We start from the raw sequence: 62,374 nt of genomic DNA on the forward strand, positions 1-62,374 counted from the left end.
GCACTGCGCGCGTGAGTGATGGGCGTGCACGTGCCACATTTCCCGCGAAACTGCAGGGCGACGCATTCTGGACTGTTCCATTCAGAGCACAGAGTGGGGGTGCGGTGAAACCAACTTTCAAATTCACGTCAAGATTGTTTTTTTTCTTATATTGTCCATTACTTGAATACTTGTATTACTAGTTTATCTAAGGTGCAAGTCCTCAATAAAAAGCAATCCAATCCGAACTCGTGAAATCTTCATTGTTGGACTCAACACCCAGTCACCCCTACGTACTGTCACATGATTCGGTCCACTCGTGTTGTTTTTTTTATACCATTCATTCATTGAGGACTTTTAAACACACACACACATACACACAAACACTGAAAAATATTATTTTCTTATAAATGATCGAAACCCGCAAAACTTCCATGGAGGTAAGAGCGAGAATGAGCGTTTTTCAGTTTACAAGGATACTTAAAATCTTAATGACAAACAACAATGATAGTTTTGAACGAGAGTTGAGTAACCGCATGCAGAACGTTTTAAAACTTTGAATAAATGCATATTTAATGAGACACATAAAGCCCGATCTTCAGCAAATGCATTATAAACTGTTACATTGAAGTATTGTTTATCTATTGAGCTGCATGAAATGGTTGGCAAAATAACTCCTTAAAATGAACTTAAAGGAATATTTTGGGTTCAGTACAAGTTAAGCTCAATCGACAGCATTTGTGGCATAATGTTAATTACCAAAAAAATTAATTTTGACTCGTTCCTCCTTTTCTTAAAAAAAGCAAAAATCGAGGTTACAGTGAGACACTTACAATGGAAGTCAATGGGGCCAATTTTTGGAGGGTTTAAAGTCAGAAATTTGAAGCTTATAATTTTATAAAAACACTTGCATTAATTCTTCTGTTAAAACTTGTGTATTATTTGAGCTGTAAAGTTGTTAAAATCAGTTTTTGTGGTTGTTTTGGGATTTTAGGGTTTACAGCATTACGTCCTTATGGCAACAAAATTGTTAAATTGGATTTAACTTCACATAAAAAGGTTATTAAGTGATTTTATCACACTAAAATCTTGTTTACATGCATATTGTTTAAGTTTTGTGTCTATACTTTTGAAACTGAGTATTGTAATGTTCACTGATTGGCCCCATTGACATCCATTGTAAGTGTCTCACTGGAACACAGATTTTTGCTTTATTTATTTTTTAAAGAAAACGGGGGATGAGTCAATTTTTTATTTTTTTTTTGGTAATTAACATTATGCCACAAATGCTATCGATAGAGCTTAACTTGTATTGAACCCAGAAAATTCCTTTAAGCTACTTTCTTTTCAATTAGTCAAAGCTGTTTTGCATATTTTTGTGTTTGTACCAAGTTAATAGTATTAAAAATACTATTAGTAGTAGTAGTTAGAATTAGAGGTCGACCAATAGTGGATTTTGCCGATACAGATAACTAATGTGGTGAAAGGGCCGATAACCGATTAATCGGCCGATAGCGTTTAAAATTGATTTATAGAACGTTTTTTTTTTTTTTACATTCTCGGCTTTTCCTGGCTATGACCAAGAGTCCAAAATGAATAAAATCCCCGTTGCAGTTTACAGTGGATATAAAAAGTCTACACACCCCTGTTAAAACAGCAGGTTTTTGTGATGTAAAAAATGAAACAAAGATAAATCATATCAGACTTTTTGCACCTTTAATGTAAAAATTACAACCTATGCAATGCCACTGAAAACCAAAGTGACACATTTAAGAGAAAATAAATAAAAAACTTAGAATAACTTCACTGCATAAGTGTGCACACCCTTTTATAATTGGTGTTCAGAATCAACCAGTCATCAAGCTCATGTGAAATAGTACACACCTCTCTTCACCTGAAGTGACTCTGATTAACTCCAAATAAATCTCAGCTGTTCTTGTAGGATTTTTCTGCATGCTACTACAAGAGCCATGGGCCACAAAGAGCTTACAAAGCATCGACGGGATCTCATTGTTGAAAGGTATCGCTCAGATGAGGGCTACACATTTTATTCCAAGGCATTAGATATACCATGAAACACAGAGAAGACAGTCATCAACAAGTGGAGAAAGTATGGCACAATAGTGACATTATCAAGAACAGGACGTCCCTCCAAAATTGATGAGAAGACAAAGAGAAAACTGGTCAGGGAGGCTGTCAAGAGGCCTACAGCAACATTAAAGGAGCTGCAGCTCTTTCTGGCAAGTACTGGTTGCTCCCTACATGTGACAACTATCTCCCGTATTCTTCATCTGTCTGGGCTATGGGGCAGGGTGGCAAGACCAAGCCTTTTCTGATGATAAAAAAAACATCCAAGCCCGGCAAAAACCTACAGGTGCATCTCAATAAATTAGAATGTCGTGGAAAAGTTCATTTATTTCAGTAATTCAACTCAAATTGTGAAACTCGTGTATTAAATAAATTCAGTGCACACAGACTGAAGTAGTTTAAGTCTTTGGTTCTTTTAATTGTGATGATTTTGGCTCACATTTAACAAAAACCCACCAATTCACTATCTCAAAAAATTAGAATATGGTGACATGCCAATCAGCTAATCAACTCAAAACACCTGCAAAGGTTTCCTGAGCCTTCAGAATGGTCTCTCAGTTTGGTTCACTAGGCTACACAATCATGGGGAAGACTGCTGATCTGACAGTTGTCCAGAAGACAATCATTGACACCCTTCACAAGGAGGGTAAGCCACAAACATTCATTGCCAAAGAAGCTGGCTGTTTACAGAGTGCTGTATCCAAGCATGTAAACAGAAAGTTGAGTGGAAGGAAAAAGTGTGGAAGAAAAAGATGCACAACCAACCGAGAGAACCACAGCCTTATGATTGTCAAGCAAAATCGATTCAAGAATTTGGGTGAACTTCACAAGGAATGGACTGAGGCTGGGGCATGTCAAGGAATTTGGCTACAGTTGTCGTATTCCTCTTGTTAAGCCACTCCTGAACCACAGACAACGTCAGAGGCGTCTTATCTGGGCTAAGGAGAAGAAGAACTGGACTGTTGCCCAGTGGTCCAAAGTCCTCTTTTCAGATGAGAGCAAGTTTTGTATTTCATTTGGAAACCAAGGTCCTAGAGTCTGGAGGAAGGGTGGAGAAGCTCATAGCCCAAGTTGCTTGAAGTCCAGTGTTAAGTTTCCACAGTCTGTGATGATTTGGGGTGCAATGTCATCTGCTGGTGTTGGTCCATTGTGTTTTTTGAAAACCAAAGTCACTGCACCCTTTTACCAAGAAATTTTGGAGCACTTCATGCTTCCTTCTGCTGACCAGCTTTTTAAAGATGCTGATTTCATTTTCCAGCAGGATTTGGCACCTGCCCACACTGCCAAAAGCACCAAAAGTTGGTTAAATGACCATGGTGTTGGTGTGCTTGACTAGCCAGCAAACTCACCAGACCTGAATCCCATAGAGAATCTATGGGGTATTGTCAAGAGGAAAATGAGAAACAAGAGACCAAAAAATGCAGATGAGCTGAAGGCCACTGTCAAAGAAACCTGGGCTTCCATACCACCTCAGCAGTGCCACAAACCGATCACCTCCATGCCACGCCGAATTGAGGCAGTAATTAAAGCAAAAGGAGCCCCTACCAAGTATTGAGTACATATACAGTAAATGAACATACTTTCCAGAAGGCCAACAATTCACTAAAAATGTTTTTTTTATTGGTCTTATGATGTATTCTAATTTTTTGAGATAGTGAATTGGTGGGTTTTTGTTAAATGTGAGCCAAAATCATCACAATTAAAAGAACCAAAGACTTAAACTACTTCAGTCTGTGTGCATTGAACTTATTTAATACACGAGTTTCACAATTTGAGTTGAATTACTGAAATAAATGAACTTTTCCACGACATTCTAATTTATTGAGATGCACCTGTAGATCCAGTCTCCCAAAACCATGTGGAAAAATGTGTTATGGTCTGATGAGACCAAGATTGAACTTTTTGCCCAAAACTGTAAAAGGTATGTTTGGTGCAAAAATAACACAGCACATCAGCAAAAGAACACCATACCCACGGTGAAGCGTGGTGGTGGCAGCATCATGCTTTAGGGCTGCTTCAGCTGGAACTGGGGCTTTAGTGAAGGTGGAGGGAATCGCATATAGCTCCAAGTACCAGTCAGTTTTGGCACAGAACCTTCTGGCGTCTGCTAGAAAGCTAAAAAAGAAGAGATCTCTCACCTTTCAGCATGACAGTGATTCAAAGCACACATCCAAATCAACAAAAGAATGGCTTCAGCAAAAAAAGATGAATGTTTTGGAATGGGCCAGCCAGAGCCCAGACCTGAATCCTATAGAAAATCTGTGGGGGGACCTGAAGAGGGCCGTACACAGGAGATGCCCTCGCAATTTGACAGATCTGGAACGTTTTTGCAAAGAAGAGTGGGAAAATATTCCCAAGTCAAGATGTGCCAAGCTAATAGACTCTTATCCAAACAGACTGAGTATTAGTTCAGGGATGTGCACACTTATGCAGTTAAGTTATTCTAAGTTTATTTATTTTTTTTTCTCTGAAATGTCACTTTGCTTTTCAGTGGCATTGCAAAGGTTGTAATTTTTACATTAAAGGTGCAAAAAGTCTGAAATGATTTATCTTTGTTTAATTTTTTACATCACAAAAATCTGCTGTTTTAACAGGAGTGTGTGGACTTTTTATATCCACTGCACTGTGCAACCAAAATAATAATAATAACCAGAAAAAAAATTAGATTTGAGCATAACGCAACATTACGAACAAGCCCGAAATACACTTGAATCAGGACTCTTATTTTGAAGCGACGGAGACTTGGCTCTGTTACAATACTCTATATTTAACTATTCACCAAATTAAGCTTTTTATAGCCTATATATTCATCAGGTTAAGGACATTGTAAATATATACTGTGTTTATATTTAAACAGTTTATTCATAAGATATGAAGTTGTCGACACGCTGTATGTGCTGACAGGGCAAGTTTCCAAATAGTCAATTTTTTTCTCTTCATGCCCTCGCTTTAATTTAGAACACTGATTAACTAATCAAAATAACCAAATTTGCACTGAAGTGAGGATAAAAAAAAATATGGATAAATATTGTCAGTCAGTGATCGTTTTTATTTCTCCTCTAAAGATCGCTGTTATACTGTATAACCAAGTTGCCTGAACTGTAGACTCTGTAGAAACAAACATCGGCAACTATCGGCATTTATTTTTGCAGATAACCGATAGTCCAAAATGCAACTATCGGCACCGATATATCGGTCAACCTCTAGTTAGAATGACAATATATTAATAAGATTACAAATGATCAGTACTAATTATTTTTTAGGCAAAGCAGCTGGTCATGACAGATCTGTTTGAGGACAGCAGAGACGGTATCCAGCCCAAGGGATCCTGGAAAACAGTTAGTATCATCCACACGGTCAGAAATCAACTTGTCCTACGGTGCAAAATCACTTTGAAACTTTATTTGAAATGTTCTAATTATACTGGACTCGAAACAAAATCCTGGCAGGTCTCCTTCATGCAGTAGCAGTGAAACAGCGCTATCAATAATTTAGTTGGTTTTCGCACAATCCAGGAATAATAATGTGTTGTGTTGCGCTCTCTCTCGCAGGGTCTTTGCTTCAGGTCCGGAGACATCACAGATGAGTTGGCTCAAATCTTTAGGGACACGGACAGTGAGGGGGAATTTGAGGGTTTCTCCGAGGACGACTCTGAAAGGAGCAAATCTGTGGTAATCCATATTCTAAAAAAAAAACCAAAACAATATCATCTCTAATATAATGAAATGCAATTTAATATTCTCAACTCTTTTATTTCTCATGCTGGCAGACTTCGGGGTCTGACGAAGACCGTGACGACATCGGATTTTATTCCGACGGTGAGGAGCCAGCGTCAAAAAAGCAGCGCAGTTCTGGCCTGTGTGTCGCATTAAAGTTTCCTACCAAAACAAGCCCCGCCCCTAAATGGAAAGTGGCCAAACAAGGCATCAAAGAGACCACGCCCACAGCCCCGCCCATCAGCAGCAAGTCTGCAGGGAGAAACAGGAAGTGTGAGCCAGGACAAACAAAAGGGCTTGTTTTACGTGACAGTAAACGCACTAAGAGCCAGTCCAATGATACTAGAACCAATGTTGAGAGTCTACTGACAGATGAAGAAATGCAAATATTGAGCAAAAGAGCCAAAAACATTGAAGAAAATAAAGCAATGGTATTTTTTTTAAGACACTTTATTGTTCTGATGGAATATTCCGGGTTCAGTACAAGTTAAGCTCAATCGACAGCATTTGTGACTATGTTGGTAACCACAAAAATTAATTTCGAGCCGTCCCTCCTTTTCTTTAAAAAAGCAAAAATCTGGGTAACAGTGAGACACTAACAATGGAAGTCAATGGGGCCAATCCGTTAACATTAAAATACTCACTGTTTCAAAAGTATAGACACAAGACAAAAACAATGTGCGTGTTAACGTGATTTAAGTGATAAAATCTGTGTGAAGTTATTTATAATTTTACAACTTTGTTGCCATGGCAACATAACACCATAAACCCATAAAAATTACGATTTAAACAACTTTACGGCTCAAATGATGTATATCATATTTTTACAGAAGAATTAATGTAAGTGCTTTTATAAAATTATAAGCATCACATTTCTGCCTTTAAACTCTCCGAAAATTGGCCCCATTCACTTCCATTTTAAGTGCCTCAATGTAACACCGATTTTTGCTTTTTTAATTTTTTTTTAAGAAAAGGACGGACGAGACAGAATTCATTTTTTTTTTTTTTTTTGTGGTAATCAACGTTACGCCACAAATGCTGTTGATTGAGCTTAAGTTGTACTGAACCCGGAATATTCCTTTATAAAATAAAATTGAATTGTTTTAATTCATTCTTGGGAATATGCAAATTTAGCTTTTGATTAACTTTTATAAATCTTGTGATTTTTGCAGCTTGCAAAACTATTTGCAGATTTGAGTGCTTTACCTGAACTTCCTTCTAAAACAACACCTACAGTAAGAAGCCCCAATCACTTGCACCAAACATTTCATAGAGCTCAAATCACACACAGAATACACCAAAAACTTTAAAACTATTCCTGTAAATTCTTCCTTGTGTGTTCATTGAGCTTTTCAATATGTTTTTTGTGTGTGTGCCTTAAATAGAAGAAAAAGAAGCCGCCCGCTCCAAAACGTCGTTTATCGGATGTTCAAAATGAGAGACGGAACCCAAGCCGCAAGGCGAGACCTCCAGAACATTTCGGGTTAGAAGTGGAGGAGAAATCAGCCCCTCAAAAAAGAGAGAGCAACAAAATCGACATCCAGCGCTTGATGGAGGTGAAAAACAAACACCGCGCAATATAGCTAAAAAATATCTATAAATATTTGTTGTTTTTCATTATATTTTTGTTCTGGAATGGCTTAAAAGGGTGAGATATATATATATATATATATATATATATACACACACACACACACACACACACACACACACAGTGCATCTGGAAAGTATTCACAGCGCTTCACTTTTTCCACATTTTGTTATGTTTCAGCCTTATTCCAAAATGGATTAAATTCATTATTTTCCTCAATTCTACAAACAATACCCCATAATGACAATGTGAAAGAAGTTTGTTTGAAATCTTTGCACATTTATTAAAAAGAAAAATCACATGTACATAAGTATTCACAGCCTTTGCTCAATACTTTGTTGAAGCACCTTTGGCACAAATTACAGCCTCAAGTCTTTTTGAGTATGATGCTACAAGCTTGGCACACCTATTTTTGGGCAGTTTCTCCCATTCTTCTTTGCAGGACCTCTCAAGCTCCATTAGGTTGGATGGGGAGCATCGGTGCACAGCCATTTTCAGATCTCTCCAGAGATGTTCAATCGGGTTCAAGTCTGGGCTCTGGCTGGGCCACTCAAGGACATTCACAGAGTTGTCCCGGAGCCACTCCTTTGTTATCTTGGCTGTGTGCTTAGGGTCGTTGTCCTGTTGGAAGATGAACCTTCACCCCAGTCTGAGGTCCAGAGTGCTCTGGAGCAGGTTTTCATCAAGGATGTCTCTGTACATTGCTGCATTCATCTTTCCCTTGATCCTGACTAGTCTCCCAGTTCCTGCCGCTGAAAAACATCCCCACAGCATGATGCTGCCACCACCATGCTTCACTGTAGGGATGGTATTGGCCAGGTGATGAGCGGTGCTTGGTTTCCTCCAGACATGATGCTTGCCATTCAGGCCAAAGAGTTCAATCTTTGTTTCTCATGGTCTGAGAGTCCTTCAGGTGCCTTTTGGCAAACTCCAGGCAGGCTGTCATGTGCCTTTAACTGAGGAGTGGCTTCCGTCTGGCCACTCTACTATTCAGGCCTGATTGGTGGAGTGCTGCAGAGATGGTTGTTCTTCTGGAAGGTTCTCCTCTCTCCACAGAGAAACGCTGGAGCTCTGTCAGAGTGACCATCGGGTTCTTGGTCACCTCCCTGACTAAGGCCCTTCTCCCCCGATCGCTCAGCTTGGCCGGGCGGCCAGCTCTAAGAAGAGTCCTGGTGGTTCCAAACTTCTTCCATTAACGGATGATGGAGGCCACTGTGCTCATTGGGACCTTCAATGCTGCAGAAATTTTTCTGTACCCTCCCCCAGATCTGTGCCTCGATACAATCCTGTCTCGGAGGTCTACAGACAATTCCTTGGACTTCATGGCTTGGTTTGTGCTCTGACATGCGCTGTTAACTGTGGGACCTTATATAGACAGGTGTGTGCCTTTCCAAATCATGTCTAATCAACTGAATTTACCACAGGTGGACTCCAATCAAGTTGTAGAAACATCTCAAGGATGATCAGTGGAAACAGGATGCACCTGAGCTCAATTTTGAGTGTCATGCAAAGGCTGTGAATACTTATGTACATGTGTTTTTTTTTTTATACATTTGCAAAGATTTCAAATTTTTCACGTTATCATTATGGGGTATTGTTTGTAGAATTTTGAGGAAAATAATGAATTTAATCCATTTTGGAATAAGGCTGTAACATAACAAAATGTGGAAAAAGTGAAGCACTGTGAATACTTTCCAGATGCACTGTATATATGGCTGGATCAAAAGTAACAGTCAGTATCTGGTGTGGCCACCAGCTGCATTAAGTACTGCAGTGCATCTCCTCCTCATGGACTGCACCAGATTTGCCAGTTCTTACTGTGAGATGTTACCCCACTCTTCCACCAAGGCACTTGCAAGTTCCTGGACATTTCTGGGGGGAATGGCCCTAGCCCTCACCCTCCGATCCAACAGGTCCCAGATGTGCTCAATGGGATTGAGATCCGGGCTCTTCGCTGGCCATAGCAGAACACTGGCATTCCTGTCTTGCAGGAAATCACACACAGAGCGAGCAGTATGGTTGGTGGCATTGTCATGCTGGAGGGTCATGTAAGGATGAGCCTGCAGGAAGGGTACCACATGAGGGAGGAGGATGTCTTCCCTGTAGCACACACAGCGTTGAGCTTGTTGTCATTGCAGGCAAGCTCAGTCCGATGATGCTGTGACACACTGACCCAGACCATGATGGACCCTCCACCTCCAAATCGATCCCGCTCCAGAGTACAGACCTTGGTGTAACGCTCAGTCCTTCGATAAACGTGAGTCCGACCATCACCCCTGATGAGACAAAACCACGACTTGTCAGTGAAAAGCACTTTTTGCCAGTCCTGTCTGGTCCAGTGAAGGTGGGTTTGTCCCCGTAGGTGACGTTGTTGCCGGTGATGTCTGGTAAGGACCTGCCTTACAACAGGACTACAAGCCCTCAGTCCAGCCTCTCTCAGTCTATTGCAGACAGTCTGAGCACTGATGGAGGGATTGTGCGTTCCTAGTGTAACTTGGGCAGTTGTTGTTGCCATCCTGTACCTGTCCCGCAGGTGTGATATTCGGATGTACCGATCCTGTGCAGGTGTTGTTACACGTGGTCTGCCACTGCGAGGACGATCAGATGTCCTTCCTGTCTCCCTGTAGCGCTGTCTTAGGTGTCTCACAGTATGGACATTGCAATTTATTGCCCTGGCCACATCTGCAGTCCTCATGCCTCCATGCAGCATGCCTAAGGCACGTTCACGCAGATGAGCAGGGACCCTGGGCATCTTTCTTTTGGTGTTTTTCACAGTCAGTAGAAAGGTCTCTTTACTGTCATAAGTTTTTATAACTGTGACCTTAATTGCCTACCATCTGTAAGCTGTTAGTGTCTTAACGAACGTTCCACAGGTGCATGTTCATTAATTGTTTATGGCTCATTGAACAAGCATGGGAAACATTGTTTAAAGTTATTTGGATTTTTACAAAATGATATTTAAAATACAGTGTCCTGAAAAAGGGATGTTTCTTTTTTTGCTGAGTTTATATTTATATATGGGTCATTGACAAATAAGGTTGTACCAGGTGATAAAAATTAGAAACAAAATAATAAATAAAAAATAATATATATATATATCTAGTTTAAAACACGTCAATTCGTAGACTGTAATCGTTGAGTTTGTGTTTTTACAAATTTTTTAGAAACATTTACAGCATTTAACAAAAACCACAGTATCAAGTAAAAGGTATTAAAATAGTTTCCTTGCACACTGAATACATGAGTGTACCCAACCTAATCATACATTTCAAAAAAGTTTTCAAACACATGTTTTAAGGTGGAAAATATTTAAGTCAAGAATATCAAGAAGCTTTCTCATGGTTACACCAAATGACCTGAACATAATGTGCCATTTCATTAAAAAAAATTATTTCTTGCGTGTCTAAAAAGGTCTTCTCTGTTTTATGATTTATGTCACATGACAATATTTCTACCTACATGTTGGTTGCACCACATGACTTTGATTTAGTGGACAAAAGTTTTTCAAGTATTAATCATATTTAAAAATAAAATGGTGTCACTGCCTTCTCCCCAAATTGGCATGCCCAACTCCCAATGCGCTCTAAGTCCACATGGTGGCGTAGTGACTCGCCTCAATTCGGGTGGCGGAGGACAAATCTCAGTTGCTTCCTTGTCTGAGACCATCAATCCGCGCATCTTATCACGTGGCATGTTGAGCGTGTTACCATGGAGACGTAGTGCATGTGGAGGCTTCACGCTATTTTCCATGGCATCCATGCACAACTCACCACGCACCCCACCGAGAGCGAGAATCGCACATTATAGTGACCACGAGGAGGTTACCCCATGTGACTCTACCCTCCCTAGCAACCGGGCCAATTGGTTGCTTAGGAGACCTGGCTGGAGTCACTCAGCACGCCCTGGGATTCGAACTTGCAACTCCAGGTGTGGCAGCCAGCATATTTACTCGCTGAGCTACCCAGGCCCCCAATGACCCAGAATTTTTAAACTTTACATCTATATCAGTTGAGTGACCCATTCAAAGTCATAGTGTGAATATATAACCTAATATTTCTAAAAAGCAGGATTTTTTAAAAATACAGCCATGTCATAATTATTCAACCCCTATTGCATGTAGCTGTTTCTTAAATATGTAAGGCTACGCAAGTAATTGTTTTAAAACTAAATTAAGCCATCAGTCTACAATGGCACTTATTTAAGTTTAGTGTCGTAAGTAAAAATGTATTTCTATGCAAAAAATGCAGTTAAAACTAAGCAGTCACAAAAGCTAATAGAGGAGATTATTTCATTACACAAGAAAGGTCATGGCTAAAAGTACATTTCCAAGGCACTTCAGTTTCCAATAGACAAAGTTGGCAGCACCATTCATACATTTTTTAAATATGGTACAACAGCAACCTTCTTGGGGTATGGAAGAAAGCAAAACTTCACCAAGGGAAATGTTGACTTGAATATTCAAGAAGTAATTAGGAAAGACCTGTGGAGTCCTGGAAGAAGGTTTCATAGACGTATGACACTAAACTGAAAATGAGTTTTACACCCATGGGTCAGCAGTACATCTGGAGTAAGATGACGAGGTGATGACAAGAATGACACCATCCCCACAGTCAAGCATGGAGGTGGGTCAGTCCTGTTATGGGGGGGTGTTGCAGCTGCAGGAAATGGCTATCCTGACTGTGACTGACACCATGAATTCTTTCAGGTATCGGGCCATTTTGGCAAAAATATGATGCCTTCAGTGTGTAATTTGAAGCTCGGTGATCACTGGACTTTCTAGCAAGACAATAACACCAAGGATACATCCAAGTTGTCCAAAATCTGGTTCAGGGATGGGTCGTGGAATGTCCTTAAATGGCCCTTTCAGTCCATCATTAAAATCCCATTGCAAACCTTTGTTGGGATTTCAAGGAAGCAGTGGCAGCACAGAAACCAAAGAATGTCAATGAGCTGGAAGGTTTTGCTCATGAGAAATGTGAGGTGTCTGAAGCCTGAAAACACTTACCTGAAACATTTATTTGATGTTATTAAGGGTAAAGGATGCTCCACAAATGATTAACTTTGGGGGTTGAATATTTTTGATATGACATTTGCAGAGAGAATTAGTTATTTTTTTATTTTAAAATTTGGGTAAACAAATTTGTTCTCAATCACTCAAATGTGTATTAAAAACTTACTTTGACTGTTTACTGAGGTTTTAGTTGATGTGTTTTAATTCACATCACCAGAATGTACTGCTGGTCAGGGGGGTTGAATAATTTTGATTGCAACTGTGTTTGTGTGTGTGTGTGTGTGTGTGTGTGTGTGTGTGTGTGTATATACAGTACTGTGCAAAAGTTTTAGGCACATAAGATGCTTCACAAAAGCATTTGTTTTTAGATGGTTATTTATATTTTCAGTTTAGTGTGTCAATAGGAAATACACATTTTAGACTCCCATGCATTTCTTTTGCGAATAGAATAGAAGAACAGGGAGCCCTGCAACAGATGGCATGTTCCCCACAGAGACCCCCACTGAATATTGAGTCAGTTTGAGATTACATGAAGAGACAAAAGTAATATATATATATATATATATATATATATATATATATATATATATATATATATAATATATTGCCCAGCCCTACTAAGTACCAAAACTCCAAGAGCCGAGGCTCTTTGCGCTTAGATTTTTTTTATTCATAATTATTTATTAATTCGTTTGATTTCGATCACTCTAGGTCCAGGAGGGTCTCAGAGACGTCAGACCAATACAGAGGAAACGGCGTTCTCGTCAGTCCATTCGTATGCCCGAGGACATTACTGAAGAAGAACTGGAGAACGTGGCAGATCGTGCAAAAGATAAAATCCTTGATAAAGACCATGTAAATTGGAGAGATTCTGAATTATTTTCTTTATTTTGACGTATTGTATTTTTTCCATCGTTGCTTTGCACGCTTTTTGATGTTTTATTTTAATATCCCTCAGGGCAGCACTTGTCATCAGTGTCGTCAAAAAACCCTCGACACGAAGACTGAATGCAGGGGCCTGTACTGCCAGGGGGTCAAAGGTCAGTTCTGCGGCCCCTGTTTGCGCAACCGCTACGGAGAAGATGTCCGCACGGCACTTCTCGATCCTGTGAGTCCAAATATCTAAATTGAATCATTTAATTAGTGGCGTTTGTCATGAACTGTGCTGATAACGATGTTTGTGTTTTGCAGTCGTGGGAATGCCCCATCTGTCGAGGCGTCTGTAACTGCAGTCTGTGCAGGAAGCGTGACGGACGCTGTGCTACGGGCGCTCTCACAAGATTAGCCAAATATTACGGCCACGACAATGTAAAGGAGTATTTAGAGAGGTAATACAGCACTTCAGTTCTCCCTGTCATCATTTACTCACCTTCATGTCGTTCCAAAACCAAAAGAGAGTAAATGATGACAGAAGTTTCAATTTTGAGTGAAATATTCCATAGTGTTTCAAGTCTTTTTGTATCAGACACTCATTTTGATAATTGAGTACCTATTGAGTTTTAATGTCTCAATGTTTTTGTTTTCAGTCTACAGAAGAACGTTGAGTAAAAGTGGATCGTCTGGCCTCCTTGTGATCAGAATTGATACTGCACCACTTCTGATGTTTTACTATCGACTCTTTTAAAGTTTAGCATGACAGCACCGACAGTTTAACAGTGTTCGGCACAGATATGCAAATCAGTCGTTTTTTACACTTCTCGATTTTATACTGATTTTAACTTTTTTAAAATGATGTTTTTTACTTATTAAATGAATGATATCTTTTCAGATCATACAAATGCCATGAAAGCAGGTAAAAGATGTTTGTATTAAGATCGCATACTGTTCTCTCATTTGCACCGTTTGTGTTTTTGTCTCAGTAAACTGTTGTTTTGGAAACTAGAGTTTTAATAAAGGTCCTTTTATTTCAGATTTCTTTGTCATGGGAAATCAGATCAAATTTGATGTTTTATGTAAACTGATCTTTCTGTCAATGTTATCGTGACAACTCTCCAACTTTCCAATTACATTTCCAAAATGCTTATGGAAATAATGTAAGGGCTTCTTTTAACTGAAAGAAGTTGGAACAACAAGTATTGCACCGTTATATCAATTTACAGAGGGCAATCCAAAGCAAGACTAGATGTTAAATGATGAGTTGAAATGGCTAGTAAAGCCACGTTGATTTTACTTTAAACTTAAAGGCAGCAAGTTACCATGGAGACCCTTAGAGGACAGGGAGGCATTCCCTCGCAATAAGTTTACCACGGTTTTACTATAAGAACCATATTTTAACTGTGATATTCGTAGTACAACCATAGTGATAATACAGGGAATCTATGGGAATAAAAATCTTAATTTTGTGGTTATGGTTTTACTACAAATATCATTGTATTTACATGCCTACCACAGACAAACCATAGTAAATGGTTTCTGCCAGAAAATAAACAAAACATGGTTAGTCTACAACAGTCACAGTTACTACAAAATTACTATAGTAAAACCATGGTTTCTGCCAAAAACTATGGTTAATACCGTCTACAATATTACTATAGTAAAACATTAGGTAATTTATGGTATTTCTATAGTAAAACCATAATAACCACAAAATTATAATTTTTATTACCATAGTTTTCGTTTAGAGTGGGACACTCCAAAAGGTGGATTTTCTTTTTTTGAAGCTGTTCTGTTGTGGGTTTACTTTGATGTTTAGGGTCATTGTCCCGCTGGATCACACAACTTCTACTGAGCTTCAGCTGGTGCGCAGTCACCCTGATATTATCCTGTAGGATATCTTCATAAACTTGGGAATTAATTTTTCCCTCAGTGATGGCAAGCGGTCCAGCACCTGAAGCAGCACCAAATCATGATGCTCCCTCCACCATACTTCAACGTTGGGATGATGTTTTCATGTTGGTATGCGGCGCCCTTTTTATGCCATACATAGTACTGCATGTTCTTCCCAAACAATTCAACCTTAGTTTCATCAGTCCACAAAACATTATCCCAGTAACGTTGTTAGTGTCAAGGTGATCTTTGGCAAACTTCAGGTGCTCAGCAATGTTTTTGTAGGAAAGCAGCAGCTTCCTTCATGGTGTCCTGCCATGGACAACAAGCATGAAGATGTTAACCAGTTCCAATGATTCCTTCAAGTCTTTAGCTGTTCCTCTATGGTCCTTTTTTTTTATCTCATTGAGCATTCTGCGGTGTGCCCTTTGACTCATCTTGACTGGACGGCCACTTCTAGAGAGAGTACCCACAGTACTAAATCATCTCCATTTATAGACAATTTATCTAACTGTGGACAGATGAATATCTAAGCTCTTCGAGGTAACTTTGTAACCCTTTCCAGCTTTATGCACAGTTCTTGATAGTAGGTATTCTGAGATCTCTTTTTTGCGAGGTATTGTCCACGTCAGCAGATGCTTCTTGTGAAAAGCAAACTCAAAATGTTTGAGTGCTTTTTATAAGTCAAAGTAGCTCTAACCCACACCTACAATCTCGTCTCATTAATCGGATGACAGGTTTGCCAACACCTGACTCTACTTAGCTTTTATTGACTTCACAGGCCTAGGGGTTCACATACTTTTTCCAACCTACACTGTAAATGATTGAAAGATGTGTTCATTATTGTAACTTCGATGAAGATCAAACCAGATTGCTTAGACAAATTTATACATAAATGCAGGTAATTCCAAAGGGTTCACATACATTTTCTTGCCACTGTAGATATTAAGCCAGGTCTTTTTTGCAAACCTACCTCTGTGCTTAGAGTTATGAATTCCCTACCACAGCATATGTAAATCACCTAGTTATGCTATAATATGAAATATTGTCACAAAAAACTGGGTGAGACCTGTCAAATTAACATTGTTTGAAGAGATACAGGTGCATAGACTCAGCAGCTGCTTAGTGGGATAAAAGCTTCCCTTTTGTGGCGCACTGCAGATGCAGAGCTGTCAATCAAACTGAGAGAAAAACAAAAGAGTGCCGCCCACCTCCCCACCTGAGCTCATCACCATTTCCACCTCCACACACACACGCGCACACTTTATTTCTCACTTTTAAATGTGCACTCAGTAATTTTTTCCTCATTATAATAGTTTTTCTCCTTAAGGAATGAAGTGATTTTGCACTCACATGCGATGAAGACTCCAGTCATAACAGTAACCTTATAAAAGCTGTTTTATTCTATATGGAGAGGGTCCACACATGGGGGCTGCCATATTAGGAAAACATGACCAGACAAATACTACTCCCTTAATCTCAGTAAATGCCCTGTTATTGAACACTTTTACTCATGGATTAAATTAATCATGGCTTATTGTGAATAGTGAATTTCTACAATGGCATCTGTAACTATTGTGTGACATATTCAAAAAGTAACTTGGTGCACCTTTAATTTGGATTCTCAGATTCTATATTTTTATACTGTATTAATAAAAAAAGAATGAAATCTTAAATCTTAAATCAAAATAATATAAAGGTATAACAAACACTATCATGATGTACAAATACAGTAAAACATTCATTTGTTTTGCATCACAGCAAGTAGCATTTTTAAGCTTTCTTGGCCCAAATGAGAAATTCTGTTTACCTGGAACCCACGCTTCCAAAACTGTGCAATATGCTGTATTTGCTATATCCATTAAATTTATACGCTTTTTTATTTAATGCGTACTCGCGTTGCATTATGAATTGAGGCTGAAACATACTTAAGTACATGAACGCAGATGCTTCTAGCTACGCAAGCTTGATTTCGTGCATTGTTGTGTTCCAAAATGTTTCAGACCACAATTCACAATTTAAGTTGTAATTCTCAACATTGCCACAAGGGTTGCTATAGCGTGCATTCGTGTAAACTGTCCACTCCTATGGCGAGTTTTCTTTTTCAAGCCAACTACATACGTAGGGATGGACGATGCCACTTACTTTCTTTCTGATCCGATACCAAGTACTATTAAGGTCAAAATATCGCAGATATCTATTAAATGTTTTTTGTGTATGATTTCTGAGGACAAAAGTAATTTTAGCCACTTAACGTGTGTATGAAATATGATGCACAATGTTTGACGGCTCCTGTTTCACTCACTGTTCAAGCTGACGAGCCAAACAACCTATGGTATTTAAGTTCCACGTTTATGGCACCATCTAGTGGTTATTTGTGAAAACAAAAATGGTTTCAATGTTTATATCGATCTATTTAAAATGTTACTGATATTTTAAAATGAGTATCTGCTGAATATAAAGCCTTGTTCAGACTGCCACTAAAAATCAGATTTTTTGCATATCCAGATTGTATCCAGATGAGTTTCTGATAGTCTGGACAGCAAAAAAACACATGAAATCAAGATTTTTCCGAATCTGATTCAAACCACATCGGGAGGTGGTTTCAAATGCGATTTAAATCAGATTTTTTCAGATGCGTCTCAGTCCGGACGCTCTGGCTGCTCAAATCGGATTTCAAATGGTCTTTTGCGTCACTCTTAACACGACACACAACGATGACGTCAAAAATCGGTGACTGCAGCACGGAACATCACAATATTTACCAGTCTCCTCCGTCGCTGAGTTTTTCTTGTGCAACGGAGGAGTTCTGCACCGCGACTGGAGAGGGCGCTTATTTGGAGAGTAAGATGATGCACCTCCATTTTTCCTGCATCTGTTTTGAAAGCTTCGTCACATGGGTACGCCTATGTCTTTACCAATGCAAACCATGCAGATAGGTTGGTTATGTCTGAATGCGCAAATCTGATCACTTGCAATTAATAGTGTGGACAGTCTGCCTGAAAAGATCTGATTTGAGATTAAATCTGATTTGCCTGCAGTCTGAACATAGCCTAAGCAACTTGTGCTTGGTTAAAATTTTGTATATTATTTGATTGAAAATGCCCCTTTGAAATCCACGTATCAAATATGATTCAACAGACTTTTGAGGTTTATCTCTCAATCTACATTACACTACATTCATGCCCACCACAAAAAACATCACTTTGAAAATTCTGACCTATACATTTTATAAGACATATTTAAAGTGTGAACTAATATTTCGGTGTATTTTCATATCTGTAGCCTGCTCTGTCATTATTTGACATTACAAGCTATTATGATGTCCTGAGACCCAGCGAAAAAAGTTTTACAATTTCCCTTTTTTAAATGTCAATATAGTGTTTGGTGCATAAAATACATATGATAAAAAAATGTTATTGAAAGAATTATATTTTATTCAAATTGTATTTGAACTGTGATACGTTTCAATCCATATTTATAGAGCAAGTAGAGGAAGTTGTCATGGCCAAACTCTCAAACATTTGGTATCTCTGAAAAGCCCAGGGAGTCCTCTGATAATACCCCAAGATTTACCACTGTAGAAAAACTTACATAACAAATGTCCTGCACACAAATGAATCGCTGGGCCTCAGGAGAAAAATGACCTTTAAAGCCTAATGTACCAAATATGATACAGAAGAAAAAATACTTGCAAAAAATTTAATCAAAATCTTTTTATAGTTTGTCTAATAGCACTAAAAACAGTTTACTGTCAATATTTTTTCATATGTCAGGCTTTACAGGGATAATATTTGATTTAAAGTCCATCAAATTTTACATTTATAGACCTAACCTGCAAGTTACCAGACATCCAGATCTGTTTCACATTTATTATCAACAACAGAACATATTCAATCTTTTTTACTTAAATACATTTATAATAAACAAGGGCTGTGACTGAGCGCTGTCTACAACTGCTCATGAAGATTAGAGGAAGGAGAAATGGATACAATCAGGGGCGTAGATTCCAGGGGGGATGGGGTGGAGGTAACCCCCCATCCCCCCCCCCCCAATAATAAAAACAAGCAAATACAACCCCCCAATATTTATACCATGATTAATGTAAACATGTCAATTCTTCACACTGTAACCCTCCAATGTTCAAGCCAAATCTACGCCCTTGGATCCAATCATATGCAACTATTTGCTTATAGTCAATTGTTTTTGTTACTTTGAATCTTATGAAACGCAATCGTTTTTAGGGTAAATAAATAATAAAAGTCACTAGTTAAGTAAAAACCTTGAGTATCCATATTTTTATGCATGTATCAATCGTCTCAATACACCTGTAGGATCGATCTGTCCATCCTTTCTACTACAGTTACTGGTGCAGCAATAGTTTGAATATTGGAACATTTTAGAACGCAATTACGAACAAAATCAAGCTTGTGTTGCTTGAAGCGTTCACATACTTCCGTAAAGTATGTTTCGGCCTGAAGGAAATAATTGCAAGCTTACTACACGTCGAGAACCATAGTTTGAGAAACACTGCATTAAAGCTAAAGCTCCGGATTTTTCGGAAATAGAGTCGCACTTGAATGTAAGTCGCACCTGGTCAAAATCGCGTTGTTCAGAGAAGTCATCTTTGTATAGACCAATCCTATTGTTTACAAATATATCAGCGCATGCACAGTACGTGGTGGCAGAAAGCCGATAAGACTGTGTTAGATTTGACAGATTAGACGGTTAAACGAAAGTACAACACAAAACCACCATAAATACGCATGTATTCTTAACTATACAATTATTATAATGATATGAGTTACAAACATATCTGTAATAATGTTTGCTTTTTACGTTTGCTGCAAAGCAGTGAGTTGAAATGATTTTCTCAGTCTAGTCAGATCTGATAATGGCTTGAAGCTGTTTGTTGGTGCTAGTGGCGCAGAAATTAAATAATTTAGCTTTAAAGCAATGAGAAATGTGCATTATTTGCTAACTACCCGTAAACTGATTAAACATGTTTCGCTCTACAACATTTACAGATTTAGTTTAAATTGTATTCTTTCCAACTAAAATACAGTCAGTTGGAATCTGTGTGAATGGGAAATCCGGTGGCGAAGAATTTCCTTACGTGAATTTTGCATGGGGTTCAACAATTTCTTTGCCTGCAGAATCTCGCCGCGCCTTTAGGGTTAGTGGTTTGTTCAAAGGGTCAAAGGGTCGAAACATACTCTACGCAAGTACGTGTACTCAGTCGCATCATGCAACGCAAGCTCGATTTCACGAATTGACCACAATTCGTAACACACCACAAGTATGCGATGCATTCTCAAAGTTGCCACAAGGGGCACTATACTGAGACTATTGTGAAACTGTCTGCTTCTATGGTGAGTTTTCTCTTTCAGGTCAACTTCTCTCATGGTGGAGCAACAGTTTGAAGCAAATACTGCAGAGCAAGTAAGTTAAAGTGAATATATTTATATCAACTTACCTGAATAATAACAGATCCAGTTTAACGGCACAGACTTTTGATGGAGACTCTATCACCCCCTTGAGTACTGAGGTTTATCCCCACCACAGTAGCGCAAGAACGCATGTTAAGCATGATCAACCGGACCGTGCGCTGGCCAAGCGTACGCATCTGCATTCAAGTACTTGCGTAGAGTATTTTTCGGCCTCAACTATGAGCATGCACTTAAAAAAAATTGCTACCTCTCTTTCTGAAAACTCATACTAATGTACCAGTAGAGGGCGTTGTTTAGGTGCATTAGTGTTCCCTGTGTAGATTAAAATAAATAATGAAGAATTAGACTAGACATGGTATATTTAAACAGAATTACTCACTTTAATTTCAAGTGTTATGCAGGCAAAGATTTGTATTCTTTTTCCTCGTTTTGTTCACTCAATACCATAACACGTTTGTACAAAGTTATTTTAAAAATATCAATAAACTGCAGACTTTCAGTCTAACCTGGCAAAACCCCCATTATCAAATGCCATGAGGACAAAGAAACATCTTAGAAAAATGATTTACAAATGAGGTGTCACTAGAAAATATTAAATAAAAAAATCGGTTGCCACAGAAAATATTACCAAAAAACATCTATTTATAATTGTTTGGTATCAACCACTTCTTTTAGACTTATTTTTTTTCCTCTCTGAAACACGTTATGGTGTGAAAAGTCAGATAAATTAAAAGCCATGCTTTTACTTTCTAAAAGGACCACGTTTAGAAATAACAGATCGTTACTAAATAGATTAGCGAAAATGAACCATGCAGCACGTTATCTCTGCATTAACAGCGCACAACACACATTAGCAAATACTAATATAAGGATAAATAATAAATTACACACAGGCGTCATCTACTCGTGCTGTGTGGTAACCAAAAAGCGGGGCCTGAAATAAAACACACTATAAAAAATAAAGATAACAATAAGCAAACCTGGAAAACTCACGAATTAGAATGCAACCACACAAATTTCTGAACATCGAACTGAACTAAGTGGCTTTAAACAAAAGCTGCTTTTCCGTCATCGGGCCGAACGGTTTCAGTAGCATTCGCACTAGAGAACGGCTCGGTACGATAATAAAACCGTTCCCGGAACAACTTTAGTACGTGGCGATGATTTGCCACTTGCCAGGCAGTCCTTTCAAATCTTGATTTCGCAGCACCACAATGGAACAAGAAACCGTGAACTGGAACACCACGATTCCACAACGAAAACAGTTCGGCCCGATGGTGGAGAAGTTTATAAAGACATCCGGTACCATCGGTATTTATGCGTGAAACAGGGTTGAATCTCTTTGAAGTGATCACGAATGTCAATGGGCAACAGGTGGACACACATTTGAAGAAAAGAGCCGAGCACTGATGTGGGTCGAGGGTTGGGCTCAGGACCCAATCTACATCTCAACCAGATAATATCTCGTCTTCACTGGCCAAAGTATTCAGCATTGTATAAAAAGATTGTGTGGTCAGCTGGGCACTATGGCACACGAATATATTTTTAAATGAAGCCAACATCGCCACCCAGCCGTAACGTTGTGGTACTGCAGTCTTTGTTAAGGCATCAGAGTACAGTTCATACAACTAGAGAGAGATAAGAGAGAACGTCTCTAGATGTTTTCCGTAAAGAAACCTATTTTACCCTTTGGTAATGTAAACATGGTTTTACAAAGATTGTCTTTATAATATTGCTTTCATTGAACATAGCATGTTTAGAAAGCTAGATTTGATTTTTTTCTTTCTTTTACAGAAATGTCTTTCAAATCACTATCTTGTCTTAAAGGGACAGTTAATCCAAACATGAAAAGTCTGTCATTGTTTACTCACTCTCATGTTGTTCCAAACCATTTCACTGTCTTTCTTCAGTGGAACACTTTCATTGCATCTTTTTATCCATAGAAGAAAGTAATGTGGGTTTTGAACAACTTAAGTTTAATTTTTAGTAAATAATGAAAGTTGTTTTTACTCTTATATCCCTTTAACTGGAATGCATCGTTTGTAAATTAAATGTGCTTTTTTTTAAACTGCCCATAAATCATTTTCTATACTCTTATTTCTCCTGTATAAATTTGATTTTACTGCCACAAATCTGCACAAGTTCAATGTGTCGGGACACGTTCCTCTTGTGCAGAGCAGAATATTATAATTATACAAGTCATCCAAAACGCATGGCCTTACAGGCCCGGCTCCACGGGGGGCCTGGCCCACCCAATCATGAACTTGGCCCACCTTGAGAACGACACCTAGACCCACCCCTCCAACTGTTCGGCCCACCCGGCGGGTCCTATGGCCCACCTTACATCTTAGTGCTGGAGCCAGGCCTGCGGCCTTAATTCCTAAACCATTCTGTACGTGAGGCTGTGATTGGTCAATAACTGACCACGTCACTCAAATAGCTTGTGCTAAGGTTCTTAAAGGGATATTTCAACCAAAATGTGAATTCTGAAATCATTTACACATCCTCATGTTGTTCAGAGGAGATTTTAGCCAAAATGACAACCTCAGTCACCATTCACTTTAATTGCATGGAAATAGATGCAATGAAAGTGAATGGTCAAAGAATGATGTAAGAGTAATTGATGACAGAAGTGTTATTTTTTGGGCGAACTATCCCTTTAACATGCACTAACGATTTTCATACATCTGACTGCTACCAACACAGATCATGTGCAACCTCCTGGCCTGATCGCATGCAAAACTACAGACCAATGCGCGATTGCAGCTGTGAAATGCGAGGCTCCAAGACAAGATTTTCATCCCCGACTGGAACAAACTGTATACTCAATTAATAACAATTTTGAAAACATAAACTTTTTGTGCATAGCCACACATTTTCAGTCATCAGGAAACTTCTTGTGCTACTCGAAATAAAACAAACTCCATCATTCAATGCGTAATCTTTTGTCTTCTTACAGCTCATATTATTTCCATAGATTATTTTTGTCATAATATTTGATAGTATTAAATTTCCATTTGAAAAAAAAAGAAAGAAAATGAATTAACTACGCTCAAACATCTGTCCATTCTCAATAGAAAAAGAAGGAACATAAACAAATGAACATTTATAAACAAAGAAACAATAACATGGCGCTTTTTGCCAATAATATTTGGAGGGAAAACTACTCAAACTCCTCCTCTAAATTGTTTGAAGTCGTGGGCGTGGCCGGGTTCGAATCCTGCGAGAGTGACGCCACGGTAACATTCTGCGGCGAGCCCAGGACCTCGTCCACATCTTCCTCCATGTCCTCTGTGGTGATGATGGTAAGTGCCGCCCCACCTTTCTTGTTCTGGTGGGTTTTGATATGCTTTGACAGGTGGTCGCTCCGCATGAACCTCTTGGAACATTCCGGACACTCGAACCTCTTCTCACCTGATTGGGACAGGGAGAATTATTTCGTTTATGCAGACTGAAGCAAGAAAAGACAATAGTTGTGTCTGTTAGTAGTCAACCGATACGGGTTTTTAAACGTCCGATGCCGATATTTAGAGAGCAGGGTGGTCAATGTAAAATCGAATTTATTATATAACATTTATTGTTTACTAAAATTATATAATACTTATGTTATACAATTATGATAATTATAATTATAATGATTAAATTACATAATAATTTCTGGCGAAATTCTAAAGAAAAATCGCAAGAATCCTATGCAGAAAAGTTTGAAATTTAATTACAAATATATTCAAATTTTATTTAATACCAAAAACTATCAATAGATAGCTCAATCTTATTAAAATGGACTATCATAATTAGAATAATCATATAAAAAAATTATAATACAATTAAAAACAAAAATTCTGGCCAAATTCTAAAGAAAAGAATTCCTTCTGTTATATATGTTGTGTTGTGCCTAGATTTTTAAGGCAAGAACGCGTTCGGTCTGAACGGCCCCTTAGAAAGTAGGCAGTAGACAGCAAAACTGCTCGCTGGGTTTCTGAAAAAGAGCCAGCATTTATTCAAAATATTTAAATACAGAAACAAAATGTGCATTATCCACACTAGGATGTAGATTGTGCCAGGAAGTAGATTTTAAAGCTGATAATCTTAAAATTACCGACACAGAGTTTTAGCAATGTTTATTGCATGTCAGCGCCATCAATTTTAGTTTCAGCCTCTGTGTGAATCTGCGCAGTTTGTACAGGTGTGTGTACCCGTATGTGTCCTGCGATGTCGCTGTAGCTCGTCGCTCCTTGTAAAGCGCTTTCCGCAGAAGATCCAGTTGCAGACGAAAGGTCTTTCTCCCGTGTGCCAGCGCAGGTGAGCCCTCAGGTGAGATGTTTTACCGTAAACCTTTCCGCAACCCTCCATATGACACACATGCTGTTTCTTCTTTGAGGGGTCGCTGTTGTTTCTGTCAAAAGAGCGACATACAGAAAATTGATGTTCAGAATTTTCAGTACCTTTTCAAAACACACATTCATTATGTTAAAACTGGTTTTTGCATAGGAGATTTTCTGTGCATCTTGCTATTTTGCAAATATGAGTAGTGCTCAGTGGTTGCCAGGCCGTTGCCAAGTGTTTGCATGTACATTGACTGGTTGCATGCACGCTGCAGTGTGGTTTCTAGGGTATTCTGGGCAGTTGGCAGTTGGTTGTTGCGGTGTTCTGGGTGGTTTCAGGTGGTTACTTCCTTGTTGGCTCAAGTCAAAAGTTCCCACCCCAAGTCTAACAGTTCTGACCATAGCACAACATTTGCTAAAGTTATGTGAAATTTAATACTGAGGGTTTGTTCAAACCCACACTGTTTTACAGTGTTGGTACATCTTAGCATTTTTACAAAGTCTTTTACAAAAATAAAAAGTCAGAAATTAGAGTGTAAACCATAAACTACTTTGTGTGTAAACACCCTTAATCTCTTTCTGTACCACTCCTCCTTTACTCCCTCTTTCCCTCTCCTTTTCTTTTTGGCCATACCTCCCCTCTCCATCTCTGCAGTTGGGACAGGAACAGGCCACCCTGCGTAGTCTCTTGCTGGGCTGACCTTCTTGGTCAGAGAGGCTCTGGACCTGCCCCATCTGATCCGGACTCACTGCACCCAGGGTCGTGCTGCTGATGTTGCCAACGGTGACCGTCACTGGGGCAGACTGTATTTTGACCCCCTCTTGACCCTGCTGCTGACCTGTGAGACAGTTGAAACAGTACAGGTGATTAAATCACACTCTAGGCAGTAGACTAAAAAAACTGGTTAAAATGTCAATAGATGACAATGACACTTGGGGAGGTAACCCCCAATAATCAAAACAAGCAAGTACAACCCCCGATTATTTATACCATGGTCAGTGGAAACATGGGTAAACACAAGCATAAACACTTGTTGGGAGGTGGAACCTTTTTAATGTGTCTGCCCGGAGTCATTACAGTGATGCACACTTCTCAACAGCGCTTCACTCTCATGATGGAGAAAAGCGCTATTATTTCATGTACAAAACAAGCCCAGATGGGACTTTCAGCCTATATGTAAGACGCATTTTAATTACCACAGAAACATGTCAAGTCTTAACTATCACTCCTCTTTTCCCGTGGAGTTAAAAGTGATGCTTGACGCTGGCGTTGATGCTCTGACGCGAATCATGAACGCAGCTTTGCTGTAACAAAGTGGATAGTCACGGTCTACCGACAGATTAATATGTGTATATGTTGTTAAATTTCAACATTTTCAAAATTTGCGATTAATCGCGATTAACTACAAAAAATATGCAATTAATCGCATTAAAAAATTTATATATATATATATATATATATATATATATATATATATATATATATATATATATAAGGTCTGTTGATTTAACATGTTAATTTGGTGCGATTAATTATATAAAAAATAACACGGAACAAAATGAACGCAATTAAACATGTCCCCAGACCGTAATTCAAGTTTTGAGTACCACCTGCTTTCTCCAGGGGGCAGTAAGCAAATCTCACTTTATAGGCAATGCACAGCTTATACAGACAGAGAACAAACCACACTTACCGAGAGCAGACAACACAAGATGAGAATGCGTTCTTGCATACAAACGACGGAGCACAAATACGAACACAGGGATCTCAAGACGTGTTTTTCTAAGTTTCAAATTTTGTTTAACTTGGCACAGCGGCCTAAAAACGGTATGTTTATGACGCAGCTGTACATTGACACGTCCTTAAACAAGCCCTTATAATAAATCTCGGACTGATTGACGAATTCAGTTGCAAAATGGATAGCTGTGAACTGTATAGGGCAATGATAGGCTTATGATAATTAAAATGGAAATAAACAATATATTGCATTCTAAAGCCGCTTTTTGTATTGCCTTTTTTAATGCTTTACTTGTGTGCCAAAATAATGTCATGCATTTTAATTATCTGTATTATTTTTTTATAATATATATATTTTATTTATAATTTAAATATATCTATTTATAATTATTTAATAATTATATATTGAATTATTGTTATTTGAGGGGCTTTCTCAGCAAATATTTATGTATGCGATTAATTGCGATTAATTCGATTAATCGGCATAATGTAGTTAATTCGATTAAAATGTTTAATTGATTGACAGCCCTAATAAATATATAATTATACATGATTATTATAAATGATAATAAATAATATATATAAATATTATATTTTTTTACATTGTATTAACAAATAAACATAATTAATGTAATACATTTAAAATTAAATATAATAAATGATGTAATATAAAATATCATATAATCAAACAAATAAATAAATGATAAACAAATCAATATACTCTATACATAGAAAATATACATCATAAACAACAATCGAGGTACTGAAATTATTTTCTATTTTCTATAATTACATTTGAAATACTTATTAATATAAAAACATTTTGTAACATGGGAAGTTGTGAAACAATAAACATTTGGAGTCATTGTGGTCCGACGCTACCTAAAGTACATCTCTAGCAGAAATCTGTTTTCTCCTCTGGGAGAAAAGCCAGAGAAGGGTGGAACGTAACTTGAAGAGTCTGAAATCTGACACCTCACAAAGGATTTCCAAACAACATTCAGACTCCAACTCATAAAATATAAATGCATTAATTTGCCGTTTTACTGCATAAGTAATAAAGAGAATATGATAAAAAGACATAACAGCATTTTATGCTACTGTTCCAGTCAGCGGTTTTACATAGTTTGATGTTGCTACATCTTTTGGATGTATGGTTACAAAAAGTTTGTGGCATTGTGATAATTCTTGCAAAATATATTGATAACATCTGCTAATTGAGAGTGTTACTACATACACCAGATTCTTAAAGTCAACATGATACAGCATTCTCAAAGCAGTTTACTTCTGTAATGTGACAAATTTATGAGTGAACAAGAAAAGTAGGGTGGGACTTGATTATATCCATTGGCAATTGGTTGGATTGTGGATAGTGGTCTCTGAATGACAGGTTGTTTGTTAGGAGACAGGGTTGAAAACGGCAGTCGAAAACTCATTCCAGAGGCATTCTGATGAAATATTTTTAATTTGGAATAACATGCACCGATTATCATCATCATCACAAATCATCATCATCATCAATTTCATTTGTAAAGCACAATTTAAAAACAACAACAGTTGACCAAAGTGCTCGCAAGAACTTTTTAAATACAATAAAACCCACAATAAAACATAATATAATATAGACCCAAAAGACATAAAATAACAACATTTGGGGACATTTGGTCCCCACAATGTAGTATAAACATGTACACAGACACACACACACACACACACACTCACACACACTCACACACAGACACACACAGACACACACAGACAGACACACTCACGCACAGACAGACACACAGACTCACACAGACACAGACACACACACACACACACACACAGACAGACACACAGACAGACACACACACTCACACACACACACACTCACACACAGACAGACACAGACAGACACACTCACACACACACACAGACACACACACACACAGACACATAGACACACACAGACAGACAGACAGACAGATACACACACACACACACACACACAAACAGACAGACAGACACTCACACACACTCACGCACACACACTCACACACAGACAGACAGACACACAGACTCACACACAGACACCGACACACACAGATAGACACACACACTCACGCACACACACACACACACACACACAGACAGACAGACACACACACACACTCACACACACACACACACTCACACACAGACAGACACACTCACAAACACACACAGACACATAGACACTCAGACACACACACACACACACACAGACAGACAGACAGACAGATACACACACACACACACAGATACACAGACACACAAACAGACAGACAGACAGACAGACACACACTCACACACACACACAGACAGACACACTCACACACACACACAGACACACACACAGACACATAGACACTCAGACACACAGACACACAGACAGACAGATACACACACACACACACAGATACACAGACACACAAACAGACAGACAGACAGACACTCTCACACACACACACACACACACACACACACACACACACACAGACACACAAAAACTCACACACACATACACTCACACACACGCTCACGCTCACACACGCACAGACAGACACAGACACAGACACACACATTATTTTAATGCTTGGTGACTTCTACACTTGCCATCTCAACACACACACAAAAAGTGCTAACTAGATTCTATTAATCTGTGTGATTTTCAAGACTTAATTATTTATTGCAAGACTTAATTACAGAAAAATACTTTCTTCTTCTTCTTCACTGTTTATTACCGTTTTTATGAATATGTTTTTTATTGCTGTTCATAATCTTGCTGTTCGTTATCTTGCAATTTTTACACTTAATTTACTTCACTGACTGAATTTGAATTGAAGTTTCATGTTTGCAAAATAATTGGTTTGTAAGAAAATGTTTACTCTAAGTCTTCTCTTTGTAACACCATGCTCAAGTTTGACTGCAAACATAAAAAAGCTCAACTTTGACAAATAATAGTCTTTAATTATATCTAAATTTATATCAGATTCATAACTTGTGATAATGTCTAGAAATGAACTTTGTTACAATATTGGTCTACACAGTGACCAGTCAGCATATGACCACAACATTATTTTAAACAGGTCTGATGTCACAAGAATCATGGCTGCCCAGGTGTGATCTTACCTTGCATGCCGGTGATGGTGAGCGGTACACCCTGCACCTGGACCCCAGCCGTACCCAAACCCGCGATATTCACTGTCTGCACCCCTGTCCCAGAGGACAGCTGTGCGGCGCTGAGCGTGATGGGCGACCCTCCGAGCGTTAGTGGGGCGATTTGAGTGAAAGTGCCCCCGCTCGCATTTGACGTCACTGGGGCGAGAGTCAGCTGTTGGGGTAAGCCCATGTTCTGCAGCTGAACGGTCTGCCAGCTGATCTGCCCTGAGGGCGTGAGAGTTGGCGTTCGGATCAGAACCTGCGTTGGGTTCTGGAAGGCCTGAAGCTGGAGGTTCTGCTGGACTGGTTGTAAAGTCTGGCCTGGTTGGATCTGTATGGATCCCTGTACCACCTGCTGCTGGGGCGATTGGATCTGGACCTGTTGGAGAACCGGATGACCCACGATTTGGAATTGCTGGATTTGGCTGGTCTGTTCTGATGCGGGTTGAATCCCGTTGGATTGAGCTATGTTCTGGGCGTCCGTCTCGCCCGACTGGCCCTGATTGTCCTTCTGGGCCTCTGTAGTTCCAGTGGACACCACAGCTGTTGTAGGTAACGTCATACCATCTGTAGAGGTTGCAACAATGGAATCGGTTCCTGACGAAGTCGTTGTGCAAGCTGAAACACCCGTGGATTCGGCGGTACTAGCGACGGTTGTCGTCATCAACTGGTTGCCATTCGAAATACTTCCATCACTTGACTGGACTAGCTGAACAGACCCTCCACTTCCAGCAACGTTGTTGATAACCGGTAAAGCCAACGTTACGCCGCCAAGATTAATTGGCAACGTAGTCACCATAGGCGCTTGCGTACCCTGAATGGTTTGCAATTGGAGAGGGAATGACGGCCTGATCTGAAGCGGAATCGTCTGATTGGCTAGATTCTGCGTGACGATGCTGGCCGACCCCGCCCTTTGGGACGTGGCCAAAATGGCTTGGTTGTTTCCGGTAGGGATAAGCTGGATCTGTTCCGGCTGAACGCTTAAGGCCGCAGGGTTATTTGGACTTATTTGGATCTGCTGTCCATCGGCGGTCTGCAAATGCGGAATCACCTGATATTGAATTCCGCCTGTTGAGTTAGGCAAATTCTGCACCTGGATGATTTGAAATTGTTGCTGTTGCTGTCCAGCAGGCGCATTATTTGAAGTGACCGCCTTAAACTTCCGTCCAGCCGTGCCTTCACTGGTTGCAACCCCTGACTGCTGAACGTTGTCCTTGGTTACGGTTGCAGCCGCAGCAGCAGGGGAAGTCGCAATGATCTGCCAGCCATTTCCTGTTAACTGCGCAGGAACTAGCTCGAGCTGTTGCGTAGGGTTCTGGAGTTGCAGAAGACCCTGATTCGGGTCGATAATTATCTGCTGTGGTGTGGCACCCTGACCGTCACCACCAACACCTCCTATTTTGCTGCATGTCGCTGCAAGCAATGCGAGGGGGGATGGCTGTGCATCCTACACAAACACACACACACAAAAAGAGTAGTGTGATGCCAGTGTCATCAGTTGTGGGCGGGTGTGTGAACCACGATCTCTCCATTTCTCTTTGACAGGTTTGAGAGACAGGCTCTTTATAACAAAACACATTCTAAGACAATTCAGATAAAACAAGCTTATTATAAATAATAATATCAAACAAAGTGGGGCCTAAAAGTCTGGGACTACTAGTGAAAATACTAATATTTTGCATTCTTTGAGATTTTATGAAAAGCATAACAATGAGTAAAAAGTTGAATTGAAAGATTAACATACATGTCTTAGTATTTAGTATGTCCCTCTTTTGCTTCAATGACAGCATGCACTCGAGCTGGCACGGACTCCACAAGTTTGTAAAAAACCTGATGATTATGTCAACCAGTACGATTTGAGAATGCTTCAATGGAAGTAAAGAAATCTGACCATCTGTACAAATGATTTAACATGGTCAATACCACAATTGTGGTTCTTCGATTAGGCTAGAGATCTAGAAGTAGTGCATATTATTTCTTATTCATTTTACATTCCAACTTTTCATTGTTTTAAATATTTCAAATGTCCACATTTTTCAGTGTGCCTTCGATCTTTGGACCCCACTTTTTGAACAAATGCATTATAATTAAATGTTTGGTAATGCGTGCCAATTCTAAAATCCTTAAAGTGTTACATAACACATTTCACAAATGTTACACACACAAAGCACAACAGGTTAAGACAGGAACAGCGTATAACTGTGCTGAAGCAATAATCAGGAAGTGCTTACAGTGCAAAAACTGAGCTGCACACAAGCAACACCCTTCCATCAAAACTTTACATTTCTAATACCTGTGATCCACAACTTTTCCCTTTCGTACCCCCTTCTCCACTGGTTTTCCCCCCATCTGTGGCCATTGCTTCCATTTTTGGCTCTGTAAAAAGAGTTTTATGTCAGATTAAAAAAACATAAAATAAAAAATGTGGGGAACTGTAAATTAAATACATGCAATAACACATTACACTTAAAAAAGCATCAAACAAAATAATGAAAATATGAAGTTTAACAATGCAAAACCTTCCTGGATATTTAAACATAGAAGCATTTCCTAAAGCAGGAATGCTTGTCCTTTACAAGCATTGCACAAGCCCAAAAACTGATCAATGGGCACAAATAAACAGCAGATCCCATATTAACCTAAGGTGGGACACAGATGGATAAATGGCACAGATGCACGCTTGGAGAAATAAGGGGTGGAGACGCATAAGGAGGGGAGGGTACGTACCACTCATTCCGCATTAATAAACTCGGAGAGGAGTTGTTTAAGAGAGAAAAAAAAGGCCGGACGCCGTGGAAGGAAGGCAGGCAGGCAGCACCCCAGAAGAAGGACGGCCTATTTTCTCCAGCGGCTGCAGACTGTGGCGCAGCTCTGACGCACGGACCCACCCCGCCAGGAAGGGCGGTGCCAATGCAAAAACACCCTTCAATAACAGAGCACAAAATGCCAGTGGAGTCCAAGCGGGTCGGGTCCAACAGAACCAGTCCTGTGCGCCTGTGTGTGTCCGGCCTACTTGAATTAAATGATATTCCTCCGCGGATATATTTGCAGATCTGTCAAAGAGCTCCGTGCGCGCGAAGGCCCACCCACTGCCATTTAAATATCTATTAATGCCAAACCATCACGTCCGGGCTATGTCTCTCTTTTCTGTCGGGCCAGGATGAGTTTGAATGAGATTATTCCGCGGAATTCTCTCATGAATTTTCACTTTTTTAGTGCACTATTGCCTTTGGAGCCTCACTAAAAATTGCTATGGCTTTTGTGGGCGGATACTCCCCGCCCACATATTCAGATTGGATGGGAACCGACTGCCGGCGCGGTGACGTATGGGGCTTGTAGTTTAACAGAGCGCGCGGCCCGTTCGCTCTCATCGATAAAGAACTACAACACCAATGACGCTCTACGCTGACGTGCTTGACGTTCCGTAAGGGGGTGTTATCACGTTCGGTTGTTCGGAATGAAGAAGGACGGGCTCTTGTGGCATGTGGGGGTTGGGCGAGTGGAAACGGGTGGAGAAACAAGAACCAAAAGCCTGGTTCGGTCGAAAAAACGCGCAACCCACTCAAAATACACGCCCCAAACCACACGCAGCCTAACATAATTGTTAAAAAACGGAAATAAATAAACACCGCACTAAATAACTGTCGAATGTAATTAGGAGTGCTATAGGTTTCATTTTGCTTTGCAATGGCTGCACCTTACAGGCCCATAAAAAGTATTTGGACACTTAAAAATGTATAAATGTCACTGCATTAGTAAACAAAATAACCAGCTGGCATTTAATTTAAAGAAAAATACCACGCGCGCGCGCACACACACACACACGCTTTAAAAGTTAAATATGTCACAAAAAAGTGTCAACATGAGATATTTAGTTCAAAATGAAGTATTTGTGACATTTTGGGTTGTCAAATGTTAGTGGAACATAGTTAATGTGATGAATTACACCTGTGAGATCTTCAAACATCCACTAAAAATCACCTTGACACCAGTTGGTTAAAAGTAATTACAAAAAATTACTAGAATTTGTATTTATTTATTTATTTTTGCAGTTGACACTTATTTTGAAGTGTTTTCTTATTTAATCCAATGGCATTCAGACATTTTAAGTGTGGGACAAACTGTCCAAATACATTTCTGTTGCCAGTGTATGTGAAATACTTAAACCACCTTTTCTTACAATTTGTGAAATGTACACTTAAAGGGATAGATCACCCCAAAATGAAAATTCTCTCATCATTTACTTACCCTCATGCCATCCCAGATGTGTATGACTTTCTTTCTTCTGCTGAACACAAATTAAGATTTTTAGAAGAATATTTCAGCTCTGTAGGTCCATATAATGCAAGTGAATGGTGCCTAGAACTTTGAAGGTCCAAAAAGCACATAAAGGCAGCATAAAAGTAATCCATACGACTCCAGTGGTTTAATCTATATCTTCAGAAGCGATATGATATGTGTGGAAACAGATCAATATTTAAGTCATTTTAAATCATAAATCTCTACTTTCACTTTCACTTCTTTTGTTTTTGGCAATTCACATACTTCGTGCACATCGCCACCTACTGGGCAGAGAGGAGAATTTATAGTAAAAAAGGACTTAAATATTGATCTGTTTCTCACCCACACATATCATATTACTTCTGAAGACATGGATTAAACCACTGGAGTCATATGGATTACTTTTATGCTTCCTTTATGTGCTTTTAGGACCTTTAAAGTTCTGGCCACCATTCACTTGCATTATATGGACCTACAGAGCTGAAATATTCTTCTAAAAATCTTCATTTGTGTTCTGCAGAAGAAAGAAATGCATACACATCTGGGATGGCATGAGGGTGAGTAAATGGTGAGAGAATTTTTGGGTGAACTATCCCTTTAAGTCTTTCGGGATTTCAGTGACTTTATTTTTAACTCTTATTTCCTCTTACCAGTGCTCTGCTGGGCCTATGCAGACACAGCTCAAATATCTGGCCGTAAAATAAAGACATTGTACCTTATCATATATATATATATATATATATATATATATATATATATATATATATATTTTACATGAAAATTTGCATAAGGTTATTTGGTTATTACAACTTCATTCCCTTTTAAATGAATTTGACCAGCCAAAACCAACATGTTTAATTGAAAGTTATTTGACAAGATCATATCCTACTCTAAACATGTATATTTTGAAACTATTTTTGTGGGAATATTCAGAACACGTACACATTTGCAAAGGAAAGATCGGTAGGCCAGGCCCATGCACTAAAAACATATTCGATTTCGGTTCATTTGTATGTGTGAATACAAGGGCGTAGATTCCCATGTTTCCATTGATCATAGTATAAATAACAGGAAGTGTGTGTACACACTCTAACAACTTGCAAAATACTACAATACTACTCTTACTATATCTGCCATATATAGATATAGAGATATGCAGAATAATACACAGGCAGAAATAGTGAGAGTAATATGGTAGTGTGCCATTCCAAATTCAGCAAGAGTTTATGTATGAATTATTTAAAACTATATATATATATATATATATATATATATATATATATATATATATATATATATATATATATATATATATATATTTAATTTTATTTAAAATGACATTTCATTTTAAGGTTAAATTAATCATTGTTAATTCATTAGAAATTTAAATACAGGCATTTTGCATTTAATTTCTCTGATTTTGGTGTTTTTAAGTGGATGTGTCCGTGACGCCCCCTGGCGGTTGTGTAAAGAGTTGCACTGAAAGTTCACAACGGCAGTAATAAGGTTGTCCATATTTAATAAAGCAGACCTGTGTAACGTTTTTGGTGTTAAAATACTTTCTCCTGTCTCACATTGATATGTAGAGACAACTATGAGTAAGTCATTTTGCATGTTAATTTTTCTGGAAAACTGTAAACTGTGTCTCGGTGGCGCTATCTGTGTGTTTTGAGCAACCCTTCCAGCCCAACACAGCAACACTGAATCAACCAATGGCTTGAATTGTGGGCGGGACTATTTGTGAGTTTGTTTGACTGCAGTCGGGAGCGTATTCTGAAGGCTGTTTGAAAACGATGTTTTATTTTTGCAATTCCGTTCAGTGGCGCTGGTGGTGCGGAAATTTCTCACATTTTATTTTTACAGCTTTAACCTAATGTGCTGTAAATATTTACTTTTATTAAGTAGCTTATTCAAAAACTTTGATGTGAAACACACTGTGCATTCAACCGTAAAAGTTTAGATAAAAAAATTCATGTGTTGGCTAAATTTTTTGTATGCACACTTTTTGTAAATCTCTAAATGCGTATATATACAGTATAAATGTAAAAAAACAGCCCACAGAATTTTAAATCTTGGTATAATATGGCAAGCCGAACTGACTTTTCACAGGAAGATATGAAGTGTTGATTTTCACTAGTTAAAATGCTAATTCTTGATATCAGTAATGTAATTACTACAACTAAAAGCACTCATTTTTGAATGTTAAAACATTAATTCTTGATGTGACGCCATCACTCGCAGGAATACACATTCTTGATATAACAATTTTATTTCAACTAGTAAAAACTGTAATTCTTGCATGCTGAGTGACTCCAGCCAGGTCTCATAAACAACCAAATTGGCCTGGTTGCTAAGGAGGGTAGAGTCACATGGGGTAACCTCCTCGTGGTCGCTATAATGTGGTTCTCGCTCTCGGTGGGGCGCGTGGTGAGTTGTGCGTGGATGCCGCAAGAATAGAGTGAAGCCTCCACACGCACTACGTCTCCACGGTAACGCACTCAACAAGCCATGTGATAAGATGCACGGATTGACGGTCTCAGACACGGAGGCAACTGAGATTCATCCTCCGCCACCCGGATTGAGGCGAGTCACTACACCACCATGAGGACTTAGAGCGCATTGGGAATTGGGAGTTACAAATTGGGGAACATTTTTTTGTATTTTTTTATTCTTGATATCTATAACTGCATTTTCAGTATTAGAACTTCACAATGATCTGTCATCCACTCCTTTTCAGAAAGTAATCACAGAAATCAATTACTAGATGAAATTCCAAATACACATATGAGCTGTGTGATTTTAATGTCAAGAATTACATTGTCACTAGTGCAAATATCCATTCCTGATATCAACAATTGAATTACAACCGGTGAAAATGCAAGTTATTTACTTCTGTAAATGTATTTCAACAAGTTAGATTTGGTATTTCAGACATCAATAAACTGGAAAGTAATTAAAGACATTTAAAAAAGGCTTACAGTCACATTTCAGATATCAGAAATTAACATTGCGACTAATGAAAACCAAATTACTGATATCAAAAATGAGCATTTTCACCAGTTGTAATTCAATTGTAATTCAATTAAATATAAATTTAGCACTGTCACTGGTAATTACATTACTGATACTAAGAATTAGCACTTTAACTAAAGAAAATGTAATTGTTGATATCAATAATTCATATCCTGCGAATGATTAAAAGTCAATTCAGCTTGCCATACTGGTATGCCCCTAAAATCTGCAATTGTCAAATTTTAAATGCGGAATATTTCTTTAATGTTTTGGCAGTTGCATTGCAAATATGAGCACTAGGGGTCAGTAGATGAACTGGTAATTGCACACTGCACCTTCTGCAAGTCACTAAAAACTTGAAGTCCTTCAGGGGGTAAAAAAACACCCAACCTGCAACCACTTGACACAAAATAGACACAAATGAGACAATAAAAATAAAACAAAAAAACTGATGCGGATAGTTTAGATCATTTGCTGTTGGAGGAATTTGATGAGATATTTTTGATTTCATGTTTACACGTGGGTTTGCAAACTGAGCACAAGTTCGAGACATTGTTGAGATCTCTTCTGAAACTCTCGAGGAGACACATGTGAGATATTGGAGACTTTTTCTAAGGAGAGAAACTTCTGAGAAGCAGGAGACTTCAGCTAAAGTCCCCATTTGATCACAATGCTGTCTAGGAGAAACTATTTTTTCTTTGCATCTGAAACGACAGTTTGGAAAGCTGTTTTTACATAAATGCTCAGATATGTTGTTCACTGTAAGGCGTGATTCACGTGTGTGCTGCAGTTGCGTGTATATGACAGGCGTCTCTTTGTCTCTGTATCCTGCGGGTGTAGCTATGACTAAGATTTACTGCCTTTAGTGAATGAGATTTTTGGCACGCTGTGAGTGTGTACTCACACAGAAAGGTGTTGACAGGCCAACAAAAATGTCTTTTTAACCCTTAATGTACTACAAAAGCCCCTTGTCTGACGTTTCATTGTCAGCGAGTAGCTGATGGACAGGAAATATACTGTAATAAGCCAGTTATGTTCCTCAGGGCAGCAGAAAGCTCATATCTGAGAGAGCTAAAGAGTACATGGAAGCCTATAAGGTGTTAAAGACACAATTAGCCACAGGAGTATCTTGATTTATTAAGAAACAGCACAGTATACCCAGCTGGAAATGCTCAGACGTCCTAACGTGAAAATACAGAATATGTGTTAACTGATACGTACAACATAGTCGCATGACAACTCGTAACAATTCGTACGAGATGGCGAAACCGTAAGATATCGTATGACTTTTATTTCAACCCATCAACAAACTGAGTTTCGAACTGATATTTTAACTTTATATTTTATCTTACCTCCCATCCAACCCTTTATTTTAAGAAAGAAAATGTTTGTGTACAAATGTAGTTACTCATTCAAGATTTATTTCTGCAATAAAAATGACTGATGTACGTCAATAACGTCAATTTGTTTATTTTTCTCTATCGGAGTCATGCATGCTTTTGTACACACCAATGAATTCTACCGATTTGACTATTTTGTTCTAATTATTACAACTTGTCATGAGACCAGGTTGTATTTATCGGATTTAAGCGCACACCCTCAGGAAAAAGGGGTTGGGAATTTTATGATGCTTCTCAAATCCAGCTGGTCTGAAAATGTTTATATGCTTCTGATGTTGTGCTGGCAAATCAACGAGGATTTACTTTGGATAAAAGAAGCTGCTAAATATCAAACCAATGTGTTTATGTGGTGAAGTCATATTATATAAGATACTAGGATGCTGGGAGGGAATAAACTGTTCTCTTCAAACTGAGACAACTAAATTATGTATCAGTAGTCAGCAAATAAACAGCTTGAGACAACGTTATTACATGTCAGATTACCATGGTCATTTTCTCAGGAGAAACAAATCAGAAGCAGGAGACCTCAGAACAAGTCTTCATTTAGTCTCATTGCTGTCTAGGAGAAACAACAGAGATCTCATTTGTGATTTTATTTCCCTACAGGAGACAATGTTTATTAAAGCATAGGACCCACTTTATATCAGGTGTCTTTAACAACTATGTACTTAAGCATTTGATACACTATACTTATTATGTACTTACGTGTTATTGCATTGAACTTACATTTAAAGTACCTGCATTTGTTGGAGGAAGTGAAGGATAACATCATTTTTGAGAAATTTCAGTCAGGTTTTAGAGAAAATCACAGTACAGAAACTGCCCTTCTTAGGGTGACCAATGATTTATTGATGGCGGATGATGCTGGAGAATACTCCATTTTAGTGTTGATTTAACGGCAGTGTTTGATACAGTTGATCATTCAATTTTAATTGATATAATAAAGAGATGGGTGGGAATATCTGGGGTGGTTTAGACTCGTTTGTTTCCTATTTGTTGAAAAGGAAATTTGTAGTGTCTGATGGAGATGAGATGTCCTCCTATTCAACAATAAATTATGGTGTTCCGCAAGGATCCGTGTTAGGGCCAATTTAGTTTTCTCTACATATGTTACCTCTTGGTTCTGTGATTTGAAAATACAACATACATTTTCATTGCTATGCAGATGACCTACAGTTATATTTGTCATTGAATCCCAATGATCTGTCTTGTTAAATGTTCAAGAGTGTATAGCGGATATAAAATATTGGATAGCATGTAATTTTCTGCAGTTAAATTCTGATAAAACAGAGGTTGTTATAATCAGTCATGGTTTAAAAAAAAAACGTCTGATTGAGTCAGCACTTAATCAAGTGTTCCCGAATATAACATTTTGAATATCACGTCAGGAAGTTAATGCAGTCTTGTTTTTATCAGTCAAAGAACATTTCCAAGGTGAGACAAGTTTTTAGTCTCAAGGAAACAGAGAAGCTTATTCATGCTTTTATTTAATGTCACATTGATTAATTTAATGCACTGTTTCAACTTCAAATCATCACACTTAAGCATGGCTACAATCAGTACAGAATGCTGCAGCTAGACTTTTGAAACTAACAAGGTCTTTTAATCATATTTATCCAGTTTTAGCTTTTTTGCATTGGTTACCAATTCATTTTAGGGTTGATTTTTAAGATTTTATTAATTACATATAAGGCATTACATGGGTTGGCGCCTGAATATTTAGCAGAACTTTTAAGACCTTACGAAACAGTTAGACCTCTTAGATCTTCTTGTTGTGAATTGTTGACTGTTCCAAGATCCAGATACAAAACTAAAGGTGATAGAACGTTTGAAGTGAAGGCCCCATGATTATGGAACGGCCTGCCCTGGGACATTAGATCTACTGAATCTGTGTCTGTGTCTAAAGCATATAAAGAGAATAAACTAGTCTTAATCAACTCACCAGAAAACATGATTAAGCTTTTAACAACTTAAAATATAATCTGCATGCACAATATCACATCCATCACAGTGAGCTACACAATTCATTAAGTCTAATTAAAAGATGTAAACACAACTAGAAAACTATTATATTATTAATAATTTGTATTAGTGACATTATCGAGTAAAAATGGCTACTTAATCCTTGAGATCTTCATTTGCAAATATTTTTGAAATAATTCAAAAAATAACACAGAAATAAACAACTGTAGGTTTATAAATGTTTTATTCAGCTACTGCCATGAACATCTCAACAAATCCTCGGTAAACCTCGACAAACTTCGACAGTTAGTGGGACCGGCTCATTCGGTTCTTTTTAAATCAGACAGTTCGACGTAGCCATTATAAGTACTTCAGCTGTGCGACTTGCGTCATCAACCCAGAACTAAAGTTCGATTTAGTTCGATTTTTCCAGTTCTATTTTGTCGGTTCAAAAAACCAGATTCGCTCAAGAATCGAGCATCACTAGGTGGGGGGTTCAGTTATTAAATATGCATTTCTCTTGACTGTATTACAGACTGTACAGCTGAAAACAACTCGCTTCACAACTCACTTTTGGTGCCCCTCCGTGGACATTTCACCTGGAAAATGGAACTTACACTTACCACTTTGGCCACTGGGGGCAGTGTTTCCAATTTTGGTTAGCACAGTGCGATTTTACCTAAAGAAAACTCAACCTACTCTTTCTGATTTCACTGTTAGATCAGTAAGGCTCATATAGGTTATCTGTATTGATAGTTTGTGTAGTGGCACATACCTGTTAAAAACTACAACCAAACATTCTCCACATTATTTCATAAAAATAAAAAAAAAATGCATCAACAACTAGCTGACATATGCACTTGTCAAATAAAAACATTCCAGGCAATCATTCTGAGACACACCTCTTGGCCCAAATTCACAACAGAAAGACTGAAAGCACTAAACATTTATGTTCGTCTGACTTTACATCATTCAGACACAAGGAAACATTAGTCAGCTCAGACAGATCGGAGACAGACCAGCACCCAATTCCAAGAATTTGACAAAAACACACACACACACACACACACACACACACACACACACACACACACACACACACACACACACACACACACACAAGCACCTAGCTATGAGGACATGCCATATACTTCTATTTTTGTTATATAATGCTAATTATAATGACTACAGATTAACTCAAAACCTAAAATAAATCTTTTGTCAGATTTTGTCCCCAAAGTATAGCTCAGTAAACTAACAAGTTGGCTTGTACGAAAACTGTCTGACTTTTAACCCTTTAAGCGTGGATGAGCCTGCAAGAAAAAACAAATCGTCAAAATATTAACTACAGTCTTGACCAACACAAAATAGGTATCATCGGAAAGCTTAGAAGGTCTACTTTACAATGCATGCAGGCATTATGACCAAAAATGAACAATTGCTTTGAAATTTGCAGACAAATCAGAAGAGTTCCGTTTTGATAATTTATATAAAAAATATTGCACTGTACATATTATTGTAATCAGTAAAAACATCAGACTGATCAAATAGCCATGTGTCATATGTTGTTGGAAAGGTCTCAAAGAGTAGAATACAACCAGCATATTTGTTTTACTCACAGACAAAAATATAGTGAGCAATAGCTAAATGTATGTCTTTGACAATTATGTTGGTGTTGCTTATATGCAGTGTTTTTGCTTATAACTTCATGAAAAATAAACAGAACATAAAATATCACACACCATTACTTAGAGGAGTTGATTATCTTTAAAATGAGCCCACACACAATCTGATGCAATCTGATGATCATTGGATAATCAACACGAAGCACAATGTTACATATGACCACCAGGAGATGGCGCCAAATACATTACACAGACTCAATGATGACTCAAATGACACAGAATGAAACTCATTCTGTGAAATCTCATTATTAAAATCATGTCTGCATGCTATACAAACCTTTAGTCATTGTTGTGTTTGCATGTGTAATTAGTTTCTTATGTACAATTATTATGTTTTATTTGTTTGGAGAGGCTTTTGGACACAATGATAAATTATTTTTGTAATGCTGTAACTTTTGATTGCTTTGTCGCATCAACACGAAACCTTTCTCAGATACAGTTGACATTGGAAACAAAACAAAAGCAGTTTTTTGGAGCCATCTTATTCACACCCAGAGATATATTAAGGCTGAGAGTCTCAGAATGTATCATAATCTATATTATTAAAAAATGTGATATGTTTTCTTTACAATGATACCAAACACTTGACCCGTATTGTTTTTTGTTTTGTTTTGTTTTTTAGTTATAAGCCTTTAATGTTGGCCATGCCACTGAAACAGGAAATTCTTAAAAACACCTTTAGAGCTTAAAGAATTAATACCAAAACAACAAACAATGTTATAAATTATGAATTTTTTTTTTTTTTTTTTACAAGTTTAACCGCTAACCATGATTTTAATAGGAAAATAACTTTTGTGTACTACGGAAGAACGAAAACATCAGGGTTTGCAACAGGACGAGGGAAGGTATTACAGGTAATTGACGTACATCAGTCATTAGTAATGCATAAATAAATATGTAATGAGTAACCAAATTTGTTTACAGATGTTACCTTTTTTTAAATAAAGTGTTGGAAATGAGGATAGATAGAATTTGATGCCTGCATTGTATCGATTTGAAATTCTGTTAGTTGATTGGTCGGTTTTCATATGAGTCAAATCGCACAATATGTTACAATTTCACCAATTTTCGTAAAAATTACTACAAGTTGTCATGAGACACTGTTGGAGTTGCTGTGATTATTTTATCAAGTGCATATTGCCAAAGATTTTCCAGATGTCTTCGTGGCTCATCCAGTCACATTTTAGAATTGGAACTATTTGTTTAATAATATTTATTTTCATAAATATACATGAGAACATGCAGGACTTTTAATATACAGTGGGGTCCAAAAGAGACCACAATAAACATATGGGAATCAAAGAGTACCTTAAACCTGGAACCAAACAAAGTTTTAGGATTAAAAAAAAATTGATGATGACAATGACAAAATGAAATAGAAATATATTTTGGATCCTCAACTATTTCTAGGTCACTGATCAAATGTTAGCAATTTTGGGAGACAGACCATGTTAACTGCTTTCAACTTCACTAAAATTGTTGGAAAAATATGCTATTAAATTAGAAAAATGCAAAATAGAATTATCACTTCAGAATAACCTTCCAAACGCAAAAACTTTGCCTGCATCTTCCACTTCAATGTGCATCTATCCACACAAAAAAACAAACTCCAAAAATTGAGCAACCAAAATTTGTCATTTGAGCTCCAAACCATCCAGTTCCAATCTTATCAGCAAAATGAGTTCAGAATCACACCCCTGAACTCTCTCACCAACTGAAGGGTGAAAGAGCACTTATTAGCGAAAATGCGGCTCAATCTTGTTCTATTACTCCCACCAGGCCAATCTAAGCGTGCAAATTATGCCACGGCGACCTCATCAGCGGAGGTATTTTAAGATCAAACAACAAAACTGTAAAGAAGTCCAACATGCAGGTAAAAGCCTTCCCCACCCATTACAGTTCACAGGGGGCTCATTGCTGGTCTTTACCCGGGACACCTTTTAGCCCCAGGTGAAGGCATGATTGGTCAATTGCCACGGGAACTAAACGCACCTGAACTGGTCCTAACAGCCTCTCTCCTCAGCAGGACAAACAGATACCAGACAGACAGAAAGAGACCAGGTGGAAATGTTCTGATGTACTTTGGATACAGCTGAGATGGGGGGCAAAGTGTCTATTCTGAGACACAGATCTGCTATTGACAATGTATAAACTATAAACACAGCTGTTTAATGTTACAGCAGTGTAAGGAAACACTTAGAAATTATTTTAACATTCAGTAAGTCATTTAAAAAACAATCGGCTGATTAATCATTTATAGACCTTAACAACCACCGTAATATCGGTATCTGCAAAATCCAATATCGGTTGACCTCTAATGTAAATATTGCGATGTCAGTGCTGTTTGTTTAATGGCAAACATTTTTACTATGAATGTCAATAGGAAAAATTTTCAAACTTGAATCTTTAATTTCACAAAAAGTATGACGTACACTCTTAAAAATTGCTGTTAATTTACTTCAAAATATCAACAATATAATCCTGTTATTTTTAAATGCAGTACATTACTGTTAATTTTGGTTGGTTAAATGACTTAGACGTAATATTATACAATAATACATACGAGAGGAGGCTACAGGCAGCCACAGTCACACCGTGTCCTAACCTGATGGCAAACGACACTGTAACGAACGATAGTGAGACAAACAGACCCAAGAGCAGAGGAACAGTTCAAAGGATTTATTAACAGTAATAATGAGCAGTAACTGGGTTAAGGAATGTAGAAAATCACGACACCGGCTGCGGCAGCGGGAAGCGATCTCCAGTGGCGTGAACTGTTGCTCTCGTGTCCTATCATGAATGCACACAGGAGATCAACGGTCAGTGAACATTTTCACTAAATAATACATTCGATTTCAGTTTGTTTCTCACCAAATGTTATCATATGCTTTCATAACAATCATGAGTCTCATGAATAATTTATCAGACTTCTGAATTATACTTTTCTGTCCTTTTGAAGCTTGAAGAGGTGGTCACTATTTTAATATTAAATGTGTAAAAATATGATTTCTAACAAGTTTTCAAAAAATACGACTTTCCCACAGTTTTGGTGTCATTTCCACTACACTAAATATTTTTGCTCCTAATAATGTTTTTTGAAAAGTTAGTGTACTTGTTAATCAAGGGGACAAAAGTTTCATTGAAGAGCATGCTTGAGATGAAATATGAGACAATTAATGTTTGAAGAAAATGAAGAAAACTCAAGGTAAATATCATGTGAGCAGAATATTTTTATTGGGCGTCATTTCCAATCAAGCTGTAATTATGACAAATTATGCAAAAAGTATGAAAAGATTATTTAATTGTGTGTATTTAGGGTACAAAAGAAATGTAAGCTATGAAATTAGCCTGGGTAGCTCAGCGAGTAAAGATGCTGACTACCACCCCTGCAGTCATGAGGTCGAATCCAGGGCGTGCTGAGTGACTCCAGCCAGGTCTCCTAAGCAGCCAAATTGGCCCGGTTGTTAGGGAGGGTAGAGTCACATGGGGTAACTTCCTCGTGGTCACTATAACGTGGTTCTTGCTCTCGGTGGGGCGCATGGTGAGTTGTGCGTGGATGCCGCAGAGAATAGCGTGAAGCCTCCACACGCGCTATGTCTCCTCGGTAACACGTTCAACAAGCCACGTGATAAGATGTGCGGATTGATGGTCTCAGACATGGAGGCAACTGAGATTCGTCCTCCGCCACCTGGATTGAGGTGAGTCACTACACCACCACGAGGACTGGGAATTGGGCTTTCCAAATTGGGGAGAAAAAAAATGTCATTTTCATCAGCGTCATTTCCACCACTGAATTCTATTAAACACAATACAGAATTTGAGATGTGCTGGAAATTATCATAACTTTCAGAAAAAATGTACATAGACTGAAATAAATGACTAGCAAGATTTACGTCATTTTTATTTTGCACGTTTTTGCACACAGTTTTTCTAAGTAAATCCTAATGTTATAAAAAAAGTTACATCTATTTCACTTTATGACATAATATTGATTAAAGTGAGAGAGTAAATGTAACTTAAATATTTTAGTAAATTCAAGCCTACTTACATGCATTTAGTAAAACTGAATAAATCTCTTATTAAAATTATAACAAAAACATGTCTAATCATGAACTATGGAGGGAAACGTAATGCATGAAATGTAATTTAAGAGATAACATCACCCTGCATTACCAATGACAGACACACAATATAAAGCTGCACATGCAGACCTCAACATGTGATGCACAAAACACCACGACGGTGACAATCAACAGATTAGTTTTTGGGGGTAGGCTAGTTTTGAGTAGAAAACGAACTTCAGTCTGCAAAAAACAAGAAGTTACCAAACATAACAACAACATTAACAATAAAAACATTGAAAATAAACTTGCAAACAGTGAAACCATGCAAGCACATTAATTAATCATGCTGGGAACACCAGCATTACAATATTAAGTAAAATGTACTTATTTTATAACCAGTGAAGTTTACTCAAATTAGCAAATAAATATGACAAGGTTTTCTACTTTAGGACTGATACATGATGACGCAGGACTGATACATAATATTTACTTCAATATTAATACTTTGTATTAATTTATACATGTTTAAATGTAGAATTTACTTAATATTTTCAAGTTCACCCTTAAACTAGCTTATCTAATGTAGATAGTACTTAATCTTTTCTTCTATATTTACTTCACCACAAACCATTTTGTTTTTTGTGTACACAGTTAGACATTGTTATCAGACAAAAAAAAACAAAAAAAAACTGAGAAAGTGAAAAATGTTTTAACGAGACTTTACTTTAAGGAAGTCTAAAGTGTTGAAAGTGCCTGAAGTTGAAGAGATATAATTGCATTATAAAGTTAAAAAACTTTCCTATTTGTTATCAACAATCTATAATCTCTCTTCGGTTAATTCCACCTGCGCCTCACAAAACCAGACCTGCATCCTGTAAATACAGGACTCGAGGACCCAGGGTGAGAAGAGGACTCATGCTATGAAGTGTATTTCCACTTCTGGGTGTCCGCTAACAATAAGAGGCAATCTGGTGCTGTGGAGATCTGGACAAGTGTGCGATCCCAAAACAATGAGCTCTTTTCACAAGTTAAGTGCCCATTGTGATGCTAAAGTGTAGAAAAGCTCTGACTAATTACATGCTCTTCACGAGACACCTTCTGGTCTTTAGCCTGACGGACAGGGAGGGGGGTGTGTGCCAAACTGTTATTTTACAGCAGTAATCTGAACCCAACCCACTTCAAAAGAGACAGAGGAAGAGAGTGCAAGCTTGGGTTGCAGCCAGACTTCTCTCTGATGTTATGATGTGAGGGGGTTAGAGTTCACGTAAACCAGTGGCTCTCAACCGGTTTCGCTTCTGGACCCGGATTTTACACTGGACGTCAAGAACCAAAATGTATCCAAAAGTTTATCCAAAAGTAAACAAAACTGTCCTAAAAAAATCAAATATTGAAGTGTATTTAAAGAGATAGGTCAATGAAAGTTCTGTCATCATTTACTCACTCTCGTGTTGCTCCAAACCTATATGACTTTCTTTCTTTTTTTAACTTTTCTTTTACATTTTTTAGGTCACGACCCATCGGTTGAAAACCCCTGATGTAAAGTAAAAATAAAATTGCTGAATAACTCTATTAAAACGCTTCTTTTTCAATCAATCTTATGCTCATTTTTTACCACACAGGTGTTTAACCTTCATCCTGTGAAACGCCAAACAGTTGTCGGACTCATCCGGACCATCCAGGAAGGATTAGGATACAGAGAACTACATCAAAACCATGTGGAAAAAACAGAGTGAATCAGATGTCATATTTCACCCCAACTTAATAAATAATTAAGTGAAGTAAAATGAAGCCTAATTTTGAAAACCCTTAAGATTTTACAGATACTTTTCCATATTTTTCCTTCAAACTGTCTCATTCTTATTACTACAATGTAAAAAAAAAAAAAAAAACGTAATTTTAACGGTAAAAGACTGTAAAAATGCTACAGTAAATTGGTTAACGAGTAGTTACTGTAAAATATACGGTAACATTTTTTATTATATTTAAAAAGACAATACATGTAGTTTTACGGTATAATTTTGTACAAACATTTTTTTATGTAAAAAGTATGATTTCTGATGATATCTGTATAATTAACAGTAAAAATGTATATTATGTTTAACAAGAGATTACATGTACTTTTTACGGTAAATGATTGCAAAAATTACGGTAAAAACAATAATTGGGCATTTCCAGAATTCCCTGCATGACCCATCATATTTCATTATATTTTATGGGAATAGTTATGTTTTTTTCTTATTTTTAAAATCAGTTAATTACTTTGTTCTGTGTTATATCTGATGTAGTTTAGTTAAAGTTTATTATTTGGCTCCGCGGATGGCAGCCACGGTGTGGAGCGCTCCAATCCTTTTGTTGTTTTTGTTTGTTTGTCCTGAGTTTAGCAATCTTTTATAAATATATTTATTTAATTATTATTATTATATGTTTTCATGAGGTGTCAAGATGATTTTTTTTTGCAATAATTTAAAATAGAAAAAAGATCTAAAAATGTCTCATTCAAAATATATAGTTTTACTAATTAATTAATTAATTAATTAATTTATAGTATTTGTGTATTTACATTTTGGGCTGAAATATGACCTGTACATGTTTTCATGAGGGGTTCAATATGATTTTAGGAACATAGTATGTGCATTTTTTTGCAGTAATTAAAAATTACGAAATATATATATATGTATATATATATATATATATATATATATATATATATATATATATATATATATATATAAACATTCATTCAAAATATATTGATTTATTCTCAGTATTTATTTTTTATTTTGGGCTAAAATATGACCTGGACATGTTTTCATAAGGAGTTTAAGATGATTTTCGGAACATAGCATGTGTTGTTTTGCTGGACCAAGGAGGTCTACCAGCAAAAAACAACAACAACTACAACAACAACAACAAAAACATAATTAAGGTCACCTAATCACTTAATCTTAGGTAGAAACTAGATCCACCAGCAGATATTCTAGGTGATCGACCATCTAAACCAGCCAAAGACTGTAAATGATCAGTTTGGACTTGCTCAACATTTCCAACTTAAGGGCTGTTCACACCGGACACGTTTTTGTGTTCGTCTACGCTATTTTTCCATTTTTATCTATGTAAACAAACATATACAGACGTCCACGACTACTGTGCAGGCATCCAGCAGTTTTTTCAGCATCTCACGCAGGACTACCATGTTTTTAAGATGCCGTGTCAGGTTAAAAAAAAAAAAGAGTAATATATAACTGCACTACTCAAAATGCAAGCAATTTTTTTTTTATTAATGCTTCAGCTTACCAGCCAAAGGCCAAACTTGCTCATTGAAATGAAAAGGTTTACTTTAGGGTCTTTTCAAAGGTAAAAAAAGAACGTCAACTTTTAAAAGTGCGTCTCAAAACACCTGTGCTCTGTTATATGCGTTGCATCTAGGTTTTTTTAGACCCAAGAACGCTTTCGGTCTGAACGGCCCCTAATGCAACCAACTTTGTTCCTGTAGCTCAACTGGTAGAGAATAAAACTGGCAACAAACAGGCTCAGTATCACCTTTTGGATTCCGAGGGAATGCACTTATTGATCAGATGTACAGATTTTATGCATTATAATGCTTTGAATTCAGATGTGTGCCTAATGTAAACCCAGAAACCATGTAAAACCAGCTACTACCAACACGGAAGGTATTAGACAGTGTTTGTATTGACAGAACATAAAGGTATGAAGGTGGAAGAAAACCCACGTCCATGTCTGTGACTGTTGAGACTGCATGGAATACTTTGATGAGTATCACAGGTAATTTGTTTGCCCGAAGGCCTAAAAGTAGTCTGACCTTTCAGATGTTTTGTCCTGAGATGAAACTGAAAGATTAGAACACAGAGAATAGGTCAAACAGAAGCCAGTGGTGCAAAATTCAGGCCAGTCTTTGGAAAAATAAGAACTAGTGAGAAAAGTGAGTCTTTTTAATCTTAGTGATTGAACAACCGTTCTGAGCATCAAAGTGTAAACCACCAAGAGCAAGTCAATGTGACTCAAAGGCCGAGGAAGCTGCTTCACTTCTGGGCAGAACGGGAAATACACGAGCTTAAAGGGAGGTAATGAAGCCCTTAATTGCTTAATTGATTCATCCTAACGTGAATTAACACGTCTTTGACCAGGTTCAACACTGCCCAGAGGGAAATGTTATTATTGCTCTTTTGTAGCTTTAATGGAGCTCTCAGTTGTGTTTCACTGAGGTATCAACTTTGTTAAAGATGTTTCTACTAGAATTCTACAATGAAATGAAAAGAGATACAAATTAGACAATTGTTGACGTACTGTAAGAGCACATTAAAATTAATGTAGTAACATAATAGCATAAGAAATGTTAGAGATGAACACTATGAAGACATTTGATCACGGACTTGGCAAATCGAAACAGTATGAAACACTTTTTAAATCCCAAGGAGGCATATGTGAGGTTACTGGGGTCTTTTTCTCAGGAGAAACTTAATAAAAAGTCTCCATTTGATGTCCATTCAATCTAGGAGAAACAGAGATATTAGGGTGTTTCGTTAAGTTTATGCCCCGGGGTTGATTTTCATTAAAACAAACAGATTTCAAAGTTATTCTTTTTGTTATGTGATGGCCACATTTAAAATGATTTATAAACTTTTAACCAGGCCTTGATCATTAGGGGTCAAGCCCCGAAGGGGCTAAAGACCCCTATTGTTTTCGTTAGTTTTCTTATTATTCTTCTTCTTCCGCTTTTGAGTCTATGGCCGCCCATTGAATCGCTTGCGGGAAAGTTATGAAATTTGGCTCACAGATAGAGGACAGTCTGATCTGTTACCACAGCAAATTTGGCGTCTCTATCTCAAACTATTTAGCGCCACCAACTGCCCAAATTTGCACTCACATTTGTGTTAATAATTTTTGAACCGTGAGTCCTAGAGTCCTAGATGCATGACAGTCATGAAAATGTTTCCGCCAATTTGAATTTTCAAACTCGTCCTAGGCCGTTTGTCCAATTTGCACGAAAACTGGCCTGCATCATTTAGAGGCACTCACAACAAAAAGTTATTCACAGAATTTTGATAAACCGTTTTCGAATGGCGCTTCAACGAATTCGACAAAGAGCACGCCAAAATGGACATGAGGGTATATCTCCATAAAACTTTTGCGTATTCATACCAAACTTATTATTTGTAATAGGCACCATGACTCGAGGGTGCCTGCTCAGTTTCGGAACAGTGCCACCTAGTGGTCACGATATATGAAAAAAGAACATTTTTGCTTATAACTTCTGAACAGTTTGTCATAAAATCATCAAATTGGTCTCATTAGATTCAGTGGGGTATAGCGAGTCCAACGATATGAAGAATTCCTATGTCGGCCATTTTGGACATCGGCCATTTTGAATTTAGTCATAAAATGCTGTATTTTACCAACGACTTGGCATATCATTACAAAACTCGGTATGTGTCTTTGGCACCATGCTCTGAAGGGACTGAAGTTTTGGGACAGCGCCACCTTGTGGTCAAAAATTATAATGCTGTTTCTAAAAATGCTAATAGTTATTGACTCATTTTGCCTACTGTCATGAGACTGGTCTTGATAGATTCTGTGGTTCATGCTGAGAACAATGATAACAATTATGTCATGATCAAGCAAACTTCCTGTCCGCCATTTTTAAATTTTTTGAAAGCCTACTTTTTCGAACTCCTCCTAGACTGTTTGTCCAATTTGCACGAAAATTGGCCTGCATCATCTAGAGGCACTCACGATAAAACATATGTGGACATCAGTTTTTAGGAAAAGTATTTACACTAGAATTTATTTGGGTGCTTCTAGTTACAAATCAACAATGAAAATGACATAAATCTCCTGTGATGCATGTACATACACTGCTAACATTGTGAGAGTCCACAGTGCTAAAAGTGCCTGAAGTTGAAGAACATTCTTGTTTCTGATGGGTGGATGTGTTTCCTTTACATGGCGAATTCAAAAGACTGTACAGACGACTTGACACTCTGCAGTTTGCATTAAAATATCACCTGCTTATTTTTGCTTGTGTAAAAACAGCCCTACACTCTACAAAATCAAAGTTCATAAACTTTAGACATTTTCAGTCCTGAACGAACAACAAAGGTGGAGATGAAACCTCCTAGTTATTTACATTGGTAAACTACCACTGCTCGTAAAGTCCACCAAAGCTGGACTCTACATGACTCGTACATACTGCAAGAAGAATGCAGTCGTTTGATTGGTGGAGGAGCCGTTTGAAGTGTGTTTTATGTGAGCTACGGCTGGTTTTGACAGAGATGAAACACGTCCGGCCAGGGCTGCAGGGAGCGAGGTTAGTGCCTGTGGCCACTGCGCTCACTTCAAGCAGACAGACAGCGGAGGAGCTGGCGTCAGGGCGATTGTTCTCAACCCTGTCGGGCAAGCCAATTCCTGCACAGCACTTAACACAGAAAGGAGGGGTTTTCCTCTCCTGCTCTCTCACATGCTGCCTTTATCTCCAAGGTGATCTTTATTATACTCACTGCACCTACCACTTACTTCTCCTGTAAAATGTATTTCCTGTGCTGACTGTCTCAAACACACAAGCACACACAGACAAACATGATAATGTACTTGTCTTGGTGAGTTAGGCCAGAAACAAACTCGTTACAAGTACATAAATGTAAACGTGAATATTAAGCCAATGCATTGAAAGTATGCCGTTTAGATGTACTAACAGTACTTAATGGGATAGTTCACCCTCTTGTTATTCCGAACACATATGACTTAACTAAAAGTGGGGTCAATCCGTAAGTGCAAAAATACTCACTGTTTCAAAAGTATAGACACAAGACAAACAATATGCATGTAAACATGATTTTAGTGTGATAAAAAATCGCTTGCTAACCTTTTCTGTGTAAAGTTATAGCCAATGCCGATGTCAACAAACCCTAAAATTACCCTACAAATTATGATTTAAACAACTTTACAGCTCAAATAATACACAAGTTTTAACAGAAGAATTAATGTAAGTGTTTTTATAAAATCATAAGCTTCACATTTCTGCCTTTAAACCCTCCAAAAATTGCCCTCATTCACTTCCATTGTAAGTGCCTCACTGGAACCTCCATTTTTTTTTTTTTTAAGAAAAGGAGGGACGAGTCGAAATTAATTTGTGTGGTATTCAACGTTATGCCACAAATGCTGTCAATAGCACTTAACTTGTGTTGAACACAGAATATTCCTAAACTGCCGCCCGCAAGTTTTCACACTCAAATTTAAAAGCTCACCATTCACATATTCTTTGGACAAACTGCAAAAAATTGGTCTAATTCTTCAGAGAAACACCCATATAAAATAAATAAAAGACTCCAGTTATTCATAAATAATATTGTATGTGTATATAATCTTATGAAAAAGAGAAATGGTTTAGGGGAAAAAAAGAACGTTTTTTGTTTGTTGTTGTTGTTGTTGTCCTAACTTTGTAAACATGTAATTCTGGTTCTCATTTTTTGAACTCGTCATTTCTCAGTCTCATTTTATTCCACTAGGTGGCAGAAAGTGCTAAACTTTTATTTTTATGTTAATATTTCTACCCCATTACCTCTGGGGGGGTTGCTAATTTTCAACTTGAATGTTTTAAGGCCTTATTTTGTTATTTTATGTAACATAAATGCAGAAGTGACGGTTATCTATGAAAATTTCAGATTCTAAGCTTTCAAATGATACCTCATATGCCTGACTTACATTATGTATATGGTATGTATATGTAATGGGAGCCAGCTGATTGATAGCTGTGCAATGTGTAGAAACCTCACTCTCCTGACCTCAAGAGGTGCACTAGTGACTGACGCTAGGGGCTGTATCCTTTATCCTCCTTGTTAGCACACCCGCTTCCCATGCCGGAAATGCTGATTCGAATCCCGTACGGAGCAGGTAGAACAGGAGCATCACAATGGTGCCATGACCCGGATTGGAGTGAGGTTTAGGGGGGTGAGTGTAATGGGAGCCAGCTGACTGATAGCTGTGTAATGTGTATAAACCTCACTCTCCTGACCTCAAGAGGTGCACTAGCGACTGATGCTAGGGGCTGTAGCCTTTAGCCTCCTTGTTAGCGCACCCGCCTCCCATGCCAGAGATGCCGGTTCAAGTCTCGTGCGGAGCGGGTAGAACAGGAGCATCACAATGGTGCTGTGACCCGGATGGGAGTGAGGTTTAGGGAGGTGAGTGTAACGAGAGCCAGCTGATAGATAGCTGTGCAATGTGTATAAAACCTCACTCACCTGACTTCAAGAGGTGCACTAGCGAAAGACGCTAGGGGCAGTAGTCTTTAGCCTCCTTGTTAGTGCACCCGCCTCCCATGCCGGAGACGCCGGTTCGAGTCCCGTACGGAGCAGGTAGAACATGAGCATCACGATGGCGCCGTGACCCAGATGGGAGTGAGGTTTAGGGGGGTGAGTGTAACGGGAGCCAGCTGATAGATAGCTGTGCAATGTGTATAAAACCTCACTCACCTGACTTCAAGAGGTGCACTAGTGAATGACGCTAGGGGCTGTAGCCTTTAGACTCCTTGTTAGCGCACCCACCTCCCATGCCGAAGACGCCGGTTCGAGTCCCGTACGGAGCAGGTAGAACAGGATCGTCACATATATATAAGTGTAAACTTTTTTTGCAATATAGCACCCCCCCTTCGGGACCCACCGGCTAAAATGCTAAAAACTGCTTAAAATCAAAAGAAAAATGTTACTATACCTACATTTTTGCTAAAGGATTTTTACTTGGCTTGTCGTACGTATCGCGGCTGTTTCCCGGTGAAATGAACACAACAACGACTTTCATTCACTTTCACACAAATCACGAGTAAAACGTCAGATTATCAGTTCATAAACACGTAATTTTCACTCTGTTTCTCATAATCTTATGACATCTAAACATTTTAAACGGTTGCATTACATAACCAACTACTCTTAAAAGCTTATAAGTGTGATAAAATTGCGCGGTGGCTCCACCAAGAGAGCGTTGCAGTTGTGATGCAAAGGACTGAAGGTACGAGTCCTGAAGAGCTGAAAGTATCATAGAAACACCACAAAATGATGTGGTTGTGTTTTTCAACTCACCTTTGCTTTTTATGGTTTAGGGTTAAGGTTTAGGGAGGTCGGTTTTGTTCATTTCAAACTTGATGGGGTGTTAGCCTTAAACCTTTCGTGAGATCAGGCTGCCTACAACATATATTATTCATTGTTAAGTAACTTGCCATTCCTAGTGTCTCTATTTGCTCTCTACTGAATCTCTTGAGATATTCAAGAGATTTTATTTGTGATTTTTGTCTCCTGTGGGGTATTTTGTGTGTGTGAGAGAGTCTTTCACTGTTATTGAACAAGTAAGATGGTAATGTACCTCTGTCTGTCTGAGAATGGCTGGTGTAGTAAATAGCTGTGTCAATATTTGATGTGTGATTTCTCCAGGCGTGTGTTTACCATCTCTTGAGTTGAGCTCTGATCACAGGGAGAGACCCGGGGGGCAATTACAGCTCTCCACTTCAAACACACACAGACAGTAAATCAACAGCAGCTCACACGCTCTCATCAAATGCCCGGTCTGTTCGCTGCCCGTCCTAACATCACTATGCCCTCTCGCTCTTTCTCTCTGTCTAAATATCGGCTCAGTCCAGTTCAGCACAATTCCTGACAAGTGTTTCTGAAGAGTCTTATAAGAGTTCACTGCATTTCACACAACATCTACTGTGTGCCAGCGGAGTGCTAATGCCATTTTTTTTCTCCACTTTTTAAGCCAGGCTATCGTGACTGCCATCAACAGTGTTTTAAACCTAAAAAAAGTTTGGGATATAGTGCTATTAATAAGTTAAATCTGTGCCACACAACATATTTTACTTTGACTTTGTGCCAATGTGGACTCCTTTTACACATCTAACAGGGAACCAGTGTTGTAGTCAGACCAGCTCATCCGAGTCCAAATCCAGTCCGAGACCAGAAGAGGGTCGAGTCTGAGTCAAGTCCGAGACCAGAAGAGGGTCGAGTCTGAGTCAAGACCAAGACCAGAGAGGGCCAGTAAAGACTGAGTCTAAGACAAGAGTTTTTTTATGAATGTATTAAATGGCGCCGTGAGAATATAGTTTAAAGAACTGTTTGACTCTAGGTGCATATATTAAATAAACCTCATTTATTATTTTCTGAAGCTTATGTTGGTAAAACAATATTACCAGTTGAGAATAACAATTAAGAAATGGCACATCCTAGGTTAAATGAACAAACTGTTATTACAATTACAACATGTCAATGTTAACAAAATGTCAGCGAAAAATTTCAATTAAAGGTTCAAAGTGCCTATGTGGCTTAGCATGGCAATACAAACTACCAGCTTCTGTATACTACAGTATTATATTCCATTCAAGTGAACATTTCTGCAATATATAATTACTGTACTATAACTAAAATGAGCCAAAAAAACAAACAATAATGTATAAAATATGACAATGTTTACACAGAAAGTGAATATAAACATTTACATTCAATTTGTTAACAATTTCCTCAATTGCACAACTATATTTAATTCATTGTAAGTCTTCTTTTTTTTCAGAAACAATTCAGTTCTGATGACATCGATAGAAATGGAAGCATAAGCAGTAATTCTAGCAGGAAGTCGCATTCATGCTTTCATTCAATCAGGCATCTCATCCAATCACAATCCAGCATCTGCTTTATGTGCTCACACAGCTCCTTCATCGTTTCGTAATGCCTCGTGGTTTTCACCCCCCCATCACCCCATCACCACCAGTTTAGGTCCCGTCCTGCCGTAGGTGTAATCACCTCATCCCTGCCGACAGGATCTGACGTTTTGAGCAAGTATCTGAGCTCTGAACCAGAGGACGGGGCTTACGCCAAATTATCTAAATATTTCATATTTATTCCAGTCATCCCGAGTCTTTCCTGACAGGAGTATTTTTACATTCTCTTCAGTATGTGTAGCATTCATGCAACTAATGGCTAAAGTATTTCTAAAAGACTAGAGGCCATTCAGACCAACGCAGTGCAATGAAACTAGACAGCACACGTACATCTCCGAGATGTCTGTTTTAGATCTTTTCATCTGGAAAGTATCTAACATCTGCTAAACATCTTATAAAGGTCAGATTTACAATTATTATAAATCATAAACATCTCAAAGACATTTGCGAAATGTCTTATTGACATCCGAGACATACTTATTGACATACGTCTTATAGACGTATAGCAGAAGAGCAAACAATGTGAAATAGACGTCTTCCAGATGTAAACACACAAATCAAATAGATGTCTGGGTGTTGTACGTGTGCTATCATGGAAACGAGTATAACACAATTGTCTCGAGACACGTTTTTAACTTGACTAAAGAACTTGTGGTGCTCCTGCACGAGATGCCAGAAACACAGCGTTATGTAATGCAATGGTCAAAGACATCCATTTAGCATGTTAACATAGAAAAACAACTGAAAAACAGCATGGGTGGACACAATAACGCGTTTGGTGTGAACAGCCCCTTATTAACTAGACACTGCACCAATGGAAGTTTCTCAAAGTTACCTCTCAAAACAGCAGTCTTTTGTTGATTGGCTATTCAGTCTGATTAGTTCAGACTGGTAAATATCCACTTTATCCATCGATTAGTTTGTTTTCCGTTTTATAAAATATCCTGATGCTGTTTTAACAAGTGAGAAGCTGCTGCAAATAGTGAGATAGCAGTCCGAACTAATTGGACTGAATAGCCAATCGATTCAGACCTTTATGCTAACCTGTTTGGCCAATTCGGTGAAAAGAACAGATTCAGCAGAATTATTTATTTGTGAATCGGGCATCACTAGTTCTGATTCTGCACAGCAGACTGAAATGTGGGACAAAAATCAAGATCTCTGATATTGTCAGTCAAAACTGTTTGTCAGATAAGTCGAAGCTTTCACTTCGTATATTTTCCTAAAAGGGACCGAGTCCGAGTCCACACTTATTTGAGTACGAGTCAAGACTGAGTTAAACTGCTCACAAGTCAATGACAAGACCAAGACCATGAAAATATTACTACAACACTGCAAGGAACATTTCGAAACATATGGTTAACATTATATAAAGGTTGCGTTAATGTTGGGAACAAATGCAGTGTTTTTTTTTTCACTGACCCTTTTTCTCCCCAATTTGGAATGCCCAATTCCCAATGCGCTCTAAGTCCTCGTGGTGGCGTAGTGACTCACCTCAATCCGGGTGGCGGAGGACGAATCTCAGTTGCCTCCACGTCAGAGACCGTCAATCCATGCATCTTATCACGTGGCTTGTTGAGTGCGTTACCGCGGAGATGTAGTGCGTGTGGAGCCTTCATGCTATTCTCCGCAGCATCCACGCACAACTCACCACGCTCCCTACCGAAAGCGAGAACCACATTATGGCGACCACGAAGAGGTTACCCCATGTGACTCTACCCTCCCTAGCAACCGGGCCACTTTGGTTGCTTAGGAGACCTGGCTTGAGTCACTCAGCACACCCTGGATTCGAACTCACGACTCCAGCTGAGCTACCCAGACCCCCCACAAATGTAATGTTTTAAAATAATGTTTAAATATTATGTACATTAAAAAAATATCTTAGTAAATCTAGAAAAAAAATGTAATTGTTCCCACAACAATTGTTCTTCCTAACATTATGGACTATGTAGCTTGCATGAAGCAGTATTTTATTCATATTCAATAACTCTGGCATAATGTTTATTATTGTTTATTAAAAAAAAAAGAAAAAGAAAAAATCTAGGTTCCAGCAGGCTAAGGCACTTACAATGGAAGTGAATGGGGCAAATCCGAAACCACAAAAGTAGTTTCAAAAGTATAGCCACAAGACATAAACAATGTGCTTGTTAACATGATTTAGTGTGATAAAATCACTTACTAACCTTTTCTGTGTAAAGCGATTTTATCACACTACAATCGTGTTAATATGCAAGTTGAAACAGTGAGTATTTCAGTGCTTACAGATTGACCCCATTCACTTCCGTTATAAGTGCCTCACTGGCACTTGTTGCTTTGGCTTGCTTTTTTAAATAACAATGGACGAGTCTACATTCTTTACTGTCAACATTATTATGCCACAAATGCTGCCGACTGAGCTTAACTTGTATTGAACCTGTCACATTTCTTTAGATAACTGACATTTCCATAAATGTCCCACAAAACAGAATGTTGGAGGAAGTTGGGTATCGAGACTTGATACTGATACAGACTTCTTATAACATGTTTGATACAAACAAAAATGAATCTATTCCAAAATCGCTGTGTGAGTTGTTATGTTGTTGTAGTGAAAGATGGACAGTGACCTCTGCTCTGCTCTCTCATCTGTCTCTCATGTTCTGCTCGGCCCGGGCTGATTTATCACCCGTACAAACGCTACAGGCCAATGGGATTTTGATGAAATTGTTGGAGGTATCCGGAGCGATAAATCTATATCTGTACATGCAGGCCACAAGCAACTCTACCATTTATTTGACCATCAATAACCTCTCCAACACTCACCAATGCAAAAAAAATAACATAACAACTCCGAGGACACCCGGAGAGAAATTACTGCAGAGAGCGAGACAGAGAGTTGCTAAAGAGTATAATAAAGTTTAATCCAACTCAAGAAATAAATCCATTCCCACCTATGTACAGCAGTGGTCATAATAAAACTTCAGTCTGTAGTGTAATGTTATAAATCATCTGGTGGATTATTAAAAAGGAAGTGGTTTGACAGGTTTTTACCTTTAAAGGTGCAGTAAGTCATTTTTCTGCTTGAATACACTTTCAATCTTTATATAATTTCAATCCAAGCACAAATGTGATGTTTTCGAGCAGAAATCTTTTATACAAAATCTGGATTACACTGAGGCACTTACAATGGAAGTGAACGGGGCCAATCTGTAAAAGTTCAAATACTCAAGACGTAAACAATATACGTGTTAACATGATTTTATTGTGACGAAATCACTTACTAACCTTTTAATGTGTTAAGTTATATCCCAGATTACATCTTTGTTGACATGATGACGTAACACCCTAAAATTACCATAAAAATGTTGAGTTCAAAAAAGCTTATATAGGAGTTCAAAGCGGAGCTTGACTGTGGCTACACGAGTGCAGTAGCAAACAGTCTACCAGCCTATTAATATTGTGGAAGATGAGAGTTTAAGAGATTTTGAAATCTATCTATTTTTTTTATTGCAATGAATACTCTACCTATGGGGAGATTAGTTCTTTGATTAAGTCAACCTCCCACTTAGACTTTGGGAAACGTTTAATGTTACTTGAATTGGTGCTATTTTATTGAATTTATATCTTTATACTGTGAAATTCTTTGTTTGAAAAATGTCGATAAAGCGTTATTGTTCAATATTGTTTTGTTTTCTTTCCAAAGAAGGAAATAAATGCATTTTGACAGGAAAAGAACTGTATATATAGAGTCAAATTTTACGATTAATCGCGATTAACAATGAAAAATTATGCGATTAATCACGATTAAAATAATTAATCGACTAACATCGCTAGTGTTCAGATGTCAAAAGATAGCATTGTGTGAGGTACAGGGTGAAAAGTAAGTGCTTATAAACTGATAATCTGCCGTTATATTCGTGACTTGAGTGAAAGTGATTAAAAGTCGTTGTTTCTGTAGCACTTCTAGTGTTTATTTCACCAGGAAACTGCTGCGATACATACAACGAGCCCTGTGAAAATCGGCTTGCAAAAATGTGTGTGTAGCAGCGTGATTCAATTAGACCAAGTAGGTTATTTTATTTTCAAGTGACACATAACCAGCTAAGTTAAAACACTTGTATTAGCAATGCCTATTTAGCCCTGATCCCCTGAGATGGATCTTAATACCAACTGTAAACAGAGTCAGGGACAGGCAAGCACTCAAATAAAGCATAGCCCAGTTTGAGCTGCATGGCAAAATCCAAACATTGGTCAATCTTTCATTTCTTCACCCTTAATTTCTCCTGCCTGTCTTCCTTCCTGGGAGTGAACTGTAGATTCAGACACACAAAGCCTGTCATTAACCCCTCGCAGCTGGCCTCGGGGGGTTGCGCTGTCTCAGTCCGGGTAGGGGGGCAACAGCGACTCAAATTTACACCATTGTGATTGAGTACTGGTGAAAGAAGAAAGGCAATGGTATCCTAAACTCCATGCTGGCATCTGTATCCATGACTGAGATGTGCGAACCATGAAGCTAATTTCGGGAACCACGCGTTTTCTCTTCTGTATCTTATATACGTATAAACATTTGATACATTTACACTAAAGCAATAGGTTGTGTTAAATCAGAAAAAGGCAAAATACAAGCATTTTGACTAGTGGTCTCAGACTTTGGACCCCACTGTTTATTTTAGTTTAAGCAAAGAGAGATGAGATTTCAGGTTAATAATTTTAAGAACTAATCTAAAATGCATTGCACATCTGGAAATCTCTGTGAAAAAAATAAATAAATGTATCCTTACTTGAGCTTTTCACAATCTATTAACAATCAGCCAACTTCCAATTAGCATAAAATCACTGTAGCATTTTTCTGGTCAATTTAACAAATGTAGAGACGCATCTATTAGCTTGGATCAAATCGAAAATGGGCTTCATCGGATGAAAAACTCAAGTGTAGTTTGTAACAAGCCCCAAGAATAAAAATCAGCATTGTGTGATGTATTTAAGGCAACTTATATTTACTTTTACTTGTTTTTAATCTAATCTTTTTACTCTGTAGTGCTTCTAGAGAAAGCAAGAAATTAATTTGACAAGGGAAAATAGATTATGATTATAACCGTCTCATCAGATGCTAACTAAACAGTGAACTAAACACAAATGCAGGTTACTTAACAAACATCGAACGACAACAAATGACATCTGCTGATTAAAATAGTCACAATTAGCATTTAAATGTCTAAAGACAAAACACAAGAACCTTTCAAGACCGTAGACTCTGTAACATGAAAAAATGAATTTTTTTATAATTAATAGAATAATTTTGGTAAATGGGAATACCAGAAATACTGTCTGTTCTGGTCAAGCTCTGGCACTTACACTTTCTTAATTATAATTTGATTATTTACGCAGTGACAAGAAAATTTACAGAACAGAATGGACAAATATGTAATA

At 38.1% G+C, this 62,374-nt stretch overlaps 2 protein-coding genes across 8 annotated transcripts; one reads left to right on the forward strand and one right to left on the reverse strand.

Annotated features, from left to right (window-relative positions):
* The first annotated feature begins 324 nt into the window (after positions 1–324).
* Positions 325–14,309, forward strand: LOC127425017 (cell division cycle-associated 7-like protein). 4 transcript variants are annotated; one of them, XM_051670595.1, is made up of 11 exons: positions 327–419; positions 1,922–2,008; positions 5,329–5,405; positions 5,619–5,738; positions 5,837–6,214; positions 6,956–7,018; positions 7,169–7,339; positions 13,097–13,240; positions 13,344–13,493; positions 13,577–13,713; positions 13,912–14,308. In XM_051670595.1, the coding sequence occupies exons 2-11, from the start codon at positions 1,933–1,935 to the stop codon at positions 13,931–13,933; spliced, it is 1,338 nt and encodes a 445-aa protein (XP_051526555.1). In that variant the 5' UTR covers positions 327–419; positions 1,922–1,932; the 3' UTR covers positions 13,934–14,308. The 4 variants fall into 4 exon arrangements, with proteins under 4 accessions (XP_051526556.1, XP_051526557.1, XP_051526555.1 ...); XM_051670599.1 differs by having other exon boundaries at positions 341–419; positions 5,329–5,423; positions 13,912–14,309; XM_051670596.1 differs by lacking the exon at positions 1,922–2,008 and having other exon boundaries at positions 325–419; positions 5,331–5,423.
* Positions 14,310–16,420: 2,111 nt separating this feature from the next.
* On the reverse strand, positions 16,421–33,092 carry LOC127425015 (transcription factor Sp4-like). 4 transcript variants are annotated; one of them, XM_051670593.1, is made up of 6 exons: positions 32,575–33,092; positions 32,141–32,223; positions 29,818–31,294; positions 25,561–25,765; positions 24,798–24,997; positions 16,421–24,015 (listed from the first exon to the last, which is right to left on the reverse strand). In XM_051670593.1, exons 1-6 carry the CDS (start codon positions 32,579–32,581, stop codon positions 23,765–23,767), a joined length of 2,223 nt encoding a protein of 740 aa, XP_051526553.1. In that variant the 5' UTR covers positions 32,582–33,092; the 3' UTR covers positions 16,421–23,764. The 4 variants fall into 4 exon arrangements, with proteins under 4 accessions (XP_051526553.1, XP_051526554.1, XP_051526552.1 ...); XM_051670594.1 differs by lacking the exon at positions 32,575–33,092 and adding an exon at positions 32,487–32,508; XM_051670592.1 differs by lacking the exon at positions 32,575–33,092 and adding an exon at positions 32,371–32,482.
* Positions 33,093–62,374: the final 29,282 nt, after the last annotated feature.

This window comes from Myxocyprinus asiaticus, chromosome 34, assembly GCF_019703515.2.
Source record: "Myxocyprinus asiaticus isolate MX2 ecotype Aquarium Trade chromosome 34, UBuf_Myxa_2, whole genome shotgun sequence".
NCBI lineage: Eukaryota > Metazoa > Chordata > Actinopteri > Cypriniformes > Catostomidae > Myxocyprinus > Myxocyprinus asiaticus.

Bases quoted from the DNA above. Each gene is read 5' to 3' on its own strand.
- LOC127425015 (XM_051670591.1), bottom strand. From the start codon at position 32,394: ATGCTTCTATGTTTAAATATCCAGGAAG. The intron at 25,766-29,817 runs GTAAGATCACAC...ACTGTCTCACAG, and splicing joins CACCATCACCGGCATGCAAG to GTCAGCAGCAGGGTCAAGAG. The intron at 24,016-24,797 runs GTACACACACCT...TGTCCCAATCAG, and splicing joins ACATCGCAGGACACATACGG to GTGAGAAGAGGTTCGAGTGT.
- LOC127425017 (XM_051670599.1), top strand. From the start codon at position 1,933: ATGCTACTACAAGAGCCATGGGCCACAAAGAGCTTACAAAGCATCGAC. The intron at 6,215-6,955 runs GTATTTTTTTTA...TGATTTTTGCAG, and splicing joins TTGAAGAAAATAAAGCAATG to CTTGCAAAACTATTTGCAGA. The intron at 7,340-13,096 runs GTGAAAAACAAA...CGATCACTCTAG, and splicing joins ACATCCAGCGCTTGATGGAG to GTCCAGGAGGGTCTCAGAGA.